The sequence below is a fragment of the Aristolochia californica genome, unplaced genomic scaffold (assembly GCF_029961685.1).
Source record: "Aristolochia californica isolate CCGP_79_NKW_82.1479 unplaced genomic scaffold, dmAriCali1.0.hap1 SCAF_3, whole genome shotgun sequence".
Taxonomy (NCBI): domain Eukaryota; kingdom Viridiplantae; phylum Streptophyta; class Magnoliopsida; order Piperales; family Aristolochiaceae; genus Aristolochia; species Aristolochia californica.
The window spans coordinates 11,012,048-11,083,550 of record NW_027181992.1 but is presented as its reverse complement, the minus strand read 5'-3'; the positions used below and the strand labels follow the sequence as shown (position 1 = coordinate 11,083,550).

Genomic DNA, 71,503 nt, shown 5'->3' with positions numbered 1-71,503 from the left:
GGTTGATCAGCCTCTTGTGCAACGTTTTGAACAATAGTAAAAAAAAAACAACTAGTTTCACCGAGAAACTAATAAATAGGGACCAAAACTCGTCATAAAGTATTGAATGAGAATTTATTGGTATACCAAAGCTAACAAGGGATTTTGTGCTTGATTCTAATTTTAGTCTTTGTATGAAAAAAGCCCTAATCTTCCCATATTTTCCAATTCCTTTGTGTATTATTGGCATTCCTAGTTACATCAAGCTCCACATATTCCATTGTAGGTGCCTAAAGGGTTGGAAGTTTGGAATTTCACTTGGGGTGTGTATCTCTCCGAAAAGAAAGGTGTAAGTTTTCATTTTCTCTTATGCATTTTCACTTTCTTTTAAAAAGGCTTTCTAGAACCTTAAATTTAGAAGGGGAGTGCCCACTAGAGTCAGAGTCTAGTTGTAAGAAGACCTCTTTGGAATGATTGGGAAAGTATAATTGGTTATTACACTTTACTTCAAGAGAGAATATCTTTTGTAATTTTTTCTAGTAGAGCAAAATTAGTGATTTTTTCTCAAACAATGGATCTTGGGTAGTGATTACCATTAGGGAACATCTAGAAGAAAAATCTTTACCTACTTGTGGTTGTGTATATGAGCTTACAATTTTACTTATCTATTTATTTTAATTTCAGCCCAAGCATTTGAATTTTTGTTTTATACTCAATTCATCCCTCTTGAGATGCCACCTGGGCCAACATTTTATTCTTGTTTTTATTGATGTGAGATTTTTCACCCATCATTCTAGTTCAATGCATTTGTTTTTCAAACTGTAACCTATCCCATGCTAGTGAGTCAAGTAGTTCTTGTTGTTTCAGAATTTTTTTAAGAGTAGTCATTTCTTTTTCTAATTTAGTCATCTCAATCTTTTGTGGTACTATTTATGCCTTTGTGTTTATTCAAACTTTTTTATAGTCGAAATCACTTACTTCTTCCGATGTAGTGGACTCACCATCTTCAATTTTTGTTAGTTCAACATCATTCTCACTTCTTTCAGATTGGTTGGACTCAGAACCTGAAGCATCCCAAGCTAAGACTAAACCCTTCTTCTTCTTTTAGTCCTTGCTTATTGATTGAAGAGTCTTCCTTGAGATTCAGGCAATTTTCCTTCTATGCCTTGCCTTTCCACACTCAAAAGCAAATGTTCATCCTTTCAATAGATTTACCCTTTATACACTTTTAGCTACCTCTTCTAGAGTTCTTCTTATTTCTATACAATTTTTATAAATTCCTAGTAAGAGAATTGACTTAGCTGGAGCTTGTTTCACTACTATTACTAGTTTCACAAATTTTGGCTTTTAAAGCTATGGATTTCATTTTCTCCTAAAGTCAATATTTTCTCTTATGGTGGTATTCCTCATGTCCCATGACTAGGAAAGAGCCTTGAAAATTTTGTCATTTCTTCTATATATAGAAATTTATTCTCCTAGGATATTTAATTCATGTTAGATTCTAAGGTTTCATGTCTACAAGAGTCTAGATTAAGAAAGGAGGAGAGAGAAAAAAAACGAGAAGAAGAGAAGAAACTAGGGTAGGAGTGAGAGCACGAGTTGTGAAAGAGAGGGTTGGGTTTGCTCATTTATGGGAGCTCACTGGAATGCACATATCCTCCCCTTCACTTGTTATTTATAGTTGAGGTTTAGAAAACCCTAGTACGTGCAGGAGAAAAAGAACTTAAAAGCACTTCATAATTACAAGTTGTGGCACTCATCTACCTAATTACAAAGTATGCCACTAATACTTCTTCAACACTCCCCCTCAAGCTGGTACAAAAATATCAAATATTCCTAGCTTGGAGCAAGTGACAGAGAGAGGTCTTACTACAATAGCATTTGTAAAAGTATTTACCAATTGATTTTTGGAAGGAATATTATGTTTAGATATGATACCAACTTGTAATTTTTTTCCAAATAAAATGACAATCTATTTCAATGTGCTTTCTTTTTGCATGGAAGATTGGGTTGGTTGCAATAGGAATGGCCGCCTGGTTGTCACAATGGAGTTGCATGGGCTTGGTTATAAGGAAGCAAAGTTCAATCATTAATGGTTTCAACCATAACTACTCACTTCATGTGCTATGATCCTATATTCTGCATCAACACTTGATCTCACCACAACAGTTCGCTTCTTACTTCTCCAAGTGACCAAATTTCCTCCTATAGTTGTACAATAATCAAAAGTCAAAATTTTATCATCAGGAGAACCAACCCAATATGCGTATATAAATCCTTCGATATCAGTATGCCCATGGCATTTATATAACAATCCTTGGCCTAGATTTTTTTTCAAATACCTGAGAATTCTCTCCTATGCCATCCAATGGGATTGTCGAGGTTGATGCATCAATAGATTGATGACACTTACAGAATAAAAGATATTTTCTATTGTTATTGTGAGATAGATCGGTTTTCTAACCAACCATTACAATTTGCCAACATCAACATTATCACTTGATTCAACACTTAGCTTAACATTGGGTTCCATAGGTGTATTGCTTGGTTTACACCCAAGCATTTTAGTTTCTTTTAATAAACCAAGGGCATACTTTCTTGGAGACAAAATTATGTCGTAACTAGTTGGAGAACTTCTATACCTAGGAAATACTTGAGTAGTCCTAGCTCTTTGGTTTGAAACTCCTTATTCAAATCTTTCTTCAATTGTTGAATATCCCCAATGTCACTTCCGATGATAATAATATCTTCAACATTAAAGGCAATAAGAATCATACCTTTTGTAGTTGTTTTTATAAAGACTAAGTGGTCACTTTCACATCTCATGAACTCATGGTAGATAACAATTGTAGTATATTTGTCAAACTAGGCATGAGGTGACTGTTTCAACCCATAAATAGCCTTATTCAGATGACATACTGTCTCCCTCTTAACTACATAACCAGGTGGTTGAATCATATAAGCCTCTTTAGGTACATCACCATTCAAAAAAAAAAAATGTATCCAAGTGATAGATAGGTAAAATAAAGTTGGCTACAAGAGAAATAAGAACTCATATGGAATTCAACTTGGCCACTAGAGAAAAGGTTTCATCATAGTCTATACCATAAGACTGAGTATATCCTCTCACAACTTGTCTTGCCTTGTATCAAGCCACTGTACCATTAGAATTATATTTCATCGTAAAATCCCATTTGCATCTGATTGCCTTCTTGGATGGAGGAAGGGAGGACAAGTTCCAAGTATTATTTTTATATATTACTTGATTTTTTCATCCATGACAGCATTCCACCTTGAATTTTTGAGGCCTCTTCATAAGTGGAAGGTATGATGTAAGTTCTACTTTGTTGGAGTTCTGCTGTTGTCTCAAGTTGGGGATTATTTGTTGTTAACAAATGCTATTTGTCTAAGTCAGGTTTCTATCTTTAGTATGGTTTGTCTTGATCTCCATGTCATCCACTTCTACCACAGTTCACTTCTCCTTATTGAGCTAGATGTCTTATTTATTCTGTTGTTTGTATGCTTGCTGATTACAACACCAGTCAGTTTTCTTTGTTACTAGGTTTCTTCTCTATTTTCTATATTACTCTCATTGTCAAGAATCGTATCAACCACAGGTCTCTCCTTTGGTGGCTTGTTTTCTCCTTGGCAGCAGCTGTGTTTTGATTGTTGGCCGTAGCAGCTGTCAGTTTCATGCGTCTATTGGTTGTTGCTGCAGTCTTGCAACTATCGGTAATGGTATCTGGAATGAACATGTGTGAGATGCAAGAGCGGAAGAGACAAGACTTGGCAAGACTCTCCCATGAGTGGTAAGAATTGGGAAATAGGAGGCAGATGGGTGGTTCTTTACTGTGAAACCTGGTGAAGCAACAACTGAAGTTCAAACTACTGGTGATTTTTTGTTGTTCCTACCGGCCCCAAACATCATGGTCTGATGTTCCAGTGGCTTAGTATCTTGCTTGTGTGTATCTGAATGGCAGTGTTCCCCTCTATTATACAACAATCTGATATCATATTTTTCTTTCTGGGTTTATCTTCTCTGCTTGTTTCAAATAGCATTGCCAAATCTGTCTTCTCCCGTGTCATCTCTCTATTCTTGTAAGTATATGAAATTTCACAATTCTCACAGTGCTGCTTGTACATGGCTGAGAAATTGGAGACCTCATTAAGGAAATGATCTCTTAAATCTCGAGTCTTCTTTATCTTCTTGGTGTATGTGGGCATTTTAGGTGAGTCCACTGCAGATATGGATGCAAGGTTTTTCAACTTTTTTTCCTAGTAATATTGCGGCAGTGATAACTATGAGGTTGTAGGGAATAATGGCCTTGGATAGGTCTCTGGGCTCATGACTATTTCTCTGAGCCATCTCTTCTTCACCCTTTTGGTTCTCATTCCCCTCCTCTTCAAGCATCACTTGCTCAAGCCCTTGCCTCTCCCTGACTACCAAGCGAAGCAGGTTCTTACAAGTCAAACTTCTTACAAAGGCATTGTCTGCCTCCTCCTCTACTATTTCACTATCCATTTCTTCCACCAAATTATTAATTGTGTAGGACTCTATTCAGGAAATTTTCTTCCTCTTCTTTGTTCTCCTATTTTGCTTCTTTTTCTGCATTGTCCTTTTCTTATTTAGATTCTTTTCTTGCCCCTTCTTGGTTTTCCTCGGCCCTTTGTTCGTTTTTTTGGAGGAAATGGGGAGTCTCTGGTAGGTGATTATCTCTCAATGGTCTAAATCATTGCCTCAATTCTCCATCACTTTCTGCTTCAGTCTCTTTTTCTTTTCTATGTTCATCTCCTTCTTCTTATTCCGCACTTTTTCCACTCCCTCCACCTTCTTGCTCAGCTCGAGTTTTCGATTGTGGTACCTCAGCTTCCTCATTCCTCCTCCATATCCCATCTAAAATTGAATAACTCTGTCCGGGTTGCAATGGGTTTTCTAACCATATTCGTGCAGAGAAAATTCGAACAACAGTCTCACTAAATTATGAACTTTAGATAAGGTAACTAAATCTCATACCTTGCTTCTAGTAAACTAGTTTAGCTCTTCTTGCATTTCTTCAATCCAATAGACATTGTTAATGAGTTATTTGATGTCCTTCGGTTCTTACTTGACAATAAATGTCTGATCTATTTTTTTTTTTTAAACCAGTTTCTCCTATGATTTGTTCTAGGCTTTTGGAAATTCTTGGGTAACTTCTATTCTTGGACTTGTCAAAGATTGATCGTAGGGATCGTCTTAACTTCTTCACCTTTTTTCTAAATTTATTTCTTGAAGTTTCTTTCGAATTTCATTCACATATTCATCTTCATCACTACTATCTTGAGTAGGACATGATTCTCTAGGTTCACTTCCATCAACGTTTACTTCAATAGACTCATCTATAGTTTGGGTTCTTCTATTGAATACTCTATGAAAATCCCTTTTATTGGATTCAAAGTCTAATTTGTCAAAGTGAGCTTTGTTCTTAGAATGTAAAACCCACATTAAAACTAAACTACTTGATGTTGGGTGCTCTACCTTTGCACAATTCATAGGAAGTTTCTCTTAAAGAGTGTCTCAAGTATCATTGATTGATAATATAGTAGATTGTGTTAGCTACATCAGCCCAAAAGTATTTTGGGAGGTTGAACTCGCTTATCTTGGTTCTATAATTTCTTGAAGAGTCTTGTTTTTCCTTTCTAATGCCAACCAATGAGGTTGTTGAGGTTGATGCATAAATTGATTGATAACACCAACAAAATAAGATAAATTAGGCTTTGTAACTATGAGATAAATAAGTTTTCCAACTAATCATTGAAATCTACAAATATCTACATTATTTTAACATTCAGATCCATAAGAGTATTAAATGGCTTAGTACCAAGCACACTTGTTTCTTTAAGGAGAACAAGAACAAGAACATACTTTCTTTGAGACATAATTATGCCATAACTAGATTCAAGAACCTCTATACCAAGAAAATACTTTAGTAAACCAAAGTCTTTGGATTGGAAATCATTTTTTAAACCCTTTTTAACTTGTTGATTCCCATAGTACACTACCCGTTATGACAATATCATCTACATAAACAACTATAAGAATTATGCTTTGTGCAGTTTTTTAATAAAAACTTAATGATCTCTTTCACATCTTATAAACCCAAGCTTGACAACTGCCTTATTAGATTTATTAAGCCAAGCATGACATGATTGCTTCAACCCATAAATTTCCTTATTAAATCAACATACTTTCTCCCAGTTAGCAAACCTCCTCAAACAAGTCAACATTTAGAAAGGCATTTTTAACATTTAGCTGAATTGTAGACCACTCAAATTGTTAGCAAGAGATATAAAAACTCGTATCCAATTTAGTTTGGCTATTAGAGAAAAAACTTCATCATTATCAATTCATAAAATTGGGTAAAACATCTGACCACCAATAGAGCTTTGTATTGACACAATAGTTCCATTAGGATTTGTTGAATTTCTAGAAAGAAAAAAATTTCATTAACTTGATGTAATTAGAGTAAAATGGGCCTCTATTTATAATAGAGGAACAAGTAAAATCTAAATACAATTAAACTACCTTTGGACACACTCCTATACCTTTTAGGTAGTGGGTCTAGGCATTTCTCTTAAGTGATAAAAATACAACATGATAAAGCAATACTAGAGAAAAAAAAACTTTAAATGGAAGGAGTCGACTATGCAACACTCGTACTTCCAAAGTGACCTTTTAAAAAAAAAACTAGGGAAGACTATAACGGAAGAACTTAATTAATTTGACTACAATTTTTTGGAGTTATTAACTATGCGGAAGATACACAACCAAGTAAAAACTTGGAATTGACATCGAAGCAAGATATTACACACCTTGAATGAGCACATCATGGAGTGATTAAGTCTGACAAAAAAATTAGGAATAGAAGAGAAATTTGGATAAAAACTCAGATTTTATGAGAAAAGGAAAGTCAATTTACGTCAAAACATGGAGAGATAATAGGAGAGAAAATGGGGAAAATGAGAGAATTTTGGCAAAACTGACCTTTGGTACTTCTGATATCGATATCTATGAAAATATCGCTCAGAATCACAAAATGTTTATTTATAAATAAACTAGACTCAAAGATATTTAAATTGATTCCTAATTTAACATAAAAATATTCAGTCTTGAATCTCTTATGACCTCTTGATTTTCTTTATTTTGTACCTTGATCCTTGTAGACTCCAATGTGAATATCTCCTTAAATATAGATCAAATTAACATGAAATTTTCTCCTTCTCAAACTGGACTCAGTATGGATGTTCAAATGCCAAAAAACAATGGATACATGGACACAGAAAAAAGGGAAAAGATTGAATACAAATCTAAACTACTTGAGATGATAGATTAGAAAATGGTCTTTGTGGATTGACTGAGTCAAGGCACATAACCCATTCTTATACCATGTTGAATTTTTGGAAAGAAAAAAATTTCATTGACTTAATGTAATTTGAGTACAATGAGCCTCTTTTTACAATAGAGGAAACAAGTACAATCTAATTACAATTAAATTACCCTTATCCCAGTTACACCGAAAATTAAATGCTAAAAGAGAAGTCCTAGAATAATTGAACAACTGAACATAAATAGAAGACTAACATAATAAAAACACCTTTAATTGAGACTTTTATGTGAGACTCTTTTAAGACTTCACCATATTAATTATGGCTCTGTCAAACTTTTTTACTATGAGAGTCATGTAAGACTCATCCATATATGCTCTTCAACAAAATAGGATTTTAATGTAAAAAACTCATTGACATCCCACAGGTTCTTTTGTAGGAGGAAGAGATGATAACTCCCATATATGATTGTTGTATATGGCTTGTATCTTCTCATCCATGGCAACTTTCTACTTCGGATCATTGGAGTCCTCTTCATAAGTGGTAGAAGTATATGAGGAAGACAAGGCTACCAAAAAATTGCAATAACTCAAAGATAATTTGTGAGTGGAAAGATTCTAATTATGTAATTAAATATTTAATTAACTAATTATTGGATTAATCAACCAATTAGCCCATTTAATGTAAAAAATAATTATTTAATGAATAAATAGTAGTTAATTAATAAGTAATTAATCAAATAATTAATGAACAGTAAATAATTATGTAATTAAATAATTGATCAACCTATTTTATTTGTGATAATTAACCAATTATTTTTTTAATAAATAATTATTTAATCAAATAATTAGTAATTAATTAATTAACTAACTAGCTGAATCATTTCTAAATATATAATTAAATAATTAATTTATTAAATTAATTAACTTAATAAGATTAATAAGTAGGTGGAAACAACCAAAATAAAGTATTATTTAATAGCAGCTAAGTTAGGTGCAACTATCAGAATTGGAATAGAACAATTACCAAATCCACCTATCATAACCAAAAAATATATAATTAATTAATTGAAACACTACTATAACTAATCTAAATATTAAGTAACTAATTAACCATTTATGAAAGTAATTAATCAGGTGACTAACTATATAACTGACTAATTAAATTGTTAATCGTGTAAGTAATTAAGTAAATTTTTTAGTTTGAAAACAGGGTTTTTTACTCCCACTATGTTAATCTATCATTATTAAATGTTAAATATACATGAGTCATTAAATTACATATTGACTTAATCACACTATTAATTAATCAAATAATTTAAATTCAATAGTCAATTACTTAATTTGGTACATAATCAATTTTAACAAAATATTTTTTAAATGAATTGAATTTTCACTTTTTACTTGATATAAAATTAAATATTTAGTAAATAAAGTGATAAATTAATATTAACTATGAAAATAAATTTTTATTAGATTAATTAATTCAATAATAAATTAAGTGATAATCAACCAACTGATTAAATAACTAATCGGTTAATAATTAATAATGTAGACTAACTAAGTATGTAATTACTACTTTTAAAAGTTTGTGATTATTCTTTTTATTTTTTTTCCTTTTTATTTCTTCTAATTTTATCTTTTCTCTTTTTTCTGTCCTTTTCCCTTATCTTATTCTCTCTTTTGTTTTTCTCCTTTTCCTTCCATTTTTATTTTTTTGTTCTTTTCTTTCTTTTTTGCGTCCCCCTTTTTCTTTTCTCTTCTTTTCTTTTTTTTCCTTCCCCTTTTCTTCTTCTTTTTTTATTTTTTATTTTTCTCTTTTCTTTATTTTTCCTATTTTTATTTTTCTTTGTTCCTTTATTTTTTCCTTTTCTTCCAATTTAAAATTTCATTGATAGAGATCCCTCCTAGCAAATTTGAAATATCACTAGCAGAACCCTCTACCATCAGACACTAGCCAACAATAGTTTCCTACGAACTTTTCACTACCAAAAGTTTTTGCCTACGCAAAAAATTATTAACATAAGTTAATTTTTGTGGTGTTTGACCATTCATCCACCATAATTTCGAAAGTAAGAAGAGAATCATAAGTTTATTCTAACCCTCATAGAGTTTGATCTAACAAGTAATTACAAAGTTGATTAAACAAATCTAATGGTAACATCAACTTCCTATGGTAGATATGTTATTGCTTATATTATAACAATGTTGCAACCAACCCATCTTATGTGTAGTAACCTTGCAATTTTTTTCATAAAAATACTACCATTTTCTATCTATTTAATGATAAAGATTTAAACCAAATATAAGGGGGATGGCACTTACGTAAATAAGTGCCAAACTCATGCCCTCTGCTCTGTTCTCCCAAGTCCAGGGTTCCAAACGCAAGCCCTAGCCGATGTTACAAACTTCGAGAAGGAATTTGTTTTATGCGACGAAGCGTGAACGTAAATACCTTTGGCACTTGCCGCTTATAGATTACGCCAACCCAGGACTCATGGAACAGTTGTCCGCTTCCGTTTCTTTCTCGGAGATCTTCCTCGTTGTCGATGCCCTGTTCTGCTCCGGACGTCTTCTCAATCTCACGCCTCTCTGCCCCTCGAGGTTGTGACGGAAATCAGGAAGCGACAAGTTGTTACTGAGAGAGATCGGGAAGCAAGCAGTAGAGAAGCACGTTGAGCGATGAGGAAATACGCAGAGATGTTGGACACGGGCGCCAGAATCGTAACGAGGTTTCATTCTCACTGTCCTCAGACGGCTCGGATGTATTACAAGCCTCCTCCGACGACTGAAGATGGCGGCGCACATAAGGAGGCTAACGGTGAAAGAGGTAACTCAACATCGGCGACTTCTTCGGTTACCAGTCGGAAGCCTAGAGGTCAGATTGGCGGCGCCGATGCGAATGAGTTCATTCTTTATTGGCTATTTGATTAGTAGACAGCGCGAATAGAAAATTTCTCTCTCTCTCTAGTTTTAGTCTAGTTCAGTTTTTTTTTTAGGCGGAGTCTTCTCTTTATCTTTCGAAGATTCAAGCTTTCAAAAAAACTCTTACAGTCTGGAATTGTCGATAAGAGTTTAGGGTTTAGTCTCTGTATTTTCACTTTCACATGATTTTGCTTAACAATCCTGCTAAAGTTTGGAGAAAAAAGGACATTTTAATGCTACAGATTACGTTCGAGCTCATACAATCTCCCTTAAACCCTGACTTGAACCTAAAAACACCTAAAACCTTAACACAGACCCCCGATAACCCCGTCCCATCCCTATAAACCCGACTTAAAACCGATCCACACTTAAATTTTACTGATAATTTTTTTATTTTTCTAAAAATATCGATCAATGAAATTTTTTTGTTCCTAATATTATTTCTTGGAAAAATATTTCATCTACGATTTTTTAATTTCCTAAAAATATTTATTGGTGAATAATTCACAAAAAAAAATTAATTTTATAAAAAAATAATTTTAAAAAATTATATAATCTATAGATTTTTAAATTTTCTAAAAACAATTTAGGTAAATATTTTCTCAAAATATTTTAAAATAATTATTTTTATGAAATAATTAGTTGATACATATTTTATTTTTTTATTTAGAAAACATTTGTTGGCAAAGTTTTCATCAACAAAAACAATTTAATTTCCTAAAAATGAATTTTTCACAAAATATTTTTTTATTTTTATAATAATTAATTTACTACAAAATATTTCAACTATAAATTTTTAAATTTTTAAAAAAATTTAAAGTAAATAATTTTTCAAAATATTTTAAAATAATCTCGAGCAACATGTTTGTTCCTCTTAAAAGAGAGATCTAAAGTCTTAGGTCTTTTTAAGTCCTTTTGCGTCATGGTGTCTACTCAGGTTAACACTACCTTAAAGATTCTCTGTTATGATAATGCCAAATAATATCTGTTTATAGATCTTCAATCCTTTTGTCCAAAAAAAGGCATAATTCACCAAACCTCTTGTATTTACACACTACAACAAAATTGTGTTTTAAAAGAAAAATAGACACCTTCTTGAGGTTGCTCGAGCTTTACTCCATCATAAGCAAGTGCCTCACTTCTACTGGCCCCATGCCATTCTCACTACTTGTTATCTTGTTAACAAGTTACATTCTTCTATGTTTAGTAATCGGACACCATATTCTTATCTTTTTCCTGGTGATAAATCTTTCTCTATCCCTTAGAGAGTTTTTGGATGTACCTATTTTGTTCACAAGGCTTACCCACATACTACTAAATTGGATCCTAGGGTAATTAAATGTATTTTCTTGGGGTACTCTCAGAATAAAAAAGGTTATGTCTGTTATAATAATAAGTTGTTTGTTTTTTGTGATGTCACATTCTTTGAGAAACAAGAGGGAAAATACTCATATTTTAGTACTCTTTCAAACTAACGCTTCAATTTAAACAAAAAAAAAACAATATATTATAACAAAATAATGGTTCAAAAACACAGTGTCCATCGGTGAAAAACATAAAATTATAAACCACTTCTCAATGGATTTTGATGAAGCATGAGGCAAAATGGTTGTAGCAACCCGATCTATCTAATGCATAAATAAATTTGAATGAAAAACAACGGAATAAATAACGCACAAAAAATATGTGAAAATTAATCACAAAACAAAAAATAGCCAAAATCTAACTTACGGCTCTAATACTATGAGAAATTTCTATGTGAAAATGAAATTGAAGATGAAAAGAACAAAATGTACAAATCAATTTTACATAGTTCAACTGTAGGAGCCTAATCCACTGACGAAAGGAGAGAGAGAGAGAAAAAAAAAAAGATTTTATTGAATCAGAATGAATTTTTACAATCAATACACGCCTATTTATTGGCTAAATAATGATTCAAATTTCTTTAATTTAAAAAAAAATCAATATTTTCTCTAGATTTTCGAAAATCATGACAAATCAATCTAATTGATTGATTTGTCATTAATTTCCTAAATTATTACATAATTTAATTCCAATATTTTAATTTTAAAATTAATTTAATTTATCTCTTAACAGGTTTTACACTTAGAGGAATGACAAAATCTCTTTTGTAATTTTTGCTAATAGAGCTTATTAATGAATTTATTTCGAGTAAGGGTTGTTGGGACAATTTTATTATCACATTAAACACTTCACCTCCTCTTGAGAACTCTGGTAGCCAAGGGTTACTACTCATCCCTTTCCTCTCCTTAGGACTATTTCTTAATTAGAAACAGGTCAGAAATGGGGCAGTAGAGAGCCAACTACTGAAGCCATTAGGAGTAATTGTAGGCCATCTCACATATACTTATTTGAACATGTTGGTAGCTGGATGGAGATGAACCAGACGAAGGGGGATACAACTCAGTTTACAAAGAGGCCAACCACCCCCCTTGTTTCTATTAAATAGGCTGAGTGGCCTTTCTGAACATTTTTTTTATCTTCTCTGAGTATACATGCTTTAGTCCACTTAGAACTCATTCAATCAACTGGTCTAATCCAGCTCTAAACAGTAATGCTCTTTGCACATCTCCCCTACTCTATTTTTTGAAGGATTAGATCTGGGTTTTAATTTTTATAAGACACATTGGAGTGATTGAGTCCAGTTCGATTAGATTCAACCAATTGTAAGAGTGCAATTGATAAATAAACGGAAGAGAATAATAAGCTATTTCATATGAAAATTTTCGAAAAAAATCCGTGGCCAATGAGCAACAAAACCAGCAGGAAGACGAACCCCTAAAAAGGGCCCTGAAATCTTCTCAAACAAAAATAATTCTCTCATAAAACGGAATAAAGAAGGATTTCAGCTGTATCCACGCCAAGAACGGCGTTTGGGTTGCCAAAAAAACACGAAGTGGAAGCAGTCATGGCCTTGCCGCCGTTGCTGCTACCGCCGTCGCCGTTGGTCTTGTTGCAGTTATCGTCTGTAGGGGGAGGCTTGTAGTACATACGCGCCGTCTGAGGGCAGTGAGAATGGAAGCGAGCCGCGATCCTAACCCCTGCATCCAGCATCTCTACGTATTTCCCCATCGCTCCCAAATCAATTTTCTCTCTCTTCCTCAATTGACAAAAACGAAGAGGAAGAAACAACTGAGTAACAGAAAAAAGAATAAGAAAAAGAAAAAGGAAAAAAAGGCTCAGTTCAGAAAACGTCCCAAAGACAAGAGCCCATGAACTGGAATTCGCTTGAGGAGAATAGGAAGAGAAGAAGCGGGTATTTATAGGTCATCCTCTCTTTCTTCCATGCTTCTGGAAAGCCTTTCCTCGCTTGTTCGCCATTCTAAAAATTATTCTAGACAGCTTTAGTCAAAGCGGCAGAAAGAGTCAGAGCACATTTTTAATGTTTCGCCAAGGGATTAACGCAAAGATTGTCCTTGCGTGAAAGGGGACACCCACCGTCTTTGCTTAAATCTCACGCCTCTGCCTTCAATACAAATTGTGTTTTGAACGGTCGGAAAGAAGCATCAAGCTGCTTTTAAATGAATAATAAACCTTCGATGGAGAAGGAAAATTGCAGACACCGACAATTTCCAACTTTGGCTCATCTCCCTCTGAAAGGCTGTTAAAAAATAACCTTTCAACGACAAGGAGAGGGCGCTTGAATTTAGTCTAATGGGGAGTTTCTCCCTTTCTTTTCAATGAGGGATCATTGTCGGTCCAGTCTTTTCTAAGAAAAGAAGACCACTCACTCTTTGTAGCATCAGCATATGTTTTTATAAATTATAGCACGAGATGCATGAAAAACATAGACGATCGAAAGAAATTCAGTAGATAGAGATGAGGGGATGAAGAAGAAGAAGCAACATAGATGATCAAACTTCACTATAGAGAGATAGATGATGAGGAAGAACAAACATAGACGATCGAACAAAGAACAAACAAACAAGACGCATGGAAAACATAAACGATCGAACGAAGAATAAACAAACAAGATGCATGGAAAACATAGACGATCGAACGAAGAACAAAGAAACAAGAGAAAACATCGACAATCGAGCTTCATTATATAGAAATGGAGTTATTTGAAATCAAAGTCATTTCTAGATCTTATCGCTACTGGTTTTTCTACAGACTCTTTTCTCTTAATTTGATTTTAATAGCTTACTTCAAAACATAAATGTGAATGGCGCAAAGCATAAAACGTTTCAACTTCATCAGTGAATTATGTAATCTAATCTCTTTTCTCGTAATATATACCCACATCCATTTTTTTTTTTATTCAAATTAATTTTACCGTGAGATGTTTCTTTTGGAGTTATTTGAAGTCAAAATCATTTTTAGCTCTTGTCGCTACTCAAGCGTAAGGTTGAGAAGAAGGTCGAATGTGTAAGAGAGAATACCAAAAAAAATAAAGACCCCCTACAAATTCATAAGCAAATATAAGCAAATACCCGACAAATTGTTGTCTTTAATACTTATGGTGGGGAGGAGTACATAGCAACCACAAATACAAACCAGAAGGCAAGCTCTCATAGGATTGAAAGCTGAGAGCTAATGTCATGAAACTGCAAATAAATCTGACTCCAACCATCATAGTCATGGAGGAAGCTGTCTACCCATAGTTCCAGGTTGCCATGCAAGCTCGCACAAAATTGAGTTTGAGGTGACCAAACAGAGGGCTGCTGCACAGCAGCTAGCACATGGCCGTCAAATTCTCAGGTACCTCCTCTATATTCTTTGATGGCTGAACCATACAATTTAATTAAACTAAGTATTTCAAATGCAGGACCAAGATTAGTAATCAAAAATAAAAAAGTGAAAGCACATTAAGCAGCTACCTGCAGCAGCTCTAACAGAGGCCACAACAAGAAATCCACAATCATGACCAAGCAAAACAGCTTCCCTGCCCACACACCACATTTGAGGTACCTACAAATGAAATATGGACAGCATGCGCATATTTGATACGTGTCCTAAAGTCTAAACTATCATGTTCTGTAATCGTATTTATGGCTCCACCCATTGATACTGGCAAAAACTTCATCCATGAAGCCAGTGATGAAGCCTATTTATGACAAGTCAAAAAGCCATGCTATGGCACAACATTCAACGTCAAACATTTTACATAAGGTTGACCCTCTCAGACAGAAGTTGCCTGGTCACTTGAAGAGACATCACTTGAAGATTTGTTCACCAGATCCACCGTGGGATTGGCCTTCTTCAAGATTTTAAAGAACTCCATAGTGTGGTAATACAGAGAAATTGGAAGCATGTAGCTAGTCTTTCTTCCAATATAATCCCACTATTGCCCCTTGGTCATCCATGGATTCATTAAGCTTAATTTTGATGGAAACTTTAAATGTAAGTTGGGCCGGCTGGTTGTGGAGAGTCGCCTGAAATCATGATGCTATTACTTGTGTCCTACTGCAGTTGATTGGGCACCTTGGAGTCTATTGATTGGGCACCCTGGAGTCTATGGAAGGTGAGCTTCACTGGTCTCTCCATGGATTGAGAAATTTTAAGGAGTGTTTCTGTGGCCTGCTTGAGGTTCAAGTAAAAGGTTGGTGCAAGAATCCCAATTTAGATATGGCTAACTGGATAAGAGCTATCAAAGACTAGGACTGGTTGAGATGCAATTAGGTCAACTATCATAAAGACAAAGGACTTGGTGAGTTTCTGTACCAAACAAATTGAGAAGTGCCATTTGTTACATTTCTTTCTTTTCTACTCAATTAACCTGGAACTTTAGTCAATCATTCTTTTCAAAGAAATTTATAAAAGAATACCGTGAAAGCCGCTTTAGAAGATTTTTGCTGGGGCAATGCAGTCTGCAGCTGTATATGATCTCTGTTCTTCTAGCCACATCATACCAACTATACAGTTCTTTAATCTGAAATAAACTAAGATATTAATCTGATTGATGTGTTAAGAACACACACACTGATTGACTATTCATTAGGAAAAATTGATGCAAAACAAGAAATGCAATTTACACAACAGTATTTCAGAAAGAGGCATCACAGCTTATCAAAGAAGAGAATCCACTTCATAAGTGGTTAAGTAGTAAGATAAAGACAATAGGATAACCTCTCCATAGAAAAAGAAATAATAGCAATCCCCTTTTTCTTCCTTATGATATCAATTCATTTGGCTTTTAAGGTTTAAAAGATTCCTTCGCATCTCTTGCTCTTATTTTGTGATGCTTTCTCAGTCACTGTTGTTCCTAGAAGAACAAGAAGTAGCAATACATTGGATCTTTTGGATAGAATGAACTGGTAGATGATTTTTTTTTTTATAAATGAAACTTGATGAGAAGAATGTTAAAAAAAAAAAGAAAAAACATGATAAGAACAGTCACTCTAGGAATTATTGCTCGTTTTGTTTAGTTTGTGCCCTAGAACCCTTTGCAGAGTTGATGGATCTGTCTTCATGTTTTGTTTAAAATTGGATCATAGATAACTACCTCATAGAAATGTGAGTGGCAGGTAGATGTAGTCATGTACAATTATTTGATAAATCAAAATCCAAACAAAAAGGAATGTTGAAAGATTGTCTTACAGTTTTCCTATGACTTAATCCTGCAATTCTATACTTTGCTTTAGTGCATATGAACTAAAAGATGCTCTCAATTCTCAGGAAGGTATCTAGCAGAAGTGTCTAGTTGCATATTTGACGATTAAATTGCTGTTGACTCAGGCAGAGAACCCACAAAAATGTCATGCAAAAGCAAATAATTTGAGGGATGGCTTTCTTTGAATGAGTGATGAAGATGATATTGTTGATTTTACTATACTGCACTCAAGCAAATAATCTTAAAAACTGCATCTTGTAAAAAAACGCTTAAACTTCTTCAGGTCTCACCTGACCAGAGCTTTCGCCAAAACTTCTTCAGGTCTCACAGTAGCAGGGTCAAGTGCAGAAATGAGACGCAAGTAGCGTTGCTCTATTTCTTGGCAGGTGCCTTTGACAGTTAATGCATCCCAGTCCATGTCCTCTACAGTTCAGCTTTGACCCTCTTCATTCCTCTTACTCATAAGGAGAGCAGTGGTCCTTCTACTGTACAAATTTCCTACTCCAATCCCTTTGTGTCTAACTGCCTTAACTTCATGTCTTTTATCAAAACGCTCAAACCTCTCCACAGTTAATAACAATGAAGAAAGAATAGGACTGTGAGCTTGGTCCTTCACTAAGTTCACCACTGGTTAAGGGAAAAGTGGTTCGATATCCCAATTTTGAGTGAAAAGTGTACCATAAACAGATACTTTAGTTATTATCTCCTTCATAATATTTTGGCAAACAGTTTTCTGTGAGTCATCCTTGCAACGAGCCAAAGTCCTTTCCACATAGGCACATAATGACGCAGGAAAAGATCCCGGCTTAAGCACAGTATCAGCAAATGAACCACTAGCCGAGGTTTTTAGATTAGGTTCTGAGATTGAAACATTGATATAGGCAGGTTGAGATAGTGTATCCATTGCAAAGGTATCATTGTCGGCTTTGGTGGTGCACAAGGGTTTGTTTAACCTTGGGTACCACCAAAGCCTACAAGGATACCTTTGCAACAGATACACTATCTCAACCTGCCTATATTAGTGTTTCAATCCCATAACCTAATCTAAAAACCTCCACTAGTGGTTTATTTGCTGATACTGGGGTTAAGCCAGGAGTTTTTCCTGCATCATTACGTACCTATGTGGAAAGGACTTTGGCTCATTGCAAGGATAACTCACAGAAAGCAGTTTGCCAAAATATTATGAAGGAGATAATAACTAAAGTATCTGTTGACGGTACACTTTTCACTCAAAATTAGGATATTGAACCACTTTTTCCTTTACCAGTGGCAAACCTGGTGAAGGACCAAGGTCACAGTCCTCTTCTTTCTTCATTGTCCAAATATAAAAAAAAGTCCCTCTAAACAGACCAAAAGTTGGTGGGAACCACTTCCTGAGAACAAGTTGGTCGAGAAGCTGGCTTTTGTTAATTATGATCCAATAAAAGATGTTTGTTGGGACCACTCCAAAGAAAGGGAGAGTGGTAGATACTGGAAAGTCAAAGAGCAAAGATGAAATAGAAAGTCACATGAAGGTCTTTTTCTCACCAAACTTAAGTTGCCAAAGCAAAAGTACCCAGAGGCCAGTTAACAAGCCACGTTTTGACGATGATGATGGTTCTTCAAGTGGTAGTGACAAGGAGCAAGGTTTAACTTCATATTATGCAGCTTCAATGAACCTAACTAATTCACCAGAGGAAAGGAAGAAGAGGGGAAACCGGTTTAAGCGTTTTGATAAAGGACATGAAGTTAAGGCAGTTAGACACAAAGGGATTGGAGCAAGAAATTTGTACAGTAGAAGGACCACTTCTGCACCTGACCCTGCTACTGTGAGACTTGAAGAAGTTTTGGAGAAAGTTGTGGTCATGGTTCAAAGCTCTAACAAGAACTACCTGTACAAAATTTAAACTTGATAAAATATAAAAATACCGAATAAGATAAGCCTATTTCTAGGAGGTGCAAACAATGAGAAATTACCAAAAGTACCATTCTACAGTATTTTTCAGCAGTCATATTCTGAAATTTTTGGAATTAGCCATGTCAAACTCTTGGGAGAGACTATTTGACAGAGCAACACAAGAAAGGAAGAAGCTAACTCTTAAAAAGAAATATGTGATTGACTTGTTTGGGTAGCAGCTGTTCAGGTTTTCTTATAGCATTTCCAGTGTTCAGATCCCTGTGCAGAAATTGCATTGAATATGTTCTAAATAATTTGACTTGTCTGTTCTTCTGTCGTGTGATGACAGGCATATCCATGGTGGGTGATGATGAGCTTTTGGCAGAACCAAAAAGAGATGAGTGGATGACCACACTCCCACCTGAAAGAAATAGTAGGCAATGTAGTTGTCTCATGTCAAACTAGTCTTAAGCCTAGTTTTCTTCCTTTTCTCTGTTTAAGTTTTTATCCTGTCATTGGTTTTAAGTTCTTGTTATGTTTTCAGGTGGGTGTGAGCATGCACTCTGCTACGTCATTTAGTAGGAATGGCAAAAGACGTGGGGATACGAGTGTTTGGACGGATAGTCCTCTTGACAAAACTCAGAAAGCAAAGATGAAGTATTACATTCTTCTATGCTAATAGTCAGAATACTCTTGTTTTAAAATATTGTAACCTTTTATTTTATGCAGTTACTTGGAGGCTGCAGCTGTGGAAGACAGGCGACGTACTGCTTCAGATGCAGATTTGGTGGATGAATATAACCAATCTAAAAGATCAAAATCGCTGGTCCAGAAGTATCAAGAAGAGGTGAGTAATAAAAAGAAGAAAAAGAACAGAGAACCTAAGAAACAAGAAGAATGGGTTGACCGACATCAATGGAAGCCATGGGATCGTGAGTAAAGATTTGGTTGCAGGTCGACAGAGAGTTAATTTTGATTGTAATGATTCTAGGAACTGGGCCAGTTTAAAAAAAATAAATGAAGAGAGACACAAGTCGAGGGCAAGAAGAAATATCTAATACATATTGACACAGTATTCGAGTTACAAGAACAGGTGCACAAAACAAAAACAAAAAAAAAAAAACATGTAAAATATACATGCATATGAAAGGCACGAACAGTGAAAGAAACGGCAGAGTCCACATTTCTTCTTCTGTACAGAAATTTCATCCGCCTTTATTTTAACCTATTTGGGCAACTGCTGCTTATATCGCGCCCTCGTTAATCTGATGGAGCAACGAGAATGAATCTTGGCAAAAATTTCTTCGCCTTTTGCAATACTTCAATCAAACAAAAAAAATCTTTAGTGTGCAAAACTCTCTGACTAGATTATAGCATATCACACCAAATAACCAACAAAGATAGATAGAGCTAAAGAGTAAGAGAAGAGTATGGCAAGCAGAGTGAGGGAGACCAATTTGCAAGTGTTACTTGGCTACAAAATAGCAAGTTATCCGACCAATCTTAAATCAGAGTCTGAGCTTTTAAAATCCTGTCAAACATCTGGTTCAAGTAAACACAACTGACTGATCTGGTGCCCTTTTTCAGATCAATTATTTGCACCTGGAAGAGCATAATTGTAGCAGAACAGACTAATAAAAGTAAAACAAAAAATATAGGTTGATTAGGGGAATGAATCCTCCCCTTGTCCAGATTTTTCCAGTGCCTAGGCTTCTGCTTCTTCACAAGATAAAGGATAAATTATTTGATCCCTTAGTGTTCCTAGGCATGTATAAGTCCGCTGAGGGACAACAAATATGACAAATTGAGTGACCACATCAGTGACATCTTGGATGGGTCTTCTGAGTTTTCCACTAACGATAGGCCAGAGGCCTCGAAGAACTCTGAAGATTGAGCTTTTTCCACACCCATTGGGTCCTAAAAAACCAATAATGACACCATTAAAACAGAGATGAATCAAAATAAATAATAATTCCACAAAAACGAGTAAGTAACAATAACTATCATCATTTCACTAACCAGTGACAAGGAGATTCCTTCCTGGTGTTATATCACATGTCAACTTCCTAGCCAGTAATTTTTGGCCCGGGGTAATAATGTCCACTTCAGTGAAAGAAATGATATCTCCATCTGAAACTTTAGTTTCCTCGTAGATTGCAGCAGAGCCTTGTAGAGGAGTCATTGTACATCCAGCAGTCAGTGAAGAAAATGACAAAGAACTACTAATTACAAATAGAAGGTGATTATTACAGATGAAGAACTGCATCTATAATATTACAAGTTGACAGGGAGCAAATGCGTGAAGTACATTAACCACATTTTCTTTTAAAAAAAGGACCTTTCAAATGTTTGTGACAAAATCATGTCACATATAAGAGTAGAAAAAAAAAGATAATAATAATGTACAGGTAAACCAATAAATCAATGCAAACTTGAACAACCATAAGTCATTCCTAATAGCCTGAGTGCAACAAATATAGAGAACCATCCCTTCTCTGGTGTTCTGCACAGAATTGATCAGAGTGGCAAATGAAAGAGGAAAGCAGGTGAAGAATAGAGAACTAAAAGCAACCATCAATGAGATAAGTTGAACAATGTACACTCAAATACATTAATAGAACTTCAAGAAAAGACAACACACAAGTTCAAAACAATTGGCATGTACATGTAAAACTCCTTTTTCTGACAACTTTCAATCAAGTCTCAAGCAAAGAAGCAGATTGGGACAAAGCAAGCATCAAGAGTACTCAGCGTAGTAATCAACCCAACATCAAGCAAAGAATCTTTGTCAGACCATTATGGCTCTGACTTCCAATTAAATCTCATGTGAGCTTTAAAACTTACTCGTAAAAACAAAAAAGAAAAAAAATTACAAAAGATGCAAGCTTGTACAATCAAAGGCACAGTTTATTTAAAAAAAGAAAACCACCTCAGGTAGGCTCAGCACAACATGATCTGTAGTGCAGACTAGAACCATATAGGGAAGTATTTTATCCTAGTGTACATTCTTTTCTTTTTCTTTTTCCATACACAAATCTTATGCTAACAATTTAAGATTGGTAGAAAAGAACTTCTCCTTTAAGAACAAATTTAAGACCCTTTTGAGTTTATAAAAACATACATAATGTCAATATTGTTTTGAATAAAAAGCTTTTCTAATTCTGCTAAAATTAATTTTTTTTTTTTTTTTTTTTTTTTGCATTTCAAAATTTTCAGGAAAACAATTTTCACCTACAAAAGACACTTACAAAGTCAGCAGCCTATGGGAAGTATCCAAAAGCATTGAATTGGATTCAAATTTCAAACCAGAACAATAAAAGATCTACCTCAAAAAAAAAAAAAAAAAAGACTTGCCCTAGTCTTTTCAAAAGAAATAAAGAAAGAACTACCTTAGTGAAGGTGCAACAATGGAATTTGCCGCACTCTGGAGGATACTAATACCAATTAATCGAATAAAGGCAGCCTTGTCCTGCTCCAGAACATATTTCACACTGGTTCCTACAAAATTGAGACGCAAATTAAATCTAGAAGAGAACTAATAATTTTCAATGGCATGGCTGTGAATAAACTGTAATCACACCATTCAATGATGCAATCCGATCAGAGATCCATGTCCTGGACACAACAAGTACACCTATTGAAAGCAAATGAACACCTTGTCCGTCAAGCCACGTAGCGACCTACACAGAAACAGAAACAAGTTATATCTAATCATACAAAGAGGATTTCTATAACATATTAACATAGAATAAGTATATGCCGGTAAAATTAATGCAAATAGCTTAAATAAGTTCTTTCCTTAGAGAAAGGAATTAAAAGCATGACCATGAAATTACTAATAAATGTTTGTCTTGTATCCAGAGTTATCAAAGAGAGGCTGGAGATAGAACCAGGTTCAATTGGACCCAGGAACCCACCCACCCCCCTCTCCCTCTCCCGTTTTATTAGAATAAAAACCAGTTACCAACCAGATTTAACCAATGTTATTGGACCTGGTCCCTCCACCACGTCTGATGCAACAAATCCTGAGAACCAGTCAAAACACAGCCAACTAACTGTGTTTTGACAGTTACCCAGCTGACCAAACTGATGCGATAAAGTCAGCTCAATGATCAGGCCACACGGGGATGGACCTCCCCTGCATAACTAGGCCACGGAGAGGGCTTCCCCCCCCCCCCCCCCCCCCCCCCCCCCGCCCCCCCGCCCTCCTCTCTCTTTCAGCAACCCACAAGGGGAGGGCACCTACATGCAGAAGTTCCACATGACTGAGGGAAGTGCAGGGCCCCTCCCACAGTGACAAAATAAAGAGGGAGGAAGCATAGCCTCACCCCTCTTCCTTTCATTCGCTAGCAAGGGAGAGCCCTCCCATCCACCGTGCTTCCTTCTCCCCCTCAGTCTATCAGTCTACCACCAAAGATGGGGCCACTTGTCTTACAAGCCCTGAGGACAAACAAAAGGGGGAGGAACCCACGTTTCACGGCAGGTGAGCAATGGGCCTTTGAACTTCTACCACCATGCGAAGAGGAGAAAGGGGAGACTATGCCCCTGTATCGGGTTTTCTAAAGGCAGAGAAGGCCATCCACCTACACCAAAAAGAAATGAGGAGAGGGTGAAGCCCTCTCTTTCCAGGCCTCTCTGTAACAGAGTGGAGGTGAGGGGGAGAGACGGAAGCCTAGACATCTATCCTGATATATGGTTATTTTTTAAATACTTATGGCATCTGCTGAGGTCAGCAGTGGGTCCACCAGAGATCAAAGTTGATTGACCGGGGCTCAACAAAACCCAATCACTTTTACGAGTCATGACTGAGCCAGGTGTAATAAACATTGTTTGTATCAATGTTATAAAACCAACACTATCACCAACCCTGTGAAGTGATCAGGTTAGATTGATCCTGGGTCGACCATATTTGATCACAAGTGAACCTGAAATAACATCATTCTTTTAAAAAAGAAAACAAAGGCAGGGGTGGACATCCACACATGGGGGATAGTGTAGGCCATTCCCCTGCTAGAGCAAAGGAGGGAGGGAGGGGGGGAGCTCCGTCTCCTCCCAATTAAGCTTTTGTAACAAGGGAGGGACCCACCTGCCATCACAAAATGGTGGGGAGGGGATCCCCCACTCTCCCTATCATCATCCCCCTCTGTTTTTGTGTCACATGAGGGAAGCTCCTCCATGCAACAATAACCTGACTAACCAACCAAGTTTTGACCATACTCAAGGTCTTATAATCCTCTTACCTTGAAGAGGGGTCCTTTCTAGTCAAACCCAGTCCAACCAAACAGTCTGGTGTAGGTTTTATAACATCGGCTCAAGATATAACACCGGCTTGTATCATTCAAAAACATATATTGGAGCAGAAAAGTAACAAACAACATAGAAAAGCAAGTGGATACTGGGGCAAAATAGTTTACTTTGAGACAAAATAAATAAATATATAAAAATATTTTGGACATTGCAGCTACTCTTAGTGGCAACGGCCTTGAAGCTTTCTGCAACACTGGAACAATAGGCAAGGAAACCTTGTGATCAAAAGAGGGAGATGAAGAAGCATCACAACAGTATACACAACAGTAATTTATGCAACAGTATTTCAGAAAGAGGCATCACAGCTTATCAAAGAAGAGAATCCACTTCATAAGTGGTTAAATAGTAAGATTAAGACAATAGGATAACCTCTCCACAGTAAAGAAATAATAGCAAACAGCTCATAAAAACTTCAACTCAATTTCTCAAACAGCAACAAGATATATCTGAAAACAACATCAACACTTAAAACAAAAACAACAACTAAAACATGTATTTCAGGTATTAGGAAACTCACACGAAGGTGCATAACATGGGGATCAATGGCTGGAAATATAACTCAATGTCTCCGTATGGAGCATCGTCCTCCCCATCGGAGTCTGGTTCTGCCCTGAATAGTATTACCACCCAGGTTAGCTGTTTTTTTTTTATTTTGACAAACCGTATTGTCATTTTTTATTCTGCAATGCCAATTTTTTTATTACCACCCCATTTTTTATTCTGCCTTTTCTGCAAATCAAATTCTTGAAGTGGTAGCTCTTCTCAAATATGTTGTTGGGAAGATTTTGTAAGGTATTTTTGAGATAAAACCGAAATGTGTTCCCATATGAATGACATGGAGCTGATGACCAAACTACAATGGCATTGCAGAAAGATACTGTCACCACATTTATTAGTGCCAGATCCCATTCCTTCTTTATCCTGTGGAAAGTAAAAAGAACAAAATAAGATTCCCAATAGAGACTAAATGCAAATTCTTTTCTTTAAGAAGCAAAAACTAAATACCTTTCTTTGCACGTTGTCAACTCCCACCAAGCTGTACAACCAACAGTTGCTACCTGTTCTAGGCATAACTAATATAAGAAACAAGGATCTGCAATCATCCTGCATCAACAATGACAAATTACAAGATAAAAAAGAATTTAGACCAAGACTGATAGCAATTAACATGAAGCAAGAACAGAAAGACATTAATTCTATAGTGGAGAACACCAGGAAATTAGGGAATACTCATATTGACACTTACATTTCATTTTCTTTTCACTTTTATCATCTTAATGGCCATAGTGTATGAATTTAATTTCAACATATTGCTTTCTGTATTCTTGGTTTAAATCTTTCACAAGATGATTTCTATGAATCCTCCTTTACATTTTACATAAGAACATGTATGTATGAAATCGAACTAAGTTTCATTTTCTTTTCACATTTTCCATCTTAATGGCCATAGTGTCTGAATTTAATTTCAACGTATTGCTTTCTGTATTCTTGGTTTAAATCTTTCAACAGATATTTCCGTGAATCCCCCTTACATCAAGAATGACATATTACAAGATAAAAAATAATTTACAGAAGACCAAGACCAAGACCAAGACTGATAGCAATTAACATGAAGCAAGAACAGAAAGACATTAATCCTATAGTGGAGAACATCAGGAAATCATAAAAAAGGAGTAAACAACCAAAGCATCTGACGGAGGGGAATCATTCCTCTTCGCATAAAATGTTGACGCCCACCCCTCTTGCAAGAAAGGGGAAGCAGAGAGCTGAAGCTCTGTATTTGCCGAGAAAAAAAAGAATGGAAGAAACTAAAAAAAATAAGGAAAACAACAAGAAGAATGCAAGAAATATCGGGAGGAAGAGAACGGCGAGAAAATAAAATAAAAGAAACATTAGACGATCGTGAAGACAAAAAAAAAAAAAAAAAAGAACCCGGGAAGGGGAAGAAAGAAACACAGCACTGGAACTCTGCATTTGGCGAGGAAAAAAAAAACGAAACACATTGAAATAATAAAGAAAATGGAAAAAAGAATGGAAGAAATTAAGATCGAGAGAAAAAGAACGGAGACAGAGAAACGTAAGGGTAGAGAAGAATTAAAAAAGAGAGTCACTACCATAGCGGTTCTTTCGGGAGAAGGAGGCCGCGCCAGGGGTTGAGACCCATTTCTTGCAACGCCTAGAAAGAACTCAACGCCGACTTCTTTTCTTCTCTCTGTCTTCGTGCTTCCATGACCAGGTGGTGAAGAAAGACTAGGTGCTTCAAAACGTGGCACCGGCAGCGTCCCCATCCAGAAGTCTTTTCAACAGGCAGTTCTGGCCTTGTAGAGGAGGAGGTTACCGGCGTAAGGTGTTGAGACCGATTTCTCGGTGGCTTCAGGGTGTTCTTGCTGGAGGGTCGAGGGGAAGAATAGCCTTGTAAGTATTGGCTTGGATTAAAAAACAATTACAACATCTCCCGTTGTTGTCTTCCGTGACAAGAAAGCATGCAAAGTCATGACCCTTCATCGAGCACAACGGCTAAGTTTGATTCGAAAAGAATGAGCAAGTTGGCAGTCGATAAGGTCATAGATAATGAAAATTCTTTAGCTATAAAATCGAATTGGGTTGCTTATATTGTGGATTTTGATTGGAAGAAGAGGAATGCTTTAATGGCAAGGTCTTTGGTTCTTCCGATAGAGATTTGGGGACACAGTTTTTCCTATCGTTTATGCAATGAAGATTGTGCTTTAGATGTTTTGGAGGTCTATTGAAAGCTCAAATAGCAATATTGGTAGTGTGCTCAAAAAGAAATACCTGAAAGGGCTTCAAAATCCGTCATTTCCATTCTAAAGTTGTAGTGTAGAGATTGTTGACTATTTTCCCATATTGAATTGATTGCCTTGCTTGTCTTCCAGACTGTTTCATGAAGATATGGCCCTGGTATCTTGTAAAGGTGGAGAGCTTTTTGATCAAATAACCAGGCAAAAAGGGTGGTATCTTGTAAAGGTGGAGAGCTTTTTGATCAAATAACCAGGCAAAAGGGGTGTCTTCCAGAGGTTGATGCTAGATTCTATGCAGCTAAAGTCATTGATGCACTAGGATTTGTACATGGTGTAAGGTTAATTCATCAAAATATTAAGATAATTGTGGCATTTTATTATTTATTTCATCTGGCTTTTGTGGAGTATCTTTATCATTCACAAGGAACTAAATGTGCAAGTGACGGTTTTTTGGGTTATCACAAAAATAGAAATAGGCCTGATTGGTAATAGGACCATTGGAGCATTTTTTTTAATGCAAATTTAGGTAGGCCTTGCCATGATTGATTCATCTCCAACAAATGGATTATTTGGCCTCATTATTCCCTTCTAGTGTGTTGGTGCATAAAAGTCCCATCATTTTGTGGCTTATACAAGTGCTCAATGTCCTAGGTTTGGTTTGTTTGATGGGCGTAAAAGGAGTTTATTAGAAAATCTTGAGCTTAGTAGTTAGGGAAAAAGGCTCCAACATTAGTCATTCATTTTAGGATGAGCCAACATAGAGCATTGTATCGGAACAAAAACCAAGCCCATTGTCCACTTTGGCAATGTGGTCCTTGGTTCAGGTTCTCCACATCTTGAATCAAGTTTTCTTATAGGTGTTGATGTGAGTGAACTGTTTTTGGATATAAATCTTACCATTCTAGTATCCATTGATGCATTCCTTGTCTCAAGTTGGTTTTTTTTTTGGTGTGATAGAGGTTGTTGTGTTTAGATTTTATCCTTATTTTATTTATTTTACAATCTAAAATTACAATAAACAGGATTGATGAATTTTAAGATGTTGTAATTTGCAATACTTAATTTTAAGCTTTCCATCTTGCTTGTTTGTGTTTACCCACTGGGAGCACATGACATTGTGTCCATCGGGTAAGCAACTAAGTCTCATACTTTGCTCCTAATGAATTGATTTGATTCCTCTAGCATGGCCTCAACCGAATTGAGGTCTTCTTTTATGTCTTTTGAATCAAATTAAGATATGACTACTTCGATTCATTTTTGTATTTAACTGTCCCCCAGTTAACATAGGCCTATTTATTTCTCCTCCCATGAGCTCTTTTCGATGAGTTTGACTTACACTTCCGTGTTTTAGGCAGGTCATATGTGACATATTCTCTAGGTTTTGTTGAAGAATAAATATAGAATAATCTTACATGACTGTCATGGAAAAGAGTATTATAGGAAGAAACTTCAACGAAAGAATTCTAGAAACATTAGTCTTCTATTTATGTAAGATTCTAGTTTTCTCTATTTGCGAAGCATAAAAGCAACCAACGACCAACGACTTATTAGAAACAAGCAGAAAATGGTCAATCGGGAGAATGCTTTCTCCATTACAAGTAGAGGCTCAATGTACTTAATTTACAAAATCAATGAATTAGGAGAGAATTGACCCTTTTTAATTGCTTTACAAAACCTCCAGCAATGGTTTGAAATTAATTAGAAGCTTTGAAGTAAGAGAATATCCTTTGAAATGACTAGAGATCGATTAAATAGACAAAACTCCAATGTTATAAAAACTAATTATTGGCCATAAAAAGGACCTTTTGTCCTCATACAAAATCAGTCATGAGAAATAATAAATAAATGCTTAAAATTTATGGCATGAGCATCACAAATGTAAGTCACATAATTTGATGAATTATATACACTCCAAATCAAAACTCAAAAGATCAGTTCAACATGTTTTGTTGTTCAACTTGATCAATCAAAGATAATTTGGTTACTTCCAATAATCAATAAAGCCTGCTTAATCAAGTTGACTTCCAACACCTTTAAGAATTAAAAGACTCGATCAATCAAGTGGATTTGGTTAATCAACATGACTGATCCTCTAGAATCAAAACTTAATCGATTAATCGATCACTTCGATATGGTCAATTGATCAACCTTGTTGGTCCTTAAAACAAATTTGAAATCATGTTCACAAGTATATTATTAGTTTCTTTTCTTCTTCTTTTGTTATCATTAAAACTCAATCCCACAATAAGTATATTGTTGTAGTTTGAAATAAATTTCAGTCTTTGTTATTGAAAATTGCAATTAACTTTCTAAAGGCAGAACTTGATCAGTTTTTTTAATTCACAAGCAAAAGGCATCTGATAACACTGAAATCGGTATATGTCAACAATATAACTATTATAAGGGAGGGACAATCATAATTTTCATTATTGATTTTAAGATTTCATGGTTAGATTAAGATGATAGAGCTTTGAAGTATTTCTTTGGGGTTGAAACTGAAGGCACAATAATAGGAATTTACTTCTCAACTTAAATATGTCATGTCATCTCGTAAACCAAACAAACCAGGTATACCTTCATGCCTCTCTTGAATCATCAAGGGCACCTGTTGATGTTCTCCATCCTGTTCACCTGTTTTCTTGCATCACTGAACTAGGTATCTCTTAAGACGGTTGTAAACTGAACTTATACACATGAGGTGAAGGTATCATCACATCATGATAAAAGTGAGCTACCACTTTCAGTTGTCATCTGATTTGTGAAGATTATGAAGAATGTACAAGGATGCCGATGACAAGAATATGCAAACTGAGTAACTTAGAAGGTCAAGACCTGTAGTAATACTGACCATTTTGCTCCTCTCAAACATCTTTACCAAAAGAATCATCACAATGACATGACCCACTTTAGTTTTTAATTCGTCAAGTGAACTTATTTTCATCCACTTAGGCCTCTCCTGCATGCCACCATTAGAAAAAAAAGAAACAAAGGCAAATAAATCAACCTTTTTAATGCGTAATACGGCACAATGCATCAAATTACATTTCAAATGAGTGAAGAGTTTGGCATCCATGCTTGAATATTAAGAATCTTTGTTCCAATATTGTATTTTACCTTCAAAGCAAACATCCCAAACAAGGAAGAACCCTTGAGTGCACGATCCATATTGGAAGGGACATCAGATGAAGCGTTACTGATAAAAAGTCCATAAAGGCCCATACCAAATATTAACATGACAGTGCCAGCAAGATATACATCTGCATGTGAAAGTTAATATCAATTAATATCAAGAGGTGAATATTTTTAATGAATGAATGGCCAAATTTGCAGATATTTAAGATTTTTAGTCCTCTTGATCCTGTGTTCTGCATATCATGATTAGAAGATTTATCTCATTATTGATGTTTAAGGTGTAAGGATCTCCTTGTCTACACTGTTTTCGCACCAGTCTACCAGCCCCAGCCCTACTGCTGCCATCTCTTTTCATTTGGATGTATTTATCCTTCTCCTATTCCACTTGGATGTATATACTTCTACATCTTTCAAATGCACATAGTAGAACATCCTAAAGCAATATGCATGACCAGAAAACTACTAAAAACTAATCTTACCTGGAAAGCATAATTATCAACAAAATATTGTTAAAGAAAACCCATTTGGATTAGGTCTTTAAAAAGACATCAAATGTCTTCCTTTTTGAAAACTTTGAATGCTAATTTGGAAACTGAGTTGCTCAAATTCTTGTGCCTACAGCATGCTATGCATAAGTGTGTTTAAGACGAACGGGTATAAAAGGTTGTTGTTGTCCTCTTCAAAGATGGCTTCCACAGAGATCCACCCACCAACCAGCAGCAGTACAAGCATGCACAAGAATAATAAACAAGACAAAAGTAAAACAAAAACAGGGCAATTAATGAATACTCACCAATGGCCTCTACTAATCGCAGAACCATCTGCCCTGTGTGGACACCTTTGACACAACTGGTCCAGTAAACTTTGTATGCCTCATAAATGTAAACACAACCCTGTTCAGGGCAAGTAGAACATGTTTTACTTTTAATTTTTATACAATTGAATTGAATTGAATATGAACAGCTGTAAGAACTTACATTTAGAAAGCACAACAATGAGCCAGCCAATGAACCTCCAACAGCAAGAAGAGCCAAGAAGCGAAAGTCAAATATTACCTGCTTGATGGAATATAAGGAAGAATAACATTACATGATAGAAATGTACCATAATTTTATATAAATACACCTGGCCTTTCAAGACAACTTAACCAATTTCTATGTCCAATACTTCGTTAAATAGAAGGTATGCGATTTGAAGACAGTAGATAATTGGATACATTGACCTCGATATAGCCATTTTACTGAAAAGGAAAACAAGATAAAACCTAACTTTCAGACCCATATAAAATTCAAAATCCTGGCGTGAAATTAAAAGAGTTGATCTTAAAATTTGCATGAAGTCCCAAAAAAATTGGTCGCTGTATGACTTTTTCTCAGATCCTCCCAGAAGAAATTTCGTACAGATTTGCATGTATCAGTTTTATTACTTCCAATCTTTCACTATTTAGCGAGTCTCCTTCACCATATTCTCCACTCCACCTTCTATGCGATTCTAAGAAAAGTTATTTCTGCATTGTAACATATAGATCTTCGTGTTTGTGCGCATTTCCTTTTAATTTTCTGCTTCTCTGCGATATTTTATCTTTTCCCTTCTTCTTTAATTAGCCTTCTATCCTATTAAAATTCTAAATGTATAAACAGTTTTTTTTTTCTAATAACTTGACAAGCATGGAGCAAATACTAAGATAAACAGAGAGAGAGAGAGAGAGAGAGAGAGAGAGAGAGAGAGAGATAAAAAAATGGAGATCTACCAAGACATCCTACCCAGTAATTTTTATGAAAATTGAAACAGATTACCCTTTCAATAGTAGATTCCGTGGAGCGTGCAAGTCCCAGAACGGCACTACTGCTTGGATTTGGGATTACATATTTTGAACTTGTTTCTGGTTCGGCAACCGCATGTTCAGGAAAGGGCTTCTTTGCCGTGGTCTGATGAGTCGAGGACGTAATGCCTTCGGTAGAAGAATTAGAGGCACTGAGAGAAGCTACTGCGAGGCGAAAGCTGGTCCTGTACAGCACAAGTGGGCGGTGGCAGCGAACAATAAGAGGAAACGGAGACGCTAAGATTGAAGCCATGGAAAGAAGTTGAGGGTGCTGACACAGGAAGTGAAAGTGATTTTTGTTGTAGTAGTGGAAGAAGATTCTCAAAAGTTGAATGTTCCGCTCATAATCAAAGCATTTATCACTGGGATGACAACGATAACAGGGTTTTTTTATCAGATTCAGACAAGTGATTATCCCCGAAAAATCTGCATAAAATATCTGCAATCGCACCAAGTCACATCAGTTCAGACTTTAGAGTATTCGGACATCGTGATATACTGTATAAAGGGGTTACTTCACTTGTTCAGAAGCATAAACCCATAAAAAACAATTGTGTGGAAAATCGTAACCCGATGATTTCCCATCCAATTTCCTGGGGCTTTTGTTTCGGTCTTCATAAGAAGCTCAAGGTCTTACATTTTCCCAAAAGCCAATCAGTTAAAAAGAATAATGTTAGGTCTCAAAGTGTCGAGTGGCTAATGGCCTGGTAACATAAAGTAAATTAATTAATTAATTATATATAAATTTATCTATTTTTTAATTTTTTGACACAAGTACGTCTACTAAACAAAAATTTTAATTGTGGTTCACGATGACTCTTTTATATTACAACTCTTCTACCTGTCAACCCTTGCTCTCGAATTAAAAATTATATTATATTTTATCAAACAATATCTAATAAAAAAACCGAGTTCAAGATCCAGCTACAGCTCGTTTGAGTTAACGAGCCGAGCTAGATCGAATCAAGGTTCGGTTCAAAAATTCACGAGCCGGCTCATTAACGAGCTCGTGAGTCACGGGATCGGGATCAGGATCAGGATCAAGATCAGGAGCGGGAGTGAGAAGGGGGGGGGGGGCTAGTGTAAGGTGATAAGAGGTCCATTTAACTTTCCTAAGAAAATTTTAAAATATTTCGTGTAATTTTCTAGTAAGTTTCTAATAGTAATAGGATTTTATTTAAAGGTTTTTTTGAAAATATGTATCCTAGGAAAAACATTTCTAGTTTTTAATAGAATATAAATTTTCAATCAGGGGCATTAAGGAGAACATAGTAAATTTATGGCCAAATTCAAAAATTAAAAAATAAGCTAGACAACATTTGGGGTAAAAAAGATTAATATTGGTGGGTTCTAATCCATTATTAAGATTCAATCCCGAACCTCCCCTATCATTCTTTTTTTTAAAATGTATGCATAATTTGATAGATAATTTATTTGACATATATTTTATGTAGAGTATTAAATGTAGGTTAACCTAGAACTCGGCTAGAGCTCAAGCTCAAGCTCAAACTCTGTTAAAATTATTAGGTTCGAGCTCGATTACAATTTTAGGCTCGAGGCTAGGTCGGCTAGAGCTCGAGTTTGAAATCTTTAAATCAAACTCGGCTCGAACATAGGAAGGTTCAGACTCAGGTGGATTCGATACCACCCTTATGTCCAATTTTAAGTAGAGGTCATGCCCAATTTTATGTAAAATGTATGCCAAATTTTATGTTACATGTGTGTATAATTTTATATACAATTTATTTGACATGTATTTTTTGAAAATTTTAAATGTATGATGGAGCTCGAACTCGAGACATGTAACTTTTGAAAAGTTTTAAATGAATGTTGAAGCTCGAGCTCGGCTCAAACTCGATTAAAATTATTGGGTTCAAGCTCGATAACAATTTTAGGCTCGAGGCTAGGCTCGGATCGAGTTTGAGTTCGAAATATTTAAATCAAACTCAGCTCAAATATAGGCAAGTTCGGGCTCGGCTCGGCTCGATGCCACCCCTATCTACAATTTGATGTTATTACTTTGTGGGAGGTATTTTAATCAATTCGAGGAACAAGATAGAAGGTTGACAACCAAATGTAGTTACTATTTAAGAGGTTATTTAATCAATTGGAAGAATAAGAAACAGAGCGGGTGGTGGCTAGATCAAGTACTGAAATAATGTTTAGAGCCATAGTAGATTCGATTAGCAAACTTATGTAAATAAAATCAGTTCTAGTGGAGATGAGACTTTAAGTCAATGAGCTTATTGTCATGAAATGTGATAACCAAATAGTTATATTTATTACAATCTGGTGTTTCTTAAGAAAACTAAGGTTGATTGTCATTTTATCTGATACGTTGTCATGCAAAGGAAGATAGTTACGCCTTATGTAAGATTTTATGAATAAGTAGGAGATATTTTTACCATACACTCTATAATAATTCAGGAAAGTTAGATACTTATGCCCTACCTTGAGGAAAAGTGTTAGAAATAAGTTTCAAGGTTGTCCTTTCTCAGGGCAAGACAAACTATGTGCACATAATATAAACAAAGACCCCCTTGCCTTAGACCATTTCGAGGAATTTTGAGGCCACTGTAGAAGGGATCCTTTTTGCCATTTTTTACACCATTTTTTTAATCCCAATATAAAACACACAGGAGAACTCAGCTCTACCCTCTGCGGTGCTGTCATTTTTTCCATGGATTAAAAACTAGTCATGGAGGACAAACCAATAAAAAATACTTGAAAGAACTTCATCATTATCATTTATCATTCGAGCCTGGTACAAGAAACATATCTGTCTTATGAAAGGAAAAAGTGAAACTGATGATTCTCTTTCAAATTGTTACCCAAAAATCTCTATTCATCCCTCCTAGAATTGCCTACAAGTTAAAACAAACAAGAAATAGTCACTCTACAATAGTACATTTTGTCGAGCTTGACGGGAATGCAGTTCAGTCCTCAACAACACCCAGCAATTTCAGCAGACCAAATCTCTTCTGATGTCCTACAACGGACCAAATCTCTTCTGATGTCCTACAACGGACCAAATCTCTTCTGATGTCCTAGTGTCTCTTCTGATGTCCTACAGTGAACCAAATCTCTTATGATGGTTTGTAGCAAATAAATCTATGAAAATTGGTCTTTGAGCTTCAATTGACCACTTCGATCCAGCCATTAGTTTGAGGATCGTAAGCCATACTCATTTTTAAAGTTGTGCCCTACAAACAAACACAAAAATCTTTCCAAAAGGAGGTTAGAAAAATTGAATCTCTGCTAGAAGTTATAGTTTGTTGTATGCCTTGCAGTTTTGCAACTTAAGTCGAATAGGAATCAACAATGGTCTTTGCAATATACGAATGCTTGAGGGCACAAAAATGGGCATATTTACTTAATATATCCATGTTGACAAAATTCGCAGTCTTCCCTTTTGAAGGAAGAAGCCCTTTAATGAAATCCATCGATACATCTTCGGGGGACTTTGTCTAGGATTGGTAAGGGTTGCATGAGGCTTGTTGGTCTTGTAGTTTTGTATTTTATTTGTTGTCAAACATCGCAATTGGCCACATACGCCTTGACATCAACCTTGAGGACTGACCAAAAGAAAGCTTCACACCCCATGGTAAGTCTTTAGAATGCCTTCATGTCCAGCAGTAGCAGAGTTGTGCATTTCCTTAAGTATTATTTCTACCAAGGGTTTGTGAAGTGATGAAACCACTAGTTGGTTATGAAAGAAGAGTAATGAATCGACCTCCTTGTGGTAGGGCATTGTGGAGGGATCTCGGTTGAATTTTTGGAGTAATTCTTGCATGGTTGGATTCGTCGTATAAGATTTTTTGATATCCTTGTTAGAGTGGTTCCGTCCACTCTTGTTAGAGTTTGTGGTCAGAGTTAGGTACTTGGTTTTTCGCACCTTAAACGGCTAGTCTTTTCGGGTTGTATTGGCTAGGTATCTCACTCAGAACTCCGAAGTTAAGCGAGTTTTGGCAAGAGTAAGTAATTCTAGGATGGGTGACCTCTTGGGAAGTACTCTTGCCAAGGACTTTAACATGGTATCAGAGCTAGGCACGCCATGGCCCGCATTCATATCCCGTGAGAAGTGGCTCTAGAATGGGCAGGGTGGGTGTTAGAGTGGTTTCGTCCACTCTTGTTAGAGTTTGTGGCCTGATTTTGGTACTTGGCTTTCCGCACCTTAAACGGTTAGTCTTTTTGGGTTGTATTGGCTAGGTATCTGACTCAGAACTCCGAAGTTAAGCGAGCTTGGGCAAGAGTAATTCTAGGATGGGTGACCTCCTGGGAAGTACTCTTGCATAGGACTTTAACATGGTATCAGAGCTAGGCACGCCACGGCCCACGTTCGTATCCCGTGAGAAGCGACTCCAGAATGGGTGGGGTGGGTGTCAGAGTGGTTCCGTCCACTCTTGTTAGAGTTTGCAGTCTGAGTTAGGTACTTGGCTTTCTGCACCTTAAAACGGCTAGTCTTTTCGGGTTGTATTGGCTAGGTATCTGACTTAAAACTCCGAAGTTAAGCGAGTTTGGGCAAGAGTAATTCTAGGATGGGTGACCTTCTGCCTAGGACTTTAACATGGTATCAGAGCTAGGCACGCCATGGCCCTCGTTCGTATCCCGTGAGAAGCGGCTCCAGAATGGGTAGGGTGGGTGTCAAAGTGGTTCCGTCCACTCTTGTTAGAGTTTGTGGTCTGAGTTAGGTACTTGGTTTTCCGCACCTTAAACGGTTAGTCTTTCGGGTTGTATTGGCTAGGTATTTGACTCAGAACTCAGAAGTTAAGCGAGCTTGGGTAAGAGTAATTCTAGGAAGGGTGACCTCCTGAGAAGTACTCTTGCCTAGGACTTTAACAATCCTATAATAGTAAAGGAACAAAAGCTCTGAGATAGTGGAGAGTAGTGTCATACTGATAGGAGAGACTTTATCCATTGTGTATTCGCTTCCTTTTTATAGATAATTTCAAATATGTAGCCCATTATTTTGACCAGCCATTGTTGTTGCATTGAAGTAGTAATTCATTGCTGTCAGTTTGATCCTTGAACCTTCTCCCAATTAAATAGGGTCCTTGAACTAGGGCATAGTTCTCTTTTTCATAAATGGACTAAAAGATCATCCTACCCTTCAGAGGTTGACTATATTTAGAAATTGGTTGTCCATCATGCACAAAGACTGCCCCAAAGAGTTTCAAATTTTTTGGTATGGCCAATATACGAGCAATGTAAATTGCAGAGGACTCAATAGCTAACCGAGTTATACAAAGGAGGCGCATTGAGTCATAGATTTAATATTTTTCTTTCCATATTGTTTTACATTCATTTTTTATGCATTATTTAAGTTAAAATTGCCATAGGGGCAGAATTGTAACTATTAACCCTAAAACTATGGTTGGCGTCAACCCTACTTAGAGGGCAAGGAGAATGGGAAAAAGGGCAAGCATTGAATTAGGTTAAACAGGGTTTCGAGTTCTCCTTGACGAGCTCTAGGGTTGGAGGTCTCCTTGATGAGCTCTAGGTTCAGATTCCCTCTTGAATCTGAATTTCCCTCTTCCCTATTTTGATTTATGTTTACCTTGCTCCATACCAAAGAGAAGAGGGGAATTTCTATCCCTTTTCCTAGCTCAATCAAAGGCTTCAGCCTCCCATCCATCCACAACAGTCATAAAGGGGTTTTCTCCCTCTTTCTGAGCTAGGTTTGAGGCTTCTCAATCACCATACCACGAGTAGCCAAAATTCAGAGGTTCTCAGCCTCAGGGCCAGCAAGAAACAAGGTTAGGAACCCCTAACCTCTGATATAAGGACTGCCAAGTTAGAGGCTTTTCAGCCCCTAACCCGAGCAACAGCAGAGAGGGTTTTAAACCCTCTCTGACCATGAGAAAAAAGGGACCTTTCCATTCCTGTCCGAGCAGCAACAGCAAGGGCTCTCTGCCCTTACCGAGAACAGTAGCCTAGCCCCACAAAGGAGGTTGCTTTTCTCCTAACCGAGAATAGACCAAAGAAAGGAGACTCCTTTTCCATCCTTACCGAGAGCAGCAACTCTATTACAGTGTTGGATTCACAAATCCCACGCTGAGTTACTCGATCCATGGCTAGGGACCATAACATATATTTTTAGTTGGAGACTCACAAAAGCTATTTTACCATCATCATCCCATATAACTACATCTTTTTTAGTAAGATAGTCAAAGCTCGAGCAATTGTGGCATAATCTTTGATAAATAGCGATAATATCTAGTTAGACCTAAGAACCTTCAAAGTTGTTTCAAAGTTTTGGGTATGGGCCAATCTAATATTGCTTGAATCTTATCTTGTTCAATTAGATACCTTCTTGAGAGACCACATATCCCAAATAGTGGATCAGTGAAACAAAATGCACTTACTTATTTTGACATAGAGGTGGTGGTATTGAAGTATGCTCAAGACCTTAAGAAGATGATGTAGATGTTCCCCAAATTTTTTACTCTAAACCAATATGTCATAAAAAATACTAACACAAATTTCCACAAGAATGGTTAGAACACATCATTCATCATACTGTGAAAGGAAGTTGGGTCATAGGTTGGGCCAATGGGCATTACCAAAAACTCATATTGTTCATTGTGAATTTAAAAGTCGGTTCTCGATGTCACTATCAACTACTTGGATTTGATGACAACCCAAGCAAACATCTAGTTTACACTCAATTCATCAAGTAAGTCAATAATAATAGGAATCATGTACTTATCTTTTACAGTAATGTTGTTAAGGGAATGGCAGTCTACACAAAACCTCCATGATTCAATCTTTATTTTTCACCAATAGCATAGTGGAGGAGTAAGGATCATTACTTGGTTTGATGATACCTTCTTGAAGCATTTCCTTGACCAACATTTCAATTTCACCCTTTAGAACATGTGGGCAGCAATAGGGTCATGTGCTCGTGGGGGATACCTGGTTGAATTGGGATCTAGTGGTCTAGGAGCCACCTTGACGTTACACCTTTTGGTTTAAAGAAAACATCTTGAAAGATAGTAAGTAGAGATTGCCACATGGATATTTCTTTTTAAAGAGAGATCTGAAATTTTCTCCATCTTTAAGTCCTTCATTCTATGGTGGTCACTCAATTTGGTCAAAAAATAAAAGTATTTCGCTCTGATAATGCCAAAGAATATCTCTCTAGTGACCTTGACTCTTTTTTGTCAAGAAAATGGCATTATCCATCAGACGTCTTGTATCTACACCCCTCAACAAAATGGTGTAGTAGAACGGAAGAACCGTCATCTACTAGAGGTAGCTCACGGCTTATTATATACCATGAAAGTACCAAACTTCTAATAGCAACATGCCATACTTACTATGTGTTTTCTTATTAATGGGATACCCTCATTCATTCTCGGTCATATATCCCCATATTCATTATTGTTTCCAAATGATAACCCTTTTTTGCTTCCCTAGAAAGTCTTCGAGTGTACAAGTTTTGTTCATGTTTCATCACCACAGGAAAATAAACTTGATCCAAAATTTGTCTAGTGTATCTTCTTAGAATACTCTCATAGTAGAAGGGTTATATTTGCTATAATCCTACTCTCCAAAGGTCACTTGTGGGTCTTTCCTCTGTACAAGCCTCTCCTCCATTGGTTAGGCCTCGTGTTACAGAAACTCCTCAACCCCCTGAAGCATTGGCCGATACCACCCCTACGGAGCTTACGGATTCCATTGAGGTAAGTCCATCTCCTCCTATTACATTTGGACTACAATAAGATACTTGACCTATTGCCTTAAGGAAATGTTGGAAGATAGGCCCAAACGCACACGACCAAGGAAGACCCATATATCCAAGTGTGTTGGAAGATAGCTCCAAACCCATAAAACCAGGGCCCGCACATCCAAGAGATGTGGAAGATGGGCTCAAGGCCCATAGACTAAGGAGAAGTCCCAGGCCCATACAATTATGGCATGATGAGTTCTTACACAATAAGAAGTCTTATAGAGCTAAAATTATTATGGAAGCAAGTCTCACAGAAGAGTTTCAGTTTAAAGGCGTTTTAGTCATGTTAGTCTTCTATTTATTTCGGGTTAGTTAATTATGCATGCTAGGACTTATCTTTAAGTGTTAGAGTTTAGGTGTAATTGGGACAAAGGTAGTTTAATTGTAATTGGACTCTACTACTTTCCTCTATTATAAATAGAGGTTCATGTACTCTGATTATAACAAGTTAATGAAGTATTTCTCTTTTCCATAAATTCAATAGGAAAAATCCCCGAACTTGCACTAGGCCCTCTACTTCTCACCCCATATCCAATTTTGTGTCCCACCGTCGTTAGTCTTCTTCGTATTGTAAATTTCCTGCCTCTATTTCCTCCATATATGCATCACAATCCTATCAGGAGGCTTTGAGGCATCCGAGATGGAAGGAGGCAATCGAATAAGAAATGCAGGAACCATATGAGAATCAGACATGGGCTATAGTTCCTATTCCTTCAATTAAGAACCCCATGGGCTTTAAGTGGGTATATATGGTTAAACATGTTAAAACTTAGGATTCCATGATGTATAATCACAATAGAAGAGGATTAAGGGGTGAGAAGAAGAAGAAGAATTGTAGAGATAGGTTTCAGGAGGAAAAGATGAAGAAGAGTGACGATTTTGGAGAAAAAAAGAGGAAGATTAGGGTAATGGACTTGTCCAAACCCTCCCCCTTAAATTGTATTTATAGATACCAAAAGTACTAATATTACAAAAATACCCTTCACCCTAGTAAGAGTGAATAAGATATATAAATCATAAACTAATTACACCAATTCATTTTATGAGATTACTCATTATTTACCATCATGCCACCATTGTGTGGGCATGTGGGTTTTTTCATTGGTTTGTGGGCTTGAGACCATCTTCTACCTTTCTTGGATGTGTGGGCTTTTCTTGGCCTTGTGGCTTTAGCCCATCTTCCACACACTTGGACTTGTGGGCCTTCCGTGTGGGTTTGGGCCCACCTTCCAACACTCCCCCTCAAGTTGGGTGTCAGAAAACAACATAAATGCCCAACTTGTTGCAAATTGTGTATAGGATCTCCTCGTATAAAATGATAGTCTACCATATCTTCCAACACTCTCCCTAAAACTGGTGGTGGTCTCTTTGTTCTTTTCCAAGAGACCTAGCTGACATAATAATGGTGAGAGAAAAAACCACTCCTAGTCGTAAGACAAAGTTCTATACTCCAATCAAAGGGTCATAGTAAATAATACTATCCGCTCAATTTCAAAGGTAGAAAGGTAGCACTTCACTAGGGCACAGAGTCTACCCACTTTCTCAGGGTAGCTAAAAAAATACCTCTTGGGTGAATAATAGACTTGACTCACGCTGGATGTAGGGAACACTCTTATCTTCTATATGTACTGAGTCTATAGGCATTGCTCAGCAGTGTAGTTATAAACTTCTCTATCACGGTGTATGAACACTGGGCACCGACTCTCAAAAGGTAAGAGTCAAACTGCCAAATAAGGGGGTAAAAGGTAATCGCCGGAAGATAGTATTATGGGGCTACCATGTGCTTTCTTCTTCATCTCAATAATTAATGCTAACAACAATTAGAACCGAGAAGTCCTTCTTCAATAATAATGACTCAATCAAAGAAATACAAGACCAACAACGGAAATGGGCATGGGCCCACATAACACATACCAAATAATGAAAGTTCTTAATAGGGACACATGAAATAATCCGCAGTGAGTCCATCATTGAATAATATGTTACTCAAGGGAAGATAAGGAAAATGTATTGGTTGAATAAGTCTATTTATGGCCTTAAACAGAGTCCCAAAGCATATATTGAATTTTTTTGCTAAATGCTTATAAAGTTTAGATTCTTTAGGAGCCATTATGATCATTTTATTTCTGTCGTACGGAGACAGTTAGGTGTTGTGGCTTTAGTTGTATGCATAGATGATGTTGAACTATCTTAGAGTGACTATAAAGGAATTCAAAAAAAAGTATGTTAGGGACATGTTAGAGGAGTGTGGATTATTGGGTGTCTATCCTGTAGAAATAGCCGTGGAAGTTAAAATTCAATATCCTTTAGTTGTATGCTACGGATACATGCATTTCCTTTGCAGTAGAGTAGTTAGTTTGCGGTGCTGTTATTTTTTCCATGGGTTAAAAACCAGTCGTGGAAGAGGAACCAAAAAAAAAAAATACCTTTTAAGAATTTCATCGTTATCATTTATCGTTTGAGCCTGATACAAGAAATATATTTGCAAAACTGATGATTCTCTTTGAAATTGTTATCCAACATCTCTAATCATCCCTCCCAGAATTGAAATATAACCTGCCTACAAGTTAAAACAATCGAGAGAGTCACTCTACAATAGTACATTTTGTCAAGCTCGACGGGAATGCAGTTCGGTCCTCACCAGTACCCAGCAATTCCAGCAAAAATCCCTACAGAAATAATGATCCACCAAATCTCTTTTTGGATGCACAATTGGTTTTTGAGGCACTGGAGAGAATATGCGAACATTACGTTCAACCCACCACCTTTTTCCTGATAACCCTCTTTCTTCTCGGTTTTGGAGGTGATGTGGAATCCCCATTGTCGCCTTGTTTGATACCCAACAGTCCTAGCCCCGATACGAGAGCCTTTTTTGAGATGAACCAATTTGAAGATGGTTGTGTCCTAGTATCTTCCGATGCTTTGTTGTAAGCCCTCATTAAGTTACCAGATTCGACCAGTGGATCCGCCCCCACCCCGAGCCAAACAAGCCTTGATGTTTCTCCTAGTTGAACATTCAAAAGCCTGCAAACAAAATCATTGTGTAAAAGGATTTTGAGAGAAACATGAGGACAAAAACATTTAATGGAAGAGCAGGGGTGTGTATGTTTGGTGATGAATAGGAAAATGCATTGGAAATGAGATTTCTTAATATTAGATTTTATAGACCCTAATCTCATTAGGGATTTCTTTCTTTGATACATCAAACTTCAACAAAAAGTGATGCAAAAGATAGATGAGTTTGGTCTCTCTGAATTTGAGATTTTTAAAATTAATTACCACCCAATGGCAATTCACATCTCTTCCACATATTGTCCCAACTCCTTTCTAAAACAAAAAGACAGAATTTAAGAGTCCATCTCTCTTGAATAAATTCCACAAAAGTCAAGGATTTTTTATTTTGAAATATAATAAACTAAAAATGCATATTCCAGTAATAGAACTTAAGCAAATGTCCCAGTTGAAAAATTCAACAGAGACTAATACGATATTTAAAGCCATAAGGGTGTACAAACTCTTCCCACAGCATTCAGAACGATGAAACAACAACAACAACAACAACAGTTCAGAGAGAGCAGGTACCTGAGTGCTGTGCTGAAAAATATGACAACACCTAACACATCAAAGTGGTTGATCATTGCTCTGTCTAGTCCACATAATAATTGATAGCGCAGGTTTGCATAAAGTCCCAGGAAAGCTCCATACCCAAGAGCATTGGAGCTCACACTCGGCATTGTTACTGATAACCTGACAAAAAAGCAAAATAATGAAGGTTCAATATCAGCTCCAGAAACAGTCGATCTTATTAAAGAATTTTTGAAGAGTGGTTCTCACGAGAAATCAAACACTTGCCTTTTTATTCACAGTAAGATGTAGATAAAATTAAAACAATAGGAAAAAATTACTCGGACAAGTAGCAAATTAAGTTACCATTATCTTGTTTTCCTTCAAGTGGAATTTTCTTACGTCAGCAGAAATATACAGCTTGGAGTAACAGAGCCAACTGACAAAGGGAATGAATCAGAATGAACAACACAAAATGTTGTGTTACCTTCCTTCCTTTTTTGAGGCAGAAAACTTTGACAAAGCACCTTGAACAGCTCCAGCAGTTACACCTACCATGCAAAGCTGTGCAGCCTTGTAAAAGAAAGAGTGGATTCTTTTCTGCAAATCAAATTCTCGAAGTGGATAGCTCTTCTCAAATAGGTTGTTGGGAAGCTTTTGTAAGGTATTTTGGAGATCAAACCGAAATGTGTTTCCATATGAACGACGTGGAGCTAATGACCAAACTACAATGGCATTGCAGACAGATACTGTCAGCACATTTATTAGTGCCAGATCCCATTCCTTCTTTATCCTGTGGAAAGTAATAAGAACAAAATAAGATTCCCAATAGAGAATAAGTGCAAATTCTTTTCTTTAAGCAGCAAAATGAAATACCTTTCTTTGCGCGTTGTCAACTCCCACCAAGCTGTACAACCAACAGTTGCTACCTGTTCTAGGCATAACTTATATAAGAAACAAGGATCTGCAATCATCCTGCATCAACAATGACATATTACAAGAAAAAAATTTAGAAAAAATCAAGACTGATAGCAACTAACATGAAGCAAGAATAGAAAGACATTAATTCTATACTGGAGAACTCCTGGAAATTAGGGAATACTCATATTGACACTTAAATTTCATTTTCTTTTCACTTTTTCCATCTTAATGGCCCCAGTCTATGAATTTAATTTCAACATATTGCTTTTTTTATTCTTGGTTTAAATCTTTCAACAGATGATTTCTGTGAATCCTCCTTCACATTTTAAATAAGAACCTGTATGTCAAAAAATTGAACAGCATAAGTAAATCAAAGAGCCTCATAATATGTAGCATTTTTGGCAGTCTTAAGCCTCAAATCAGTTTTCTGTGTTCCACAGAGTGCAGTCATTGCATATCTGCAGAACTAAAAAAAGGAAGAAACTAAAAAAATAAAGAAAAAAAAAGAAGAATGGAAGAAATATCGGAAGGAAAAAAACGGCGAGAAAAGATAATAAAAGAAACATTAGACGGTCGTGAAGACAAAAAGAAAAAAGAAAAAAGAAAAAAAGAACATGGGTAGGGGAAGAAAGAAACATAGCAGTGGAGCTCTGCATTCGGCGAGAAGAAAAAAAACACGAAAAAGATGAAAATTACAAAAAAAAAAAAATGAAAAGAAGAGTGGAAGAAATTAAGATCGAGAGAAAAAGAAGGGAGACAGAGAAACGGAAGAGTAGAGAAGAATTAAAAAAAAAAGACTCTCTACCATAGCGGTTCTGATTTTCTGGAGGAGGCCGCGCCAGGGGTTGAGACCCATTTCTTGCAACGCCTAGAAAGAACTCAACGCCGACTTCTTTTCTTCTCGCTGTCCTCGTGCTTCCATGCCAAGGGGGCGAATTGCGACCATTGCATTAAACTCAGTACGACGAAAAGTGGGGATGAGAGACATTGTATTCGGCTTCCTTCTTTCACGGTGGGTTCAAAGATAAAGAAAAGAGATCGAATAGATAAGAATCAAAAGAGCAATAAGAAAACAAAACAGAATTAAATGGACGGAAAGATGGGAAAGATAGAAATGCAGGGGCGGGAAATCCATGGTCGAAGAGTATTCGGGGAGTTCAAAACCTGGCACCGAGAGCGTCCCCTTCCAGAAGCCTTTTCACCAGGAAGTTCTGGCCTTCTGGAGGAGGCTGCTACCGGCGCAAGGTGTTGAGCCCGATTTCTCGGTGCCTTCAGGGTGTTCTTGGTGAAGAAAGAGACGAATGGAACAGTGTAGAGGGGGTTATTGCTTTTTATAGATAAATTACTCGGTTACGAATTCCGGACTCGACACTATCAGCCGGATCCAATTACTACGATGTCACAATTATTAATAAAAACCATTTTATTGGAAAAACTCATGCAAGAATTTTCATGCATTAAGTATTGGCTTGGATTAAAAATAGAATTTTTACATTAAAACTTATTAATGTATTTCATGCATTAAATAATAAAATAAATTAACCCTTTTTTGCTTCCTCTATCCAAAATAGGCTTCATAACTTCGTTACACAATTAATGATTTATAATTAGTGGTAAGAGCGTACCAAATAAATTAATTAATTGAATTTTAATATGACATAACAAACTTGACATGTATTTTTTAACACGACTAAAATTTAATTATGACTGATGCAATCAGATAACTTTAAATGTAGAATAGTTATTCAACTTTTAAAATAAATAAAAATTTAAAATATTTTAAAAAATAAAATGAGGGATTATTGTGGGTGTAGTTAGGGGTGGCATCGAGCCGAGTCGAGTTCGAACCTGCTTATGTTCGAGCCGAGTTTGAATGAAATATTTTGAACTCGAGCTCAAGTCAAGCCCAATAATTTTAACTGAGTTTGAGCTCCAACATACATTTAAAACTTTTCTGATACAAGGAGTGACCCTTCTTCCCTAACTTATATAAGTTACTTGGTAAATCAGGTTGATCAATCAGGTTTTGATCATTCTCAAAGTTTTTATTTTGATCATCCACAATTTTGGGTTTGATAACAATTCTATAAAATTAAATAGCACTAAAATATTAAAATAATTAATAAATATTATATATTGAATCATTAAAAAAGTATTCCATAAGTAACCTCTAATAGTGATTAAATATTTAATATGCAATTTTTTAAAAGCACATATTACTTTTTAAAAGTCTATAACCACAAAATTTTGAAACATATAATCATTGTAAAAAATTAATACAAAAAAGAAATATGTAAAACAAATTCTCATACAGAAATCATGCAAAAAACAAAAAAACTTATGGGGAATAAACTAACCTGAGCGACAAAGTGAATTCATGGCTCTAGTACATAAGTTCTCGAATCTCTCCAGACTCCTAGATCTCCCCACTATCATCCTAGGAAAAAAAGTGTCATGTTCATCACCTTATATGATGCTACTTCTCCTTCGTCGACATCTTTGGTACTTGTTGTTGAAGAAAATTATGAGAGAGTTTTACATGACTCTCAAAGTAAGAAGTCTGACAGTGCCTGAATTAATATGGTAGAGTCTTACATGTGTCTCGCGGGAGGAAACCTCATAGAAGTGTCTTTGTTAAAGGTATTTTAGTTATGTTAGTCAGGATTTACTATTAAGTATTAGACTTCAAGAGTAACTGGGACAAGGGTGGTTTCATTGTAATATGATTCTACATGTTTTCTCTATTATAAATAAAGGTTCATTTTACTCAATTATATTCAACTCAATGAATTATTTTGTTCTTCTAGAATTCAACATGATATTAGAGCAAAATATATGAGGTAACCTCGCTAAAAACAAGATGTTTCCTTTTTTCTTTGATATATATTTCTTCTTGTTAGCTTGGTTTTAATTTTTGCCATTTAAATTTCTAGAGTTTTTTTCTTAGCCCCAGAATTTTCTATCTTTGTTATATACCTCCCATTAATTTCTTTGGTTCGTTTTATTTTTTTAATTATCCTATTAGTGAATTATTTTCTATGTTGTTCTGAAGTTGAACCATTATGAATCCTTAGATGTAGGAAAAAGTGTGATAGTTGTAAACTGCCCATCAGTTTCAACTTCTCCTCTTTTAATGCTAAAGAGTTTAGAGAAGTTGGTATGTGAAGTTTTTTCACGTTGAAGAGAAAAAGGATTTGGTCTAGCAAAGCTATATGTGTTCTCCATCAATCGGACATTGGATAGACTAGACAAGTTTTCTGGAAATTCATAGAATCTGTCTGCCATGGCTGGAGGTATGTTTGAATCTGGACTTCTGCTTTTCAGTTTTTATGAATTATAAATTTCGCTATCATTTGGTATCCCAGCAAAATTCCTGGTCTAGGTGACATTCAATTAAATTTTATGGAAAAAGACCCGTCTCTTTTCATTCCGCCATAGGATTTTTTTTTTCTCTTGGGAAAAGAGAGCATTGTGACTTAGCATGGGAGGATGTCCAAGGCACCGAGTGCCCCAATTTCGCAAACTAGCATATTGCGTCGAGAAGAGGCATTTTTTAGTATCACCATAAACATCTTTTAGAACATGTTAGAGCACTTAGACAAAAACATTCCCTAACTTTAAAAGTCTACTCTTAAGAATTGGCATTGGAATGATCGATCAATCACTAGTATTGATCGATGATGTAGAATTGTGTAGGCTAGGAATATACAGTTTGATCAATCAACCATAGTTGATTGCTTAATCATCCAAGAGATGGACATTTCATGTTATAACACATGATCGATTATCTCTGCCAGGTAGGCTAATTTTTCATGGAATGATCGATCATCCCACCTGATTGTTCGATCATTCAGAATCTTTCCAGTAAGGGACTTAGAGAAGGATTGATCATAGGAAATTACACTAATCGATCATACTTGTATTGAACAATGAGAGGAAATCTTGATCGATTGATCAGCCACTATCAATGATCGATCAACTTAACTTTTCTAGAACATTGATAACATATTGATCAATTAGTCCATCAATCAATAAGTCATTGTTTGACATAAAAGTAGTCGTTCTGATCGATTGATAGATCAATTAGTTTATAGTGATTGATCAATCAAAGTACTATTTTTTTTAAATGGGCAAATAATGGCTAGTTTGAGTTGGGGAAGCAACAAATACCCCACTAACCCGTAAAGGAGTGAATAGGCATTAATTGGCATATTTGAATGCCACTATTGTTTATCTTGTAATTTTCATCAAAAGTTCTTTAGAGAGAGCGAGAGAGAGCCACATACTTTGAAATCCCTATTCTCTTCCTATCATCCTTGCATTCATAATAGTCCAAGCTCCTTTATAATTTGACAACGTGTTACAACGAAGGAGGCAACTTGAATCTCTCAAGGAGAAGCATCTCTCTAAGGGTGTAACTTTTTCCCTTTCTTTTTATATTTTTTTGTGAAAGGTTCATCTAGAATATGTTAATCTAGATAGAAAGGCCTAGCTAGAGCTAGAATCTAGCAGCAATCTCTTGGAGAGATTGGATTTTTATAAATCATGTATTGATCTACACGTGGCCAAAGAGAGCCACAATCTCTTTTGTATTTTTCCAACTATTTCTAGCAAACACTGGAATTTTCCAAAGTGAGGATTCTTGGGTTAAGACTACCACTAGGGAACATCGATAACAAAAAATCTATTTGTCCATACAGTGTGTGTATGTTATACTTTACTTTGAATTGCTTTTATGCATGTTTTAATCACACACATAACTTGATTTTAATTTTAATATCTCATTTCACCCCCCTCTTGAGAAGCCACATGGGCCAACAATAACTTTTTTTCCTACAACCTTCTATATGATCAATCGTGCTGATAGAAGTAGATCAATAATGCTTTATAAATCAATTGTCGACATACTCGATGATCGAGCACGCCTACAAATGTTGATCGATCAATTTTTACGTTGAACATTTGTTGAATTTTATATGATCAATCATGCCTTATAAAGGTTGATCAATCACGTTGTTTGCACTGTTTTAAATTAAATGCAAAGCATGACTAAAGCCAAAAATTGTTAATTTAAAGGTTCCAAAACATTTGAATGGGTTTTGTAAACATAGTTTTGGAAAGACTATGTATGTCCTATGCTCCAAAAACTTTTATACCTAAGGTTTGTAAACTTGATGGTTATCCTCTTTACGAAGCTAGATTGCTTGAGATTATTTAAATTTTTCCTAGACTCTAGGTCTTCAATTCTTCATTCTTCTCTAAGGTGCTTCTTCAATGTGACTTGAGTGTTCATTTTGTCACAAGGTCATGAATAGGATTTTTCGTAATTAACTCACTTTGAATGAAATGTATTTGAAATAATATGAATTGAAAATTTATCAGCTTACTTAGCTTGTGTTTTGTTATCATCAAAATCTGGGAAGAATTCAACATAGGCACCAAAGTTAGCTTATATTGTAATGCAATGAACATTTTTTTAAATTGCTTATATTGTAATGCAATGAAAATCTTTTGTCGTTTGATCTCGATCTCATTGTGCCTACTGCTTTATCTTTTTTAATAATGACAAAAGTTGGGAGAGAAGTAAGTATACCTAAAGGGGGAGAAGAAAATTTGAAAACCAAAATTAAACCCTTCATCCATACACAAATAAGGAAGAGACATTAAAACCATGCTTGTTCAATACTACGGGGAAAATTTTATTTTCATAAACAAGGTTTTGTCATCATTAAAAAGGGGGAGATTGTTGACATAGATTGACTTTTGTCTTAGATTTTGATGGAAACAAAAGTATAGCTAAGTAAGGTATCAATTTGCAATTCAAAAGCATTTATGGTACTTCTCCTTCGAGTGAATCAACTACATGATCTAGGAGGGAAGACCAGAAATTTTAACACAAGAACTCGAGCCAAATGAAGAATTAAGTCACATTGAATAAGAACCTTGGAGAAGAATGAAGAATTAAATACCTAGTCTAAGTCAACTAGAAAAATTTCAAGAACTCCAGCATTTTAAGAAAAATCTCAACCTCTGTTTGCATGATCAATCAACCAAAATCTTGTTAGGAAAGTGTAGAAAACATGATCGATCAACCTCATAGTTGCATGATCAATAACTCAACTACAAAATATTCAAATACTTTCATTGATGCTATGATCAATCATAGAAACTCAAAAACATATTTTTGGAGGGTGATTAACTGATTAATTAAAAGGTATGATCGATCAACTCTTTTGTGCAGATTTTTCTACTACAATCTAAAAATTGAGTAGTTTTGCTAAGAAACTTATAAATAAGGAACTAAATTGTCTCTAAGCATTCACTGAGCATTTATTTACAAATCTAAGATTTTGAAAATATTTTCAAGTGTAAATTTCTAATTCTACCCTTTTCTAAGAGAACATCCTTATTTCTACCAAATCTCTATAATTCCTCTTGGCTTTTGGTACAAACCTCTTCAAGGTGCCATCTTTTTCAGCTTTCAAGAAGAGAACGAAGGTTGGATCTCTTGGGAAAAGGCTGGATTTGTGTGTGAATGAAATATTTTGATGGAGGAGGCTTGACGTGATGATGAAGGGATTATGAGAGTAGGCAAGGGGCTCCTGGGGCAAGAGGGACCAAGTGGTGACCTTGGCGGAAGGAAGCAACAAAGCTTCTAGGCAAGGTGGAGAGAGAGAGGGAAAGAGGCAAGGAGGGAGAGAAAGGGAGAGAAGGGGGGAGGATGACTTTTAGGAGAGGGAGAGGAGAGCAAGAGAGATTTGGGAGCAGGCTTGACTAATTTTTCTTTCTGCCAAAACCCATATTTATACTTTTTTAAGTACATATTTAGAAAAAGTCATCTATCAATAAGGATTACCTGAGTACATAAATTAATGGATGACTAACTAATTGAAAGAAAGATTGTAGGAAACTTCTAAATGAAATATGATCTTATCTCTTGATATCTTTTAAGAGAGGAAAATGGAAATTCTAGGAATCTCTCAACAAGAAGAAAGTAAGACTTCCATTTTTACTCTTGGCTTTTATCTTTATTTCCACTTTTTCCCTTCAGCTCACATGCCCCATGCATGTGGATGAGCATGTGCACCACTTGCTAGTTTTCCATGTGGTGCCCCTTCCCTTGTTCTCTTGCTTCTTCTTCCTTCTTCCATGTTGCTTTTGGAGGTTTTAGATTTTTATCACTCCAACCCTCCTTAATATCAACCTTGCCATCGAGGTTGGAAATCTAGAAAGTGAAGTAGGGAAATCATCCTCACATTTGTGCATGGCTTCTTTTGACAGGGTTTGAACCCATTGAAAAAGGACCTTTGTATGTAAGCAAGAGTTGTGCCGTACTCAATGTTTCATAATATAGCATGGGAGAATGATTTTTTTTTTTTTTTGCTTCAAATTGATGGCAAGGCGGTGAAATAAGTTTCTTTGCCTCTCTAAGTCATTTCTTTAGTTGATAGACTTGGAATACCGGATGGATGGTGGATTCATCTAGGAGGCACAAATAGCATGCTACGTTTCCAATTTGTTGAAGCACTTGGAAGGGTCCAAATAATTTTTAGCCGTGTTTCTAATTTTTTTTGGTGGCTAGTGATTGTTGCCTTTATAGTTGAAGCTTAAGATAGACTCTATCACTTACAAAAAACTCAACTTCCTTGTGTTTTTGCCCATACTAACCCTTCATCCATTGTTGAGCTAAGGCAATAAAGTGCTTCACCAGTTTCAAAGTCTGATATTGATCTATCAGAACTTCTTCAAGAGCTACGATATGCATGGTGCCTTTGACATATGAACCAATGACTTGACAAAGTCTACCATATAATACTTCGAAATGACACATCTTAAAAAAAGTATGATATGAAGTATTGTGAGTGTACTCTACACAAGGAAGATACAAGCTCAAGGAAGATGGTTTGTAGCAAATAAATATATGAAAATTGGTCTTTGAGCTTCAATTGACCACTTCGATCCAGCCATTAGTTTGAGGATCGTAAGCCATACTCATTTGTAAAGTTGTGCCCTACAAACAAACACAAAATTCTCTCCAAAAGGAGGTTTGAAAAATTGAATCTCTACTAGAAGTTATACTTTGTTGCATGCCTTGCAGTTTTGCAACATAAGTCGAATAGGAATCAACAATGGTCTTTGCAATATACGAATGCTTGAGGGCACAAAAATGAGCATATTTACTTAATATATCCGTGTTGACAAAATTTGTAGTCTTCCCTTTTGGAGGAAGAAGCCCCTTAATGAAATCCATCGATACATCTTCGGGGGACTTTATCTAGGATTGGTAAGGGTTGCATGAGGCTTGCTGGTCTTGTAGTTTTGTATTCTATTTTTTTGTCAAATATCGCAATTGGCCACATACGCCTTGACATCAACCTTGAGGACCGGCTAAAAGAAAGGTTCACACCCCATTTTAAGTCTTTAGAATGCCTTCATGTCCAGCAGTAGCAGAGTTGTGCATTTCCTTAAGTATTATTTCTACCAAGGGTTCGTGAAGTGATGAAACCACTAGTTGGTTATAAAAGAAGAGTAATGAATCGACCTCCTTGTGGTAGGGCATTGTGGAGGGATCTCAGCTGAATTTTTGGAATAATTCTTGCATGGTTGGATTCGTCGTATAAGATTTTTTGATATCCTATAATAGTAAAGGAACAAAAGCTCTGAGATAGTGGAGAGTAGTGTCTTACTAACAGGAGAGACTTCATCCATTGTGCTCTCACTTCCTTTTTATAGATAATTTCAAATATGTAGCCCATTATTTTGACCAGCCACCTTTGTTGCATTGAAGTAGTAATTCATTGCTGTCAGTTTGATCCTTGAACCATCTCCCAATTAAATAGGGTCCTTGAACTAGGGCATAGTTCTCTTTTTCATAAATGGACTAAAATAGCATCCTACCCTTCAGAGGTTGACTATATTTAGAAATTGGTTGTCCATCATGCCCAAAGACTGCCCCAAAGAGTTTCAAAATTTTTGGTATGGCCAATATACGAGCAATGTACATTGCAGAGGACTCAATAGCTAACTGAGTCATACAAAGGAGGCGCATTGACTCATAGATTTAATATTTTTCTTTCCATATTGTTTTACATTAGTTTTTTATGCATTATTTAAGTTAAAATTGCCATAGGGGCAGAATTGTAACAATTAACCCTAAAACTATGGTTGGCGTCAACCCTACTTAGAGGGCAAGGAGAATGGGAAAAAGGGCAAGCATTGAATTAGGTTAAACAGGCTTTCGAGTTCTCCTTGACGAGCTCTAGGGTTGGAGGTCTCCTTGATGAGCTCTAGGTCCAGGTTCCCTCTTGAATCTGAATTTCCCTCTTCCCTATTTTGATTTATGTTTACCTTGCTCCATACCAAAGAGAAGAGGGGAATTTTTGTCCCTTTTCCTAGCTCAATCAGAGGCTTCAGCCTCCCACCCTTCCACAGCAGTCATAAAGGGGTTCTCTCCCTCTTTCTGAGCGAGGTTTGAGGCTTCTCAATCACCATACCACGAGCAGCCAAAATTCAGAGGTTCTCAGCCTCAAGGCCAACAAGAAACAAGGTTAGGAACTCCTAACCTCTGATACAAGGACTGTCAAGTTAGAGGCTTTTCAGCCCCCAACCCGTGCAGCAACAGAGAGGGTTTTAAACCCTCTCAACCATGAGAAAAAAGGGACCTTTCCACTCCTGTCCGAGCAGCAGCATCAAGGGCTCTCTGCCCTTACCGAGAACAGCAGCCTAGCCCCACAAAGGAGGTTGTTTTCCTCCTATCCGAGAACAGACCAAAGAAAGGAGACTCCTTTTCCATCCTTACCAAGAGCAGCAACTCTATTACAGTGTTGGATTCACAAATCCCACGCTGAGTTACTTGATCCATGGCTAGGGACCATAACATATATTTTTTTATTGGAGACTCACAAAAGCTATTTTACCATCACCATCCCATATAACAACATCTTTTTTAGTAAGATAGTCAAAGCTTGAGCAATTGAGGCATTATCTTTGATAAATAGCGATAATATCTAGTTAGACCTAAGAACCTTCAAAGTTGTTTCAAAGTTTTGGGTATGGGCCAATCTAACATTGCTTGAATCTTATCTTGTTCGATTAGATACCTTCTTGAGAGACCACATATCCCAAATAGTGGACAGTGAAACAAAATGAACTTACTTATTTTGACATAGAGGTGGTGGTATTGAAGTATGCTCAAGACCTTAAGAAGATGATGTAGATGTTCCCCAAATTTTTTACTCTAAACCAATATGTCATAAAAAATACTAACACAAATTTCCACAAGAATGGTTAGAACACATCATTCATCATACTGTGAAAGGAAGTTGGGTCATAGGTTGGGCCAATGGGCATTACCAAAAACTCATATTGTTCATTGTGAATTTAAAAGCCGGTTCTCGATGTCACTATCAACTACTTGGATTTGATGACAACCCAAGCGAACATCTAGTTTACACTCAATTCATCAAGTAACTCAATAATAACAGGAATCATGTACTCATCTTTTACAGACTATCATCTACTTGGATTTGATGACAACCCAAGAAAACATCTAGTTTACACTCAATTCATCAAGTAACTCAATAATAACAGGAATCATGTACTTATCTTTTACAGTAATGTTGTTAAGGGAATGGCAGTCTACACAAAACCTCCATGATTCAATCTTTATTTTTCACCAATAGCATAGGGGAGGAGTGTTAGGTTCTTCCCTTGCCATGGATCGAGTCACCCTTCTTTCCTCTCTTCCCTCCATGGTTCATCTTGACGTTGGAAGAGAAACCTTGTTTCTTGAACGAGTAATGTTGGAACTCAATTTAGAATGAAGGAGCTTTGGAGGAAGCTCAACCTTAGACTTCAAAGGGAGAATCCGACCTTGACCTCTGAGGGAGAATCAGACCTGTAAAATATAATTTTCTCAATACTTGCCTCTCTTTTCCTTCACATCCCCCTAAATAGGGTTGAGGACGAAAATACAAAGATGACCCATTAGGTCAAGTGGTTCACGCCACATTACACTGAACCAACCCAAATTAAACCAAACCAAATTGAAATTACATGAAAAGTAAATTGACATAATTTAATTCCTATGCCTATGGATAACTCGTGATGCTATGGAGTCCATAACATCACCCTCCCCTTCGAGAAAGAGCTTGTCCTCAAGTTCAAAGTATGGGTAGAGGGTGCGAAACGCCGCTAATGGCTCCCATGTCGTGTCACTGGGGTCAACATCAAGCCATTACACTAATATCTCCCAATCACCCTGAATACGACGAGTTTGTAATACCTGTGCCGGGGTAGAAAGTACACGTCCCTTATGGAGAGGTGGCAGCGGGGTGTGCAGCAAGGGCGAATCACCATGGAAGGCCTTTAATTGTGAGACATGAAAGACGTTGTGAATTCTGGCCTCTGGCGGAAGCTGCAATCTGTAGGCCACTGTCCCAATGCGGTCCATCACCTGAAAGGGACCATAATATTTTGGAGAGAGCTTGTGACGTTTGGAGGCTGTCAACGACAGCTGCCTATAGTGTTAGAGACGCAACCAAACATAATCTCCAGGAGAAAAGAAGACTTACCGGTGCTTCTTGTCATAATATTGTTTCATAGAATTTTGTGCCTTCTGTAGATGAGTGCGCACCTCTGTGATGAATGTGTCTCTTTCAGCCAATGTTTGGTCCAAAGTTGCGACTTTAGAGGCCCCTGGTTCATAGGCTAAAAGACGGGGAGTTTCTCTACCATATACCACCTTGAATGGGGTTGTGCCGAGAGCACTGTGGTAGGAGGTGTTGTAACAGAACTCAGCCCAGGCGAGCCACTTAACCCACCTCTTAGGTGAGTCACCCACGAAACAGCGGAGATACTTTTCAATTGTTCTGTTGACGACCTCTGTCTGACCATCAGTCTGTGGATGGTAGGCTGAAGAAAAGGCTAACGTTGTGCCTTGTAACTTGAAGAGTTCTTTCCATAAGGTACTTGTAAAGATTGCATCCCTATCACTGGTAATTGAATTAGGCATCCCATGTAATCGTACAATGTTATCCATAAAAAGTTGAGCTACCTGCGTTGCAGTGTAAGGATGTGCCAGAGGAATGAAATGCCCATATTTAGAGAAACGATCCACCACTACCAGGATAACAGATTTACCTGATGAAGAGGGAAGTCCATCTATGAAGTCCATAGAAATATCAGACCAGACTTGTGATGGAAGCTGAAGTGGTTGGAGCAACCCCGCTGGACTTAATGTTTCAGCTTTATTCCGTTGACAAGTCTGACAAGCCGCCACATAATCAGCTATACTGCGCTTCATGCCCCTCCAAAAAAATTCCCTACTGATTCGAAAATATGTTTTCTGTCGGCCCTCATGTGTACTGTCATGGAAGGAGGCCAAAATGCTGTTAATCAGAGGGGATGTGTGGTGTAGAAAAATTCTGTTTTTGTAGAGGACGAGATTGTCCTGAACCGTCCAATGTGGTGCCGCTGTGCCCTGCTGGATATCCTTGCATAAGGAGATAATATCTGGGTACTGTTGTGCCTCTTCCTGTATAGAATCCAACAAGAGAGCTCTGGGCTGACTGATGGCGTTTAATTGCGGCTCTGGAACGTCCCGGCGAGATAAGGCATCAGCCCCTATATTCAAACTTCCCGGTTTATACTCGACAGAAAAGTCAAACCCCATAAGCTTACTTAACCAATGTTGTTGTGGTGAAGTAGTGAAACGCTGCTCAAGAAGATACTTGAGGCTGCAATGATCAGTGCAAATAAAAAAACAACGTCCCCAAAGATAAGGGCACCAATGTTGTATAACTTTCGCCAATCCAATCAATTCCCTCTCATAAGCTGCCAACTTGTGGTGGTGTTGGCCCAGTTGACGGCTAAAATAAGCAATCGGGTGGTCCTGTTGGTGCAATATTGCGCCAATACCGCCCCCTGAAGCATCACATTCCACTACAAAGGACTCCTCAAAGTCGGGGAGCTACAAAACTGGGGCTGATGATAAGGCGTCTTTCAATTGCTGAAAGGAATGAGCTGTTGTCTCTGACCAGGTAAAAGCATTTTTCTTGAGGAGATTGTTGAGCGGAGCTGCAAGCTGGCCATAGCTACGAATAAATTTTCTATAATATCCAGTTAGGCCCAAAAATCCTCTTAAGGCTGTAATAGATGTAGGAATAGGCCAATCATGTACTTATCTTTTACAGACTATCATCTACTTGGATTTGATGACAAACCCAGCAAACATCTAGTTTACACTCAATTCATCAAGTAACTCAATAATAACAGGAATCATGTACTTATCTTTTACAGTAATGTTGTTAAGGGAATGGCAGTCTACACAAAACCTCCATGATTCAATCTTTATTTTTCACCAATAGCATATTGCCATGGATCGAGTCACCCTTCTTTCCTCTCTTCCCTCCATGGTTGATCTTGACGTTGGAAGAGAAACCTTGTTTCTTGAACGAGTAATGGTGAAACTCAATTTAGAATGAAGGAGCTTTGGAGGAAGTTCAACCTTGGATCTCAAAGGGAGAATCCGACCTTGACCTCTGAGGGAGAATTAGACCTATAAAATATAATTTTCTCAATACTTGCCTCTCTTTTCCTTCACGGCCCCCTAAATAGGGTTGAGGATGAAAATACAAAGGTGACCCATTAGGTCAAGTGGTTCACGCCACATTACACTGAACCAACCCAAATTAAACCAAACCAAATAAAGTAAACCAAACCGAATTGAAATTACATGAAAAGTAAATTGACATAATTTAATTCTTATGCCTATGGATAACTCGTGATGCTATGGAGTCCATAACAAGGAGTAAGGATCATTAACTTGGTTTGATGATACCTTCTTGAAGCATTTCCTTGACCAACATTTCAATTTCACCCTTTACAACATGTGGGCAGCAATAAGGTCATGTGGTCGTGGGGGATACCTGGTTGAATTGGGATCTAGAGGTCATGGAGCTGCCTTGATGTTAGACCTTTTGGTTTAAAGAAAGCATCTTGAAAGATAGTAAGTAGAGATTGCCACATGGATATTTCTTTTTAAAGAGAGATCTGAAATTTTATCCATCTTTAAGTCCTTCATTCTATGGTGGTCACTCAATTTGGTCAAAAAATAAAAGTATTTCGCTCTGATAATGCCAAAGAATATCTCTCTAGTGACCTTGACTCTTTTTGTCAAGAAAATGGCATTATCCATCAGACGTCTTGTATCTATACCCCTCAACAAAATGGTGTACTAGAACAGAAGAACTGTCATCTACTAGAGGTAGCTCACGGCTTATTATATACCATAAAAGTACCAAACTTCTAATAGCAACATGTCATACTTACTATGTTTTTTCTTATTAATAGGATACCCTCATTCGTTCTCGGTTATAAATCCCCTTATTCATTATTGTTTCCAAATGATAACCCTTTTTTGCTTCCCTCGAAAGTCCTCGGGTGTACAAGTTTTGTTCATGTTGCATCACCACAGGAAAATAAACTTGATCCAAAATTTGTCTAGTGTATCTTCTTAGAATACTCTCATAGTAGAAGGGTTATATTTGCTATAATCTTACTCTCCAAAGGTCACTTGTGGGTCTTTCCTCTGTACAAGCCTCTCCTCCATCCGTTGGGCCTTGTGTTACAGAAACTCCTCAACCCCCTGAAGCATTGGCCGATACCACCCCTACGGAGCTTACGGATTCCATTGAGGTAAGTCCATCTCCTCCTATTACATTTGGACTACAATAAGATACTTGACCTATTGCCTTAAGGAAATGTTGGAAGATAGGCCCAAACGCACACGACCAAGGAAGACCCATATATCCAAGTGTGTTGGAAGATAGCTCCAAACCCATAAAACCAGGGCCCGCACATCCAAGAGATGTGGAAGATGGGCTCAAGGCCCATAGACTAAGGAGAAGTCCCAGGCCCATACAATTATGGCATGATGAGTTCTTACACAATAAGAAGTCTTATAGAGCTAAAATTATTATGGAAGCAAGTCTCACAGAAGAGTTTCAGTTTAAAGGCGTTTTAGTCATGTTAGTCTTCTATTTATTTCGGGTTAGTTAATTATGCATGCTAGGACTTATCTTTAAGTGTTAGAGTTTAGGTGTAATTGGGACAAAGGTAGTTTAATTGTAATTGGACTCTACTACTTTCCTCTATTATAAATAGAGGTTCATGTACTCTGATTATAACAAGTTAATGAAGTATTTCTCTTTTCCATAAATTCAATAGGAAAAATCCCCGAACTTGCACTAGGCCCTCTACTTCTCACCCCATATCCAATTTTGTGTCCCACCGTCGTTAGTCTTCTTCGTATTGTAAATTTCCTGCCTCTATTTCCTCCATATATGCATCACAATCCTATCAGGAGGCTTTGAGGCATCCGAGATGGAAGGAGGCAATCGAATAAGAAATGCAGGAACCATATGAGAATCAGACATGGGCTATAGTTCCTATTCCTTCAATTAAGAACCCCATGGGCTTTAAGTGGGTATATATGGTTAAACATGTTAAAACTTAGGATTCCATGATGTATAATCACAATAGAAGAGGATTAAGGGGTGAGAAGAAGAAGAAGAATTGTAGAGATAGGTTTCAGGAGGAAAAGATGAAGAAGAGTGACGATTTTGGAGAAAAAAAGAGGAAGATTAGGGTAATGGACTTGTCCAAACCCTCCCCCTTAAATTGTATTTATAGATACCAAAAGTACTAATATTACAAAAATACCCTTCACCCTAGTAAGAGTGAATAAGATATATAAATCATAAACTAATTACACCAATTCATTTTATGAGATTACTCATTATTTACCATCATGCCACCATTGTGTGGGCATGTGGGTTTTTTCATTGGTTTGTGGGCTTGAGACCATCTTCTACCTTTCTTGGATGTGTGGGCTTTTCTTGGCCTTGTGGCTTTAGCCCATCTTCCACACACTTGGACTTGTGGGCCTTCCGTGTGGGTTTGGGCCCACCTTCCAACACTCCCCCTCAAGTTGGGTGTCAGAAAACAACATAAATGCCCAACTTGTTGCAAATTGTGTATAGGATCTCCTCGTATAAAATGATAGTCTACCATATCTTCCAACACTCTCCCTAAAACTGGTGGTGGTCTCTTTGTTCTTTTCCAAGAGACCTAGCTGACATAATAATGGTGAGAGAAAAAACCACTCCTAGTCGTAAGACAAAGTTCTATACTCCAATCAAAGGGTCATAGTAAATAATACTATCCGCTCAATTTCAAAGGTAGAAAGGTAGCACTTCACTAGGGCACAGAGTCTACCCACTTTCTCAGGGTAGCTAAAAAAATACCTCTTGGGTGAATAATAGACTTGACTCACGCTGGATGTAGGGAACACTCTTATCTTCTATATGTACTGAGTCTATAGGCATTGCTCAGCAGTGTAGTTATAAACTTCTCTATCACGGTGTATGAACACTGGGCACCGACTCTCAAAAGGTAAGAGTCAAACTGCCAAATAAGGGGGTAAAAGGTAATCGCCGGAAGATAGTATTATGGGGCTACCATGTGCTTTCTTCTTCATCTCAATAATTAATGCTAACAACAATTAGAACCGAGAAGTCCTTCTTCAATAATAATGACTCAATCAAAGAAATACAAGACCAACAACGGAAATGGGCATGGGCCCACATAACACATACCAAATAATGAAAGTTCTTAATAGGGACACATGAAATAATCCGCAGTGAGTCCATCATTGAATAATATGTTACTCAAGGGAAGATAAGGAAAATGTATTGGTTGAATAAGTCTATTTATGGCCTTAAACAGAGTCCCAAAGCATATATTGAATTTTTTTGCTAAATGCTTATAAAGTTTAGATTCTTTAGGAGCCATTATGATCATTTTATTTCTGTCGTACGGAGACAGTTAGGTGTTGTGGCTTTAGTTGTATGCATAGATGATGTTGAACTATCTTAGAGTGACTATAAAGGAATTCAAAAAAAAGTATGTTAGGGACATGTTAGAGGAGTGTGGATTATTGGGTGTCTATCCTGTAGAAATAGCCGTGGAAGTTAAAATTCAATATCCTTTAGTTGTATGCTACGGATACATGCATTTCCTTTGCAGTAGAGTAGTTAGTTTGCGGTGCTGTTATTTTTTCCATGGGTTAAAAACCAGTCGTGGAAGAGGAACCAAAAAAAAAAAATACCTTTTAAGAATTTCATCGTTATCATTTATCGTTTGAGCCTGATACAAGAAATATATTTGCAAAACTGATGATTCTCTTTGAAATTGTTATCCAACATCTCTAATCATCCCTCCCAGAATTGAAATATAACCTGCCTACAAGTTAAAACAATCGAGAGAGTCACTCTACAATAGTACATTTTGTCAAGCTCGACGGGAATGCAGTTCGGTCCTCACCAGTACCCAGCAATTCCAGCAAAAATCCCTACAGAAATAATGATCCACCAAATCTCTTTTTGGATGCACAATTGGTTTTTGAGGCACTGGAGAGAATATGCGAACATTACGTTCAACCCACCACCTTTTTCCTGATAACCCTCTTTCTTCTCGGTTTTGGAGGTGATGTGGAATCCCCATTGTCGCCTTGTTTGATACCCAACAGTCCTAGCCCCGATACGAGAGCCTTTTTTGAGATGAACCAATTTGAAGATGGTTGTGTCCTAGTATCTTCCGATGCTTTGTTGTAAGCCCTCATTAAGTTACCAGATTCGACCAGTGGATCCGCCCCCACCCCGAGCCAAACAAGCCTTGATGTTTCTCCTAGTTGAACATTCAAAAGCCTGCAAACAAAATCATTGTGTAAAAGGATTTTGAGAGAAACATGAGGACAAAAACATTTAATGGAAGAGCAGGGGTGTGTATGTTTGGTGATGAATAGGAAAATGCATTGGAAATGAGATTTCTTAATATTAGATTTTATAGACCCTAATCTCATTAGGGGTTTCTTTCTTTGATACATCAAACTTCAACAAAAAGTGATGCAAAAGATAGATGAGTTTGGTCTCTCTGAATTTGAGATTTTTAAAATTAATTACCACCCAATGGCAATTCACATCTCTTCCACATATTGTCCCAACTCCTTTCTAGAACAAAAAGACAGAATTTAAGAGTCCATCTCTCTTGAATAAATTCCACAAAAGTCAAGAATTTTTTATTTTGAAATATAATAAACTAAAAATGCATATTCCAGTAATAGAACTTAAGCAAATGTCCCAGTTGAAAAATTCAACAGAGACTAATACGATATTTAAAGCCATAAGGGTGTACAAACTCTTCCCACAGCATTCAGAACGATGAAACAACAACAACAACAACAACAACAGTTCAGAGAGAGCAGGTACCTGAGTGCTGTGCTGAAAAATATGACAACACCTAACACATCAAAGTGGTTGATCATTGCTCTGTCTAGTCCACATAATAATTGATAGCGCAGGTTTGCATAAAGTCCCAGGAAAGCTCCATACCCAAGAGCATTGGAGCTCACACTCGGCATTGTTACTGATAACCTGACAAAAAAGCAAAATAATGAAGGTTCAATATCAGCTCCAGAAACAGTCGATCTTATTAAAGAATTTTTGAAGAGTGGTTCTCACGAGAAATCAAACACTTGCCTTTTTATTCACAGTAAGATGTAGATAAAATTAAAACAATAGGAAAAAATTACTCGGACAAGTAGCAAATTAAGTTACCATTATCTTGTTTTCCTTCAAGTGGAAATTTCTTACATCAGCAGAAATATACAGCTTGGAGTAACAGAGCCAACTGACAAAGAGAATGAATCAGAATGAACAACACAAAATGTTGTGTTACCTTCCTTCCTTTTTTGAGGCAGAAAACTTTGACAAAGCACCTTGAACAGCTCCAGCAGTTACACCTACCATGCAAAGCTGTGCAGCCTTGTAAAAGAAAGAGTGGATTCTTTTCTGCAAATCAAATTCTCGAAGTGGATAGCTCTTCTCAAATAGGTTGTTGGGAAGCTTTTGTAAGGTATTTTGGAGATCAAACCGAAATGTGTTTCCATATGAACGACATGGAGCTAATGACCAAACTACAATGGCATTGCAGACAGATACTGTCAGCACATTTATTAGTGCCAGATCCCATTCCTTCTTTATCCTGTGGAAAGTAATAAGAACAAAATAAGATTCCCAATAGAGAATAAGTGCAAATTCTTTCTTTAAGCAGCAAAATGAAATACCTTTCTTTGCGCGTTGTCAACTCCCACCAAGCTGTACAACCAACAGTTGCTACCTGTTCTAGGCATAACTTATATAAGAAACAAGGATCTGCAATCATCCTGCATCAACAATGACATATTACAAGAAAAAAAATTAGAAAAAATCAAGACTGATAGCAACTAACATGAAGCAAGAATAGAAAGACATTAATTCTATACTGGAGAACTCCTGGAAATTAGGGAATACTCATATTGACACTTAAATTTCATTTTCTTTTCACTTTTTCCATCTTAATGGCCCCAGTCTATGAATTTAATTTCAACATATTGCTTTTTTTATTCTTGGTTTAAATCTTTCAACAGATGATTTCTGTGAATCCTCCTTCACATTTTAAATAAGAACATGTATGTCAAAAAATTGAACAGCATAAGTAAATCAAAGAGCCTCATAATATCTAGCATTTTTGGCAGTCTTAAGCCTCAAATCAGTTTTCTGTGTTCCACAGAGTGCAGTCATTGCATATCTGCAGAACTAAGAACTTGCTGTCACTTTTCCAGCTCCACTTTTCCAGAATTCCTTCCAACCTACAACCATAAATTTTCTAAGTGGAATACACAGCAGGGGTGATTATTTTATGCGTAATGCATTCAATCTAGAAAGTAGCTCATGTGATAGAGAAAGCATACTCGCAAGTCCACTAGACATCCTATTTCTCAATTTGTTTCCTTTGATTTCTTGTCTAGTCGTTTCAAAGAATTTGTTTTTTCTTTGTTCGCACGTGTTATTCCTTCTTCATTGCGGGAAGCTTTGATGTCTCCTCAGTGGAAGCAAGTTATGGATGTAGCGATGGAAGCTTTACATGATCATGGTACATGGGTATTATGTGATCTCCCTCCCAGTGTTACAATTGTGAAATGTCGCTCGGTATACACTGCAAAATATAATATTGATGCATCAATTGACATGTTGATGGATCTATTGATAGGTGTAAAGCAAAACTAGTGGCCAAAGGTTTAGAGGCCTCTATTGCCAAGTTGACATTTGTTCCCCCTGTTGAGGCTTTTCCTTCTGTTGCCAGGTTGACATCTGTTCGAATTCTTGCTTTTGTGGTGATGACCTAAGGCAGGCCTCTATTTCAATTGGACATCAAAAACGTTTTTTTGTATGGTTATCTAGAAGAAGTTTGGAACAACATCCACAACATGTTGCTCAAGGGGAGATGAGAAAAGTGTGTATGTTGACGAAGGCAAATTTACGATCTCAAACAAAGTCCTAGAGCATAGTTTGACAAGTTTAGTAAGATAATATGTCATTTGTTCTTTCTAGAAACCATTGTGATCATTCGCTATTAGCCATGAACAGATCTTCTGGAGTTGTGGTGTTGATTGCTTATCTAGATGACAGTTCTATCAGGTAGTGGCACAAGGGTAATTGAAGAGGTAAAGGAGCACTTGGCTAAGCATTTTTAGACTAAAGATTCACTAAAATAGTTTCTTGGGATAGAAGTTGCCAAAAGTAAGGCAAGAGTTGTCTTATTACGAAGGAAGTACATCATAGATATGAGTGTCATAAGCCTAAATAAGAACATGGTTCACCACTCTCGATCAAAACATATCGAAATTAGACATCACTTCATCCGAGAGTTCGTTCAAACAAAGGTAATTAGAGTTGAATCTGCTCCAACTGAAAAACAATTAGCGTACATTTTCACAAAGCCATTAGGACTTGATAGTTTGTCTAAAAGCTTCGAGGAGAACTGGGCATGTGCAACCCACCCTTGGCTAAGTAGCTTGATAAATATCATGCTAAACATAACTTCCCATATAATTCATACTATGAGAGTGAATTTGGAAGCCAAAATCACTTTTGTTCACTGATAAGGCATAATTGATCATTACCTGGCAATTATCAATCAACTTAAATAGTATGATGGATCAATGCACTAGCATGATCAATCAACTTAAATAGTATGATGGATCAATGCACTAGCATGATCAATCAACTTAAAATGATTGATCGATCAATCAACTTAAAACGATTGTTGATCAATCGAAATTGATCGATCGATCAAACACAGTAGGAACCGAGAATATGAAGGATTCAAGCATCGTTTCTATAGAATTTAGGATCCCATGAGAAGAACTTTAGATCAACGAGGAAGAAGAAGAACGTAGAAGGAGAGAGTTTGGATTAAGAGAATTGGGACATATTTCAGGAGATTTTGGATATTGTATCATCTTTGTCTTGTATTTGGTCTCACATTCCAAGATCTGCAAATTTGGCAGCAGATGCGCTTGCCAAGGAGGGAGTTTCCTTGCAATCTCTTGTTGTAAGGGATTTGCTCCCTCTCCCTTTGTAAATTTTCTCTTGTTAATATAAATACGTCTTTATCAAAAAAAAAAAAAAAAAAAAAAGAGAGAAGAAGGGTTTGCATCAAATAAGAAAGAGGAAGGCTAGACGAATTTGTGGAAGAAGAGGAGAGGGCTTCAATGCTCTACCTCTTAGCCAATACCTTTATTTATAGTTTTACAATGCCCTTAGGGCTACAACTTGATAAAACAAAAGACATAAAAGGAACACATATTTACACCTCTATGCCATTTTTATGGAAAGTATCATATTTTACACATATGCCACTCCTTTGATGTGTGGGCTTCTTGTCTTGAGCTTGTGGGGGTGAGTCCATCTTCCAACAGTTTCAAATCACTTTTCCTCATTCCAAACCCTTCCATTCTATTGCCCTAAGGTTCTCTACCTCCATTCTCCACTCTCCTTGCCTATTTTCTTCAATTTCTTCAAATCCCATCCGTCCAAAACCCTCAAAAACGAAATATTCCCTTGAAGCACTGGCTTTTCCCTCTTTTTGGCTTCCCCCATTTCGTTTTATACAAGCAAAACATCAAAATCATGGTTAGGACAAAGAGAATAGCAAGGAAGGATACTACTCCCCGAGAAGAGGAGCAACATAGGAAATGCCAAATTGGAGAGACCACTTTTGGTCCAAGAGTCTTTGAAGTAGGTATCTAAAGCTATTCCATTCAAAGAGCATGGTAGAACCTACTAGACTAAATTTGTGATTTTGTACTAGAGAAGTTTTGGGTTTTGAAATTGTTTTTGGACCATATATGAGCCTATTTGAGAGTTAAAATTCAATATACCCGACACTTGTGAAGGTTTTCTATAGCAACCTAAAGATTGAAAAAAACTCACCGAGAAACCTCAAGATCACCTCATTGGTGAGGAAGACCCCCCATCTTGCTATATTTCGGGGATATCAATACAATTTTGGGCACCTCCATCATGGAACTCAAGAAGTATATTAAGAAGAGTTGGCCCCAAGATATGCCACTAGACTACCAGCAAAAAATCCAGGATACGATTTCATTAGTCTTTGGGCAGACAGTTGGGAGTTCACACGAGATTAAGATTAAGATTAAGATTAAGGATCTTAGTAAGGAACTCAGATTTTACATGGAAATTGTGACCCATATCCTCAACCCAAGGAAAGGCACATTCTCCCGACTGACCGTGATGGACATTTTCTGGTTGTAGGCCATTATTCAACACGTTGAGATTGATTTTGGCTACTTCATGGGTTATCGAATGTCGGATATAGCTGGGCGCACATGAGCCGATGGATTGCCATTTAGACAACAGATCACCCCAATCCTTCATCACTTCGGAGTCAACTTTTCTAATGAAGAGTGTATAGACATCACCAAGAAGAAAAGTATTGGTGAAATGAAAGTTGGTAAATTTGCCCAAGTGGAGAGGTAGATGGGTTCCCAAGGATACTAATGGGAAAACCCAAGCTAAGGAAGCTCAGAAGACGAGCCTAACCCTAATCAATCTCATGGAGTGCAATATCAATTTGTGAAGAGGAAGAGAACCTCCTCCTCCTCCTCCAACCAACTTTAGAGGCAAGAGGAAGACATTGCAACGTTGAAGGTAGGACAAACGAGCTTCAGGAAGGCCAACTCAAGCTTTAGTCCCTTCTACATAACGTCATCAGCCTCCTATCACCTCCTCCTCCGCCTCAGATTTAGGATCCGCCTACCCTGCTCCTAGGTTGACCTAGAGTTGATACTAGTAATCATTTTTCTTATTCTTATGTAATCAACTCAAATTTTGTATGAAAGAATGTTATAGTTTTGACTTTTCCAAACCGTTTGAGCTTGACTCAATTCAGTTTTTACTTGAGTTCGGCTTGAGCTCAAACTTGAAATAAAGTTCGTTAAGTATAACAAGCCAAACTCAAGATTTTCCAAGCTCGGCTTGTTAGCTCATGAGCCAACTTGTTAGCATAGGGTTTTTACGAAATACCTTTTACTCTAATTTCTCTTGTCAATTCCCTCTTTAGTTGGTTGATAGTTGTTCTTATTTACCTCAAACCTTAAAGATGATCGGTCTTTCAACCTTTTTGGGTCCTTCAACATCTAATGTTGTTGCTTGCCAATGGAATAAACACTATTGATAGAGGTGTTTGCTCTTCTATGATAGCTTGTAGTTCAATAGTACTAAGCTCATCACCATATTCTCTTTATTTATTTTTGTGATTTTTTTATTTTTGTAGTTTTAAATGTATGTTGAGCTTGAACCCGACTCGAGCTCGAGCTTGAACTCATTTACAATTTTTTAGCTCGAGCTCGAGTTCAATTTAAGGCTCAACGCTAAGCTCGAGCTCGAGCTTGAAGATTTAAGGTCAAGCCAAGCTCAAACCTACTCACGTTCGAGCTTGGCTCGACTCAATGCCACCCCTACTTAAGATGTATAACAAAAAGACTGAAATAACCCTTATATAAGGATGTGTATATAAGAGCCAAAAAACAAACTCTAAAATAATCTGAAAATTGCATAACAACTACCCCAAAATCATACTATAAATCTGGGACCTCCTGGCAACATTATTACAAATTTACCACCACTATGACATGACTACGATACCCCTGACTTCTAACAAGTTCTCTATAAAGACTTCTTCAAAAGAGGAAGTATTGTTTAACTACAACTATTTTTGATAGAACACATTACATGCAAAACTCATATATTATGTTTACTTATCAATATGAGACAAATTCTAAAGATAAATTACCAAAAAAAAACTATTTATACCTCAAGTTCTACAACAAAATAAATACAATAGATTGCATAATTAATATAAAGGCTAGACTATAGGCCACAAATTTGTAGGACTATCAGGTCCCATGTCATATGTGTAAACCCACATTAGGTAAGTCCATTTTTGTACTATTTGTTATGTTAGTCCTACACAAGATGCAAGGGTCCAAGTTAAAAGTTTCCTACTATATCTAACATTTATATGAGTTACATGCATAAAATATAGTAAGACCATAAGGTATATTTGTCAAGTGAATATTTACTATCTCCTAATTCCAAAAAGGAAAATTGTTAAGCTTCACTTTGTAGCTTCACCAGAAAGGTGACTTTCTCCTCTTTGGAAGATGAGCTCTTTCAAAACATAAGCTAGTCAAACACACTTCTGAGCACTATAAGCACCTCCTTAATTGAAAGAGTTGCTTTCAAGCTTCAAATAGTTGAGTCACATGCAACCTTAACTATCCATTAACATATGTTTTCCATTTTTAAATAACCACAGTTAGATTACTCTCACCTTTTAATGCTGTTTCTGCTGGAAATTAACGGGCATACATACCATCTTAAGATTGCCAGATATTCTACATTTGTGAGTACTACAACCCTTAAAAATCTTGAAGTATTTAAGCAAACTACAAAAGTACCTGCCAATGAAAGCTCTGGATACAGACTGCGGAAGAGTACGTGAAATAAGCCTAGCAGTAGTTGGTCTGGCATTGATTGCCAGGACCCTGACCATCTGGGCTGAGCTTACCAAACCCTGAAAGGTGAAAACATACAATCAGACTTCTTTATGAGACATGACCCACAATCAAAACACCTATAGAACAATTAGCACCCACCATTTGATAAGCTTGTTGAAGCCCCAAAGGCAAATCTCTCATGGTCTTATACCACTCCTGCAGGACAGCATCCACAAATTTCCGGTCGAAAAACTGGCAGTTACAGTACAAACATCAGGACATCTTCATTTAGTAGATCCCAGAATTTCTCCACTAATGTTAAAACTGAATCAAACACACAACTAGCTAACCTCCTGAAGAACAAGACGCCTGCGAAACAATCCAACTTCCTCTCCTTCATCTCCATCATCAAAGTCATCAAAGTAGTCATCATCATCTCCGTCATCATCACCACCATCACCCCCACCATGATTATTTTTCTTCCCAATATCTCCACCACCTCCACCAATTGCCGTCTGCAAAATTTAATAAAAAATTTCAATCCGCTCACAACATCTTAAAGAGAAATAAAAAGAAATGTTTCATGGTTTAGTCATTCGTTCATTCATTGCTACCTCAACCTGTCAATAAGTTCACTGTTTCAAAGAAATTGATTATGCTAATCTTGTTTTATCAGAAGAGAGACAAGAAAAAAAAATGTTTCTTTAACTGGAAGTTTCTGAAAGTCACCAACTCAAGTTCTAGCTCGCCTCAAATTTACCCATCACTGCCACTCACCAGTGTGAGTTCCTCAAACGTTGAGTTTGGACGTTGTCAAAGCTTTCTACTCGAATATTATCGAACAGAAAATCCAATTTCGCCTACTATGCTCGGAACATAATTGAACATTTTCTGAGTTGAATAATTAACCTAGTTAACTTTCTTCCAAAAAAATTACAATAAAAAATAAAGTTCTCCACTAGCAAGCACTTGACCAAAGAAATGTCTCCTAAATTTTAAGATCAACGCCTTACCTCAGGGCTGCTCGTCATTGTTTTCTGCGACATGTCAAGCTTTGACTTCTCAAGCGTGACCGCACCAAAGGCACCATACTTTTCCTTCATAACCGGCGCAAGCATAGCAGACGATGAGGCAGAGGCATCAAAAGAAGTCGACGAGCTGCACATGAAACTACGCTCGAAGGCCTCTCTGATGCCTGTGTTGAAGGAGCGCTCCAAGGATTCCCCAGGGTCAACCTCGACCAAACTAGAAGAGACCTGGATGACCTGGAGCTTCCGGGAACTTCTGGAAGTCGCCGTATGCTGCGGCAAAGGCGAAGTTTTCACAGGCAGCGCTCGGGATTTGCTCTGGAGAATTTGGGAGTTGAGAGGATTGATATGGGCGGTTTGTAAGATGGGATGCGCCAACATCTTTCTAAATTTTGGCAACGAAAAGCTTGGTAAAAGTTCTAGTTCTCAAGCGAAGAATATTATGATTGGCGTTCCTTAGTTTCGATTTTTTTTTTTCTTGAATTCGGGTAACTAAGGGAGAGATGCAGACAAGTAACAAGAGGAAGAAAAGGAAGATATGTGACCTCTTAATTATCTTTTTGCTCTCCGAAGAGAGAGAAAAAAGATAACAAGGGTGGAAGAGGAAGAGGCAGGATGATCTTCCTTGGCATTTTGACGGAGAGAGAGAGAGAGACGGCAACCCAACCCAAATGAGGTAAATTGACCCCAGGGTGGGTCACGGGTTGGTTTACCCGACCGGACCTGAACCGGATGGTTTTCCCAACTCTCTCTTGGGGAAGGAGACGCTGTGAGAAAAAAAAATATGGGACCCTTCCTGAATCCGAATTTTGCCATTGACTTGGTACATTTTAATAATAATTTTAAAATTTTTAAAAGAAAAAAGAAATTTGTATTGTTTATTATTAAATATCAATTTAAATAATAATATGAACCAAAAAAATTATTATGGTTTTTGTCCAATTTTTAATGTATTATTTATTATCCCTATATGTGAACTTGACTTGAAACCATAAAAACGATCAGTTTTGTAATCACGCACTTTATTACCAACAATGAGAACCAATTATCTTCCTCGCCTACATGAAACCCAGGGAAGAGAGAGGTAAAAGGGGAGACATAACAGGGTTGGAGCTCCATTCCTTCCACTACAAATAGGGGAAATTTTTTAAAACCTTACTTTTATACTTTTATGTAATTACAATGTGGGTGATGTCATCACTAGGTCAACCATGGTCAAATCTAAGTTAGTTCAGGCTCAAATCGGACCCAATCATCTCGTTTGGTAGGATTTTATAACAATGATCAAGACTAAGGAGAAGGTTTTACATTTTTTTTTAATTTTTAAGATTAAGTTAGCCAAGACATAAGATCGAATTATATGACTCGTTTAGGTATATTCGTGTCAATAGAAAATTTTAAAAATATAAATCCCATTTTATTTTATATTTTTAATATTTGTACCAATTTTCAGGGGATGAAATATAATTTACCCTAATTTATTTGGAGCCATAAAAAGTTAAATGAGAAGAAAATTGAGTTTCTAATTGATTTAACATAAAATTTCCTTGATGCGAAAA

General features: G+C 36.7%; 5 protein-coding genes across 5 annotated transcripts; 1 reads left to right on the top strand and 4 right to left on the bottom strand.

The window, feature by feature from the left end:
- The first annotated feature begins 18,266 nt into the window (after nt 1-18,266).
- Nucleotides 18,267-19,655, top strand: LOC137959342 (SAC3 family protein A-like). Its single transcript, XM_068806746.1, has 3 exons — nt 18,267-18,686; nt 19,260-19,372; nt 19,445-19,655. Exons 1-3 carry the CDS (start codon nt 18,267-18,269, stop codon nt 19,653-19,655), a joined length of 744 nt encoding a protein of 247 aa, XP_068662847.1.
- Nucleotides 19,656-19,788: 133 nt separating this feature from the next.
- On the bottom strand, nt 19,789-26,417 carry LOC137960318 (ABC transporter D family member 1-like). Its single transcript, XM_068807907.1, has 7 exons — nt 26,137-26,417; nt 25,028-25,126; nt 24,540-24,943; nt 22,296-22,395; nt 22,105-22,213; nt 20,735-20,881; nt 19,789-20,632 (listed from the first exon to the last, which is right to left on the bottom strand). The coding sequence occupies exons 3-6, from the start codon at nt 24,549-24,551 to the stop codon at nt 20,854-20,856; spliced, it is 249 nt and encodes an 82-aa protein (XP_068664008.1). The 5' UTR covers nt 24,552-24,943; nt 25,028-25,126; nt 26,137-26,417; the 3' UTR covers nt 19,789-20,632; nt 20,735-20,853.
- Nucleotides 26,418-29,277: 2,860 nt separating this feature from the next.
- LOC137960183 (uncharacterized) lies at nt 29,278-32,206 on the bottom strand. Its single transcript, XM_068807702.1, has 5 exons — nt 31,710-32,206; nt 30,891-30,968; nt 30,707-30,806; nt 29,896-30,038; nt 29,278-29,737 (listed from the first exon to the last, which is right to left on the bottom strand). Exons 1-5 carry the CDS (start codon nt 31,986-31,988, stop codon nt 29,522-29,524), a joined length of 816 nt encoding a protein of 271 aa, XP_068663803.1. The 5' UTR covers nt 31,989-32,206; the 3' UTR covers nt 29,278-29,521.
- A 9,699-nt stretch (nt 32,207-41,905) lies between these two features.
- On the bottom strand, nt 41,906-44,940 carry LOC137959341 (protein RETICULATA-RELATED 1, chloroplastic-like). Its single transcript, XM_068806745.1, has 5 exons — nt 44,843-44,940; nt 43,908-44,006; nt 43,519-43,824; nt 43,050-43,214; nt 41,906-42,491 (listed from the first exon to the last, which is right to left on the bottom strand). The coding sequence occupies exons 1-5, from the start codon at nt 44,938-44,940 to the stop codon at nt 42,221-42,223; spliced, it is 939 nt and encodes a 312-aa protein (XP_068662846.1). The 3' UTR covers nt 41,906-42,220.
- A 16,194-nt stretch (nt 44,941-61,134) lies between these two features.
- On the bottom strand, nt 61,135-70,532 carry LOC137960409 (protein RETICULATA-RELATED 1, chloroplastic-like). The gene is made up of 8 exons (XM_068808032.1): nt 69,930-70,532; nt 69,267-69,431; nt 69,076-69,168; nt 68,878-68,993; nt 63,139-63,237; nt 62,751-63,056; nt 62,282-62,446; nt 61,135-61,720 (listed from the first exon to the last, which is right to left on the bottom strand). The coding sequence occupies exons 1-8, from the start codon at nt 70,323-70,325 to the stop codon at nt 61,450-61,452; spliced, it is 1,611 nt and encodes a 536-aa protein (XP_068664133.1). The 5' UTR covers nt 70,326-70,532; the 3' UTR covers nt 61,135-61,449.
- Between the last annotated feature and the right edge of the window lie 971 nt (nt 70,533-71,503).

Coding starts and splice junctions, on each gene's coding strand:
- LOC137959342 (XM_068806746.1), top strand. CDS start 18,267: ATGTTTGTTGGGACCACTCCAAAGAAAGGGAGAGTGGTAGATACTGGA. Junction 18,687..19,259: donor TGGAGAAAGTTGTGGTCATG/GTTCAAAGCTCT, acceptor TTATGTTTTCAG/GTGGGTGTGAGCATGCACTC. Junction 19,373..19,444: donor ACTCAGAAAGCAAAGATGAA/GTATTACATTCT, acceptor TATTTTATGCAG/TTACTTGGAGGCTGCAGCTG.
- LOC137960318 (XM_068807907.1), bottom strand. Junction 22,214..22,295: donor TCGGATTGCATCATTGAATG/GTGTGATTACAG, acceptor TCAATTTTGTAG/GAACCAGTGTGAAATATGTT. Junction 20,882..22,104: donor ATTGTTGCACCTTCACTAAG/GTAGTTCTTTCT, acceptor CTCCTCTACAAG/GCTCTGCTGCAATCTACGAG.
- LOC137960183 (XM_068807702.1), bottom strand. CDS start 31,988: ATGGCTTCAATCTTAGCGTCTCCGTTTCCTCTTATTGTTCGCTGCCAC. Junction 30,807..30,890: donor CATTGTTGTGCTTTCTAAAT/GTAAGTTCTTAC, acceptor TGCCCTGAACAG/GGTTGTGTTTACATTTATGA. Junction 29,738..29,895: donor TTGGGATGTTTGCTTTGAAG/GTAAAATACAAT, acceptor GGTGGCATGCAG/GAGAGGCCTAAGTGGATGAA.
- LOC137959341 (XM_068806745.1), bottom strand. CDS start 44,940: ATGTCTCTCATCCCCACTTTTCGTCGTACTGAGTTTAATGCAATGGTC. Junction 43,215..43,518: donor GCCTCAAAAAAGGAAGGAAG/GTAACACAACAT, acceptor CTTTTTTGTCAG/GTTATCAGTAACAATGCCGA. Junction 42,492..43,049: donor TTTTTCAGCACAGCACTCAG/GTACCTGCTCTC, acceptor TTTTGTTTGCAG/GCTTTTGAATGTTCAACTAG.
- LOC137960409 (XM_068808032.1), bottom strand. CDS start 70,325: ATGTTGGCGCATCCCATCTTACAAACCGCCCATATCAATCCTCTCAAC. Junction 68,994..69,075: donor TTCAACAAGCTTATCAAATG/GTGGGTGCTAAT, acceptor TTCACCTTTCAG/GGTTTGGTAAGCTCAGCCCA. Junction 63,057..63,138: donor TTGACAACGCGCAAAGAAAG/GTATTTCATTTT, acceptor TACTTTCCACAG/GATAAAGAAGGAATGGGATC.